Raw genomic sequence first — 72,089 nt, 5'->3', positions numbered from 1 at the left:
AAACTCAGAGTTTGGTAGGTTAAGGTCGCGGAGCAGCACTCCGGGGAGGGGAGGGGGAGGGGGCCTTCAGATGGTGTGAGTTTCCAGCAGAACAAGCCAGAGCGACAGGAACGCTTTGGAGCCCCAGGTAGGATGTGTCAGGTGTGGTGACCTGGGTGACACAGAGCCCTAATCTACTCAGAGGGCAGGCCGGTGTGTCACACACATTTTCTCTATAACCTTATCTTACATCAAAACTCTCCCAGCCCATTCTCCCAGCTATGTGAGTTACTGTCATTTTGAGTTTCTCTATTTTGTCATCTCAGCAAGTTCCATTGAGTGGTGAACATGCCCTGAGGGGCACTTCCAGGGTAATTTCCTTCCTCACCTAGTATGGGTCACCATGACTCCCTGTTTTGTAAGAATATTTGTATTTAATGATGCTCAGGGGATCCAAGGTGCTTCACTTCACAGTGAAGAAAGGGTAAAAATAGGGATACTTGGGAAATGTGTGTATAAATGAGACTCTTTCCCTAAATTAAACCCAGATATATTTCCCGCCTACTTTACACTTTTGTCCCACTATATTTTTAAACTCCCATCCTGTTCCCCTCCCCCCTCCTCTGCCACCCCTGCATTTGTCATTATATTTAAGCAAATCCTTAAATGTGAGAAGAGCATTTACCTTGAAACTTCAGTGGGTGGATCAGAAGAGATATGAAGAAATCACCCCAAAGTTCTCATTTGAACCTTAGATTTAGGGTTATGTCTAGATTTTTCTGAACACTGATACCTGTTCAGACATTCATGGGTTTGGTCCTGGACTTGACTTCTCTCTTGCTTCTAGTTCTTGCTGACACTTAAACAGAGGATAATTTTTTTTTTTTTTTTTTTTTTGCTCTTAGTCAAAGGAACTAAAGGTTGTGATCAGACTATTAGAAGCATCCATGGGAGATCAATTCCTGGTGAGCAGTTCCTGCCATCTAGTTCCCACTGCCACTGGGGACCCAGAGCTCACCGTGTGCCCTGTGCCTGCAGGGAGGGTGTCCCAGGGCAGATCTTCCACGTGAGAAGGCATTTGTCACCAACCCCTCTCCCAGCCTTGTGACAGCAGAGGCCATGTGTCTGGGTCTGTGTTATCCTTTCAGAAGATCTTCAAGGATGCCACTCACCTTGGTTCTGGGCTTCTTTTTCATTAGTCCCTGTGTCTTGGTACTTGGTACCTAATAGCTCTGTCTATATTATATTCTTTGCTCATGAGTCATGGTATTCAAAATCCCATGTAGACAGCAAGGGGCAGGATGTGTGTGCTGTAGTGTAACATCTGGGAGTGTGTGTGTGTGTGTGTGTGTGTGTGTGTGTGTGTGTGAGAGAGAGAGAGAGAGAGAGAGAGAAAGTGAGAGAGAGAGAGAGATGGCACCCTGAAATACATCTCGGAAGGCACTGCAGAGGTGAAGGATGCACACACTCCTCCGCAACACCCCGGGCATCAGTGGGCCTCCCCCTCCTCCAGGGGAAGTGGAGGCAAAGCAAATCATGGTTGTCCAGGCTCTTTGGAAATGTCCCCTGGTGCCCTGCTGCCTTGCTCTGCTCTCTCTGCAGCTGGCACACTCTGTCGAAACCAAGCTCGACAGTCTTTGCAGGAATGCACAGCATATGCTTTTATGTGGGAGTTTATTTTCCAGCAGATAGGCCTTGGCTCTGTGCCTTTTGGGAGAGAGCTAGGAAACAAAAACCAGCTTTTTTTCCCTTTTTTTAAAAGCTGCTGGTAAAACGGATTGAGAGAGGCTGCATGACCAATGACTGAAAGCAGAAGGGGAAACTCTCCTTTCCCTGGACCTTCCTGGTGACCCTGAGTCCCAGCTTCAAAGGCAGGGCGGGGGGAACCTGAGCTCATGGCATCTCGCACCACCCCTGCTTTCCCACTGCAGAAGCATGGCGGGGGGGGCAATATCAGTTATTCAGTGAATACTTAAAAATCCTCTGGGGAGGATAGCTTATTGAGGAAAGGGCATATCCTAAATCAAGTAGATATTTTCAGAGGCAACCGAAGTCTGAACCCAGATGAGGACCTGAGACTCGTGTGCAGAATATAGGGTCAATGGAGGCTGGAACAGAGGGCTCCTGAAGTGCCCTGTTCCAGGTTCACCACCACGACCATGTCTGAAGGGCTCAGAACCGCTAACAGAACTTAACATCAAGGTGCTAAGGGAAAGTAGGGGTTTGAAGTCAGAGAGCAGTGCCATATTCTGCTCAGCCTTTTGGGGTCTGTACTGTCTTGGACAGGTTATTCCCCTTTCTGATCCTCAGTTTTCATCTGGGAATAAGAAGGCATGCCTGGCAGCTTCGTGATAAACGGAGAATCATAGATAACCATGAGCCCCCATGCTGGCGCCCGAGTTGCGGGAGTGGACACTTTGAAATGGGTGGCAGTGCTGATCACATTCCCTCAAATATGATTAGTCATCTTTAAAAAATTTCTTCTCATAAGGTTGACTTTGGGAGATTTATTTTTGAGACTGGAGAGGAGAGGAAACAGGGAGGAACCTGGTCCTGAATTTCTGTAATAATGCTAACAGTGGATGAAGCCATGGGTCAGAAGTCTAAGTAATGGGCTGGAGACGTCCCTCTGCCATTAGATGGGGACGTGGGACACAGCTGGGCCTCCTTCCGCCTTCAGCTACCCCAGGACCAGAGTGAGAGCTTTAATCTAAATGGTCTTTTATTATTGACACTAATTTAGAACAAGGGTGCCTAACCACGGTTGATTTTGCCATCCAGAGGCACTTAGTAATGTCTGGAGACATTTTCAGTTGTCACAACTGGAGGGTGCTACTGGCATATAGTGGGTAGAGAAAGAGGTTCCAATAAGCATCCTAAAATGCACAGGACAGGCTTCATGACAGAGAATTATCCAACTCCAAATGGCAGTGCCACCAAAGTTGATTAGATGAAGTAAATGAAGCATGTGTGTGTGTGTGTGTGTGTGTGTGTGTGTGAAGAAAACTTACTCCAAGGATAGGCATGTCTTAGAAGTTTTGGAACTTATCCTTGACTTAGAAAAAATCTAGAAGATAAAACTTTTGCACATTTTTAAAATAAATATATTTTAGCACACGTTTCAGGATAGTGTCTTATGAAATCTGGACATGCATGGAAGATGCTAAAATTGCAACCAAATGTATCACCTGCTTCAAAGGTAACATGTTGTTTGAAAGAAGAGATAATTTTGTGTTTAGTTTCAAGACTCTTTTCCACTTACCCCGCCTGGTTTTAATCTAGTCTTATTTGCTATCTAACATATCATTATTGAAAACAACTGACATTAAAAAGTGTCTGATATGAATGCTTCCCTTCTCCCTCCTCTCCTCCTTGCCTTTTATATCATTGTGTAAGTATGTTTGGTATTAATTAAGCTTTATCCAGATGGAAGGGTGGATATCTACTTACAGAATTATGCACAGATGCTCCATAAAATCCATCTGGCCAAGAGAAACAGGAAGCTTAGCTGTTCTTTAGGTAAGACATGTTTTGCTGTGGATACAAAGAAATGTCCTCTTCTTAAGAGTGCTTAGGTTTAATAAATGAAAATGTCCTGATCCCTCATTTTTATTCCATTTAACTTATGCCACATTTAGTACACAGTGATCAGCTAAGGATGACAGCCAGGTGTACCAGCAATCCTGCACGATGCAGCTGGCCAGATGCTAAGGGCCAGATGAACAATTCTCTATCTCTCACTCTTTCTCCTCACTTGGATTTAGTTGTGTCACATTTGTAGAAATAGGAATGATTCCTGGGAAAAATTCAAGGAGACAGATACCATTTTTTTCTTGTGCCTACATTTGGGTCCCCTCCAAAGAGCATATGGACTAAATTGGTAGCTGGACTGTCCTTAGAACCTACCTTAATCTCAGACTAATCCACGAGAGGCTGACTTCTTGCTCATTCCAGAGAATATCAAAGCCCTAGCCAGTCTTTCTAGACCTTTCAGGATTCATTTCCTATTGAATTATTCCATCAATATTGAGTGCCTACAGTGTGGCAGGTGTTGCTTTACATTTTCCACCCTAACCTATTATATCCTCACATATGTGACCTTGATAATTCATTTAACCTCTCCACGTTCCAATTCCCCTCAACTACAAAGACGAAGATGACATGGAAAATTATGCATTACTTAATGCACATGTTCCCTCTCACCACACGTGCCATGTCTTCGGGTAATGATGGCTTTTCAGAGACCTGCACCAGGCTTATCCTGAGAGCCTGTGAAATTGTATCTCTGGTAGATAAGCACAGTCTATGTGCTGTCACCCTGGGTTATTTTCACTGGTTTTGGCCTCCCAGTGAGTTCAGTTATGTGGGATTGCCTCCCTGAGTACAATATGATCTGCTGGTCTTGACCGCTGCCACATAATTTACATAATCATTCCGGAATTTAATTAAAACCTTCTCTGCATTCTAAAAATAATCTATCCTTTTGCTTATTTTTATACCCCTAACATGGCTGCCAAGTTTTTGCTTGGAGTGAAATATGAGTTAAAACTGATATACCGGAATGGTATTAATTATAGCACCCCAAATAGTAACGAAAAGCTGCATTGCAAAAATTACTAGTTAACCACATACAAATAGTGCTTGCTGTCAGCTTTTTATAGCTAAAATTGGGACTAAGCTGGGCCCAATGTGTTCAGAGCTGCTATAGCCGCCAAGAAACAGTAATGCAAGTATGTTAATCTGAAGACTTGAAAAGTGAGGACCATAAGTGCAGGTCCCCTGGATTTGAGGTCAAGTTTCCTGTGGTCTCTAGAACATACTGCTCTTACGTATTTGGAGGATCAAAAAGAAAACACAACTTATAATGCCGCTGGGAGAAGTAGCTGGTTAAAATATTCCAAGCATATTGAGATCTTTTCCACTATAAATAACTATGCTGTTTTTTTATTTTATCATTAAGTTATAACAATAGCTGTGGTACAATTAAGTAACGTTTAGATTTTCCCAGCAATCAAGGCTTTTGGTCCTGTTTTTTTGTTGGTTTGTTTGTTTATAAGAGAAAAGTTCTTTTGTAAAGAAAGTAAATCAAATTCTGGAAACAAATAATAATTTCTTGGTAGGGACAAAGGAAAGATCAACAGTGAGATTGCAATGCAATAAAAGCTCATTTGAACCAAATCAGTGTTGTCCCTGGAACTTAGGAAACTCCAGTTCTAAAATGAAACTGTCCCCATAATCTAAAAGGTATATAAATTTTAATTTCTTGGTAAAAATGATTGAATAAACAGAGTTCCAATCTGTTTCACAAGCTTGTTCAAATAATATGGGCTTAATTCCTTGCTCTCTCCTTTTTTTATTATAATAATCGACATTTTATTTATTTTATTTTATTAACCTCTTTATTGGCGTATAATTGTTTTACAACGTTGTGTTAGTTTCTGCTGTATAACAAAGTGAATCAGCTATACATATACATATACTCTTATATCCCCTCCCTCTGGCATCTCCCTCCCACCCTCCCTATCCTACCCCTCTAGGTGGTCACAAAGCACTGAACTGATCTCTCTTTTAAAAACTGTGGTTGATTTGGTAAGCACACTTCACATGAAACATTAATGGAAAAAAGCTTGAGAGATTTCCATCAACCACTAATGAAGATACTTTTTGTAATTTTTTTACAGATAGTAGCTTTGCCTTTTAAGGGCTATTGGTTTTATTAATCATCCCCAAATTACTAAGCTATCCCATTCCATGCCTAGTAGGAAAACCCTGGTCTTGTATAATCTTTTGCAAACTCCAATGGATGAGTTAAATTAATGGGCACACTAGCAGAGAAGTGGAGTGTGTACAGTAAGTTTCAGACTCACTGCCTTGATAATCGTTGGCTCATGTTCAAGAGTGAGGAGCTTGGAAAGGTAAAATACCTACTTGACTGACACAGATTTTATTTCTGTGTCATAAGAAAGAAGCACATGAAATTATTTCTTCTGCAAGGAAGTGTATATTTTTCCCCTACAAAGTGGTTTCCATTCCAGGACCACTGGTCCATTTTCTTTCTTCTGGTACTTCTTACTTCCATATGAACATTTTTGGTCTTTACTATTTTGTGACTTAATAACAATCTCAGGAGGTCATGAAAGGGACCTGGCTTTTGCAAAGAAAATGGGTTAAAATGAAGAGAAAACTATCATATCTTCCTTGGGTTTTCTCTGTTCTGTAGATGCAGAGGGAATCTCTTCTGACCTGGAGCTCAAGGACATCCTTGACTTCAGGACCAATGTTAACAGTCAGGAGAATTTGACTAGACTTAATTCTGATTCTGTTCTGATCTCCAGTCTCTGATCTATTCATGTGACTCCTGTTTCTCCCATGTCTGTGCCCTCACCTGTTATCATCGTTAAACCTGAGTTCTTGATGAGTGTCTCAGATTTTGAAAAAGAGCTGATATGTTGTAAAACTATTGATGAAGCACCTGTTCAAGTTCTTCAAGAACTTAGGGTCTGCAAAGTTCTGCTACTGAACATTATATCCTGTTTGAAGCTCTCAGTCTTTCTGTTTATTTCATGTTCTGTTCCTGGCTGCCTTGAGATTATCCTGAGATTCCTGGAACAAATCTTATACAGCTGGGATCTTCCTTCTCTTATGATGGGCCTATGAGGTAAGTCTATGTCAGTGCTTCTGGAAGGGCAGTAACAAGGTTGTCTGAGTCAGAATCATGTGGGATGCTTATTGGAAATTCAGACATTCTTCCCTCCCAACAGCCTTCTTGAATCATAATCTTTGGAGATATAGTCCTATAATTAACATTTAAGCAAGCTGTTTAGCATGTTGAGATTAGAATGCACACCAGTGTGTGAGCCAGGGATATATATAGAACATTGCATCAGAGAAAAGGGCACACAGGAAAGAGGTGTTATGGACCACTGACATGCCCTTGTCCAGAGAGTTTTGAGGGAGTAAGTGAATGTTCTCTTGAGATTAAAAACATAGTAGTTTGAACAATGAAAGTGGAAATACATTATAAAAGGAATATTTGTACATAAATGATTTTGGAGATTTCTATTTGATATAACTCCCAACAGCCACTTGGAGGGTTTGGTTGAAGAGAGCCCATAGAATGTTGGTGGCCATTGGAATCCAAATCTCTCTACACATTTTCAAATAAAATAATCCAATTCCACAAGAAAAGCAAACAACATTACTCCAAACACACCTATAGTATAATTAGGAGACAGGAATACGATAAACTTCACATAAACAGCCAGATTCAGGATGTGTACTCTGGAGCCCATGCTGAGCAAACTATCAGGTAAGAGTTTGTGGAAAAGTGGAGAGGGAAGAGGATTCCTGGGAGGAGAAAGTTCACTTAGGTGGGGAGATAGTGAAAACCACTTCTGAAGGAGAAGGAGGGTGTCTGGGAGTGGGGATCTAGGGATGAAGGAAAGAGGGGAGCAAGAGGTGAAGCAAGAGATTTATAGAAACACAAGAGAAGCAAGGAGTCATATGATATGCCAATGCCTGTCCCCAGCAAAGGGGGTAGGAAGGAAGGGAGGGAGGCAGGGAGGAAGGAAGTACATTTAACTGTACCAATGGAAGAGTGTGTGCTTGAATCAAGATGCCCAAACTCCATATGCATTTCTACCTTCAACTTTTATTGCTGGTCTGAGAACAATAACAACAAAAAGATATTTTAAAGTAATTGAGAGAAAAAAGTTAGAAAATACAGAAAATAATATAAGAGAACTATAAAAGTAAAAATATTTGTCATATATAATTGAGATTCCAGAGAGGCATTTATGAATGGGACAGAAACATTATTTGTTCAAAAATTGATAAAACACATCAACCCACAGATTTAAAAATCTCTACAAAAACAACAAAATAAAAAGCAAAGCAAGATAAACAAAACAAACAAGCATCTGGATATATGGTCAAAAAACCCCCAAAAAACTAAAAAACAAAGATAGGATGTAATAAGCAGCCAGGGGGGGAAATATAAAAGACACACTACCTTCAAAGGAACAACAGTCAAACTAAACGCTGACTTTCAACAGGAACAGTGGATGCCAGAAGACAATGGAATTCCATCTGTATCTTAAAAGTGCCAAAATAAAAATACCAACGTAGAATTAGCTACCAACTGATCACACCCTTCAAAACTGAAGCAAAATATATGTATATTTGTTCAGAAAAACAAAACAGAGAGAAATAATTACCAGCAGATCTTCACTAGAAGAAATTCTAAAGGAAGTTGGTCACAGAGAAGGATACTCATCACAGATGGAAATCTGTTAAGTGCAGAAAGAAATGTAGAAGAATGGAAAGAGTGAATTATGTGAGTGAGTATAAATGAATATCGATGGTATAAAACAATAATAATATATGATGAGATTTAAAATATATTTGTGATTGAAACACATGACAACAATAGCACTAAATGTTCAGAAAATGAATGGAACTCTGTCTGAATTCTTAGCATTATCAGGGAATTAGTAAAAATAATAATTTAAATTAAATTTTATAAGGTCCGGCATGCATATTTTAATTTTTGGGTTACTACTAAAAGAACAGTAAAAGATAATGTAACCAAGAAAAAATAGAGGAAAAACATAAAATATTTGATTGATTCAAAACCAAGAAAGAAAAAAAGAGGGAAAATAACATATCTACAGTCTGTCTTCAAATAATCCCACACTGCCTTACAACAGTGTATGTACTTCCATTTTTCCACTCCTGGAATTCATGCTGATATGCATATTTTTTTTTTACTGTTATGTATGGTATAATCCCCATGATAAACATTATAGTTATTTTTACTTTAAATAATCAGTTATCTCTTTTAGAGATGTAACTAATAAACAAGAAAGAACTCTTTATATTTACCCATGTAATGACCATCCTGATATCTTCATGCCTTTGTGTAGGTCCAAGCTTTCATCACGTGTCATCTTTCCCTTGCTTGAAGGACATCTTTAACATTTCTGTAATGCAAGTTGCCTCATGATGAATTCTTTCAGTTTTTGTATATCTTGAAACAGTCCTTATGTCCCCATAATATTTGAAAGGTATTTTCAGGGAATAAGAATTCTAAGTTGACAATTTTCCTTTAGTACTTGAAAGCTGCTTCTCTCCTGTTGCCTAGTTTACACTGCTTCTGATAGAAAATCTACTGTCATCTCTTACTTTGTTCTTCTGTACCTAAAGTGCCTTTTTTCTCAGGCTGCCTTTAAGATTTACTTCTTGGAACTGTGGGTTTGTAGTTTCCAGCAAATTTGGAAATGTTTTGGCCATTAGTACTTCAAATGAATTTTCAAATGCCCATCCTTTTCTCTGGAGACTCCAGTCAGATGTCTGTTTGAGGACTTAACATAGTCTCACTGTTCATTTATTTTAAAATTCTCCTTTGTACCTGAATTTCATTTTTAATCATTTTTCTGTATTTAGATTCCCGGTTTTTTTCCCCTGCAAAGTCTAATCTTTGCACCACCACCCATTATATTTTTTTATATAATTCCTAGTATTTTTCCTCTCTAGAACTTTGACTTGGGTGTTTCTTTCATAACTTCCATGTCTCTACAACACGCTCAATCCTCCCTGTAGGCTCTTGGACGTGTGGTATAGAGTCTTACCCCTGTTTTGACTCTGTGCTGCTTTTGGCCTACTGACTTTATCCTCACTGAGATCTGTGTTTTCCTACTTCTCTGTAGACTTGGTGGTTTTTGGTTGGATGCCAGATGTGAATTTTACTTTGGGCGATGTATAGTTTTGTATTCTTGTAAGTACTCTCGATCTGTGCTCTTGGAAGCAGTAAAAGTAGCCAGATACAGTGTGATCCTTTCAGAACTTGCTTGTAAGCTGACTTGGGTGGGGTCAGGACAGCGCTTAGTCTAGTGTTAGTTTCCCCCACTGCTTAGTTGTGACCTTTCTTAGTCTTATAGTGGATGCTCCACTCTGAGCTGAGATTTTCCACTCTGGCTGGTGGGGAGAGGCACTCTGCTGCCAGTACAAGACCTGGGTGCTGTACTCCCCAATCCTACCACATCATTTACCCCTTCTTTCTGGTAGTTTCCTCACATACAGGCTGATCACTGTTCACCTATGAGCTGATCCTCTGCCCCATGAGCTCCAACCTACCTTGGTTTCCTTGAACTCACAGCCCTCTCTTCAATGTGGGCTCTGCCTGGTACCCTCCCTGTGCTGCAGCCTCAGTGCCTTCTGCTGACAGTAAGCTGAGAGATCACAGGGCTCACCTCAGTGCTCTCTCAGATATTTCTGCCCTTTTGTTGCCTCATGCCCAGTGTTTTAAAAATCATTGTTTATATCCTGTAATAACATATATGGGAAAAGAATGTGAAAAAGAATCAATATATGTATCTGTATAATTGAATCACTTTGCTGTACACCCAAAACTAATGCAACATTAGAAATCAATTCTACTCCAATACAAAATAAAAATTAAAAATAAACACATTGTTTAATATAGTATGTCAGTCTTTTTTCTCCTTGGACTAGAGAGTCAATTCAGGCCCTCTTACTTCATCTAGAATGAAAGCAGAAATCTCACCATAAACAATTCAGAAAATAATGGAAAACCAGGGAAAGTGTTTACAATATATTGTTATATCAGAGGAATAGGGTTAATATTCTTCTTATTAGAAAAGCTTTTAGGACTTGTGAAGGCATATTTAGACAGAAAAAGAGACAAAAAACATAGGCAACATTTATAAGTGGTCTTTTTGGGAGAAGCTGAAGTGCAAATGGCCAAAGGGCAAAAAGACAAATGTTCCACCTCAATAATGTTTAAGCAAATAAGATGTACATATAAATGAAATCCTGTTTTTCTCCACCTCAGCTTGGTAATGAGTGTGCTGATACCCACTGTTGATGAAATTGTGAGGAAAGAGGCAACCTTACACAATGCTCAGGAGAGAATGATGTGGTACCATTTTGGTTATATGTGTATTTACAGCCAAATATATATGCATATTTGGTGTTATGTATATACATATATTTGGTTATAGATATATATGTGTGTGTGTGTGTGTTTTAAGTTTTAAAATGTGATTTCCCATTGGTCTAATTTTTCCTACTGGAATTTTTCCTAATGAAAAGAAAACCAAGTTCACATTACAAGGATGACTTTAAAACTTTGTTGATAAAAGTCAGTATTAAATAAAGTTCTCTTGTCCAAAAGTAGTACATTCAATAAATGAGCTGTGGTTATCGATAAAATAATATACTATGTCACTATAAAAATAAAGATGCCTATATATTTGTTTGATATGGGAAAATTCTCTTAAACAATAATGGGTGAAAAGACCAACATCCAAACAAAATTATAGCATGATCCCCTTTATGAATATGGGTATGTTTATGTGTGTATATGTATGTGACTGTGTCTGTGTGTAACTCTGTGTGATTGTATATGTGAGTGCGATTGTTCATGGGTGTGAGTATATAGTATATAGCATGTCTAAATGAGTGCATTTGTGTGTACGGGACTGTGATATTTATTGTGTGTGAGAACATGTATGAGAATGTGAGAGTGCATGTGTTCTATTAGTGTGTGTGCGTTTTATTATTTTTATTCTTTGTCTATATTTTCCAAAATGTTTTTATAATGAGCATGCATTTCTTTTTAATCAGGGATAACCATGAAGTTCTTCCACAGGGAGAAAATAATGTTAATACACACAGAACACTGCAGCCATAAGGAGACCAAAGCTTAGTAGTTCAGTGGAAATATAACCTTGGAGGGTGATTGGAGTGTCTTGACTCCTAATTTTAAGAAAAAGGGGTGGGTTCTAGGAATGTAAGGTGCTCAATGGAACACAGAAAATTAGAGAACAAAAGTTTATGGTGGAAGAAGGAACACAGTTCTTGATCTCAGAGGAAGCAAACAACCTTGCTTGAGCACCTACCTCCCCATCAGTCTGAGGGCAATCTGGAAGAATTTGTGTTTTAGATTCACACGTGTTCAATTCAAGACCCTTGCTACAGGGCTGGTGAGCTGTGCACCCCAGGTCTGGGTCTCCATGAGATGTGATGAGACAACGTGGATTAAGCACGTAGCATGACACCTGACCTCCAGAAAGCCCTCAGTAATCAGGCACCATCAACACTAGATACGGCATAAGACCTCAGGGAGAGACCGTGGCATCAGCAGACTTTCTGTGCCCAGAGTTTTGTATGGTTTCCATCAACAGGACCTCCTGACTTGTACATTACAGTTTCCGTAGGTGGAGGTATGGATATGTGCTCCAGTTGAAAGAATTAGAGCGTGGAATTTATATGCCCCTTCCCAGAATTTCTGATTCTCTTTCCCCCAAAAGTGTCAGAGCTTGTGGCATCAGGAACACAGAGAACAGAGTCTGAATGACACGTGACCTCGCCTTGATATGCCCTACACACTGCGGCATGACTCTGCACATTTCTGGATTCTCCTATGTGATGTGGATTCCCGAATCCCCACTTTATTTTTCCATGCTCCTGGCCCACTTAGCCAACCTTTCATTTTATACTGGAGGGGTTTCCTGGCAATTTCATCAGATATTCATTTTCCTTCCTGCTTCCCAAATATCTGGATAGCCCAACAGTCATAAATCAGTAAACCAATAGGCAATAAAGTCTTTACCCAGCGGCAGCTCCTGAGTTTTTATATAATAGAGGCTTGTTCTGGTGGAAGGATAGGAGAGGGGACAGACACTCTTCAAAGTTGCGAGTTCATTGTTTTTACCTGGATTGTCGGCTTATCATGGTTGTCTGGGTGCGTTGAGCAGGTTGAATGGGTCTCTTGGTCTCTCTGTCTTACTCCTGTTCTGCTGCCGCCAGCCCTGGTGCACAGCAGGGACAAGACGAAAACAGGTCAGAACACAAACGTGGGCTGTTTAGGGCCCTCCAAAGGAGGGTTATTTGATGCATCTTGGTACCATGTCTGTTCAGCAAAAGTCATTGATCTTGTGCAAACGGTGTCTCATTAAGATGGATAAATATGGGCAGAGCTCTCCCTGATGTTCAGAGATTAGCACAATGATGCATCTGTTAGGACCATAACACAGAGTGAGCAGAGCATGGAAGACGCCCAGTAAATATTTGGTATCAGTGTTCAGCTCTTCTATTTTAAGTCACACAGTTCTGAGCCATGGAGGGAACTGTTATTACATAAACACCGTCTCGTTCATTCCTCCCAGGATCCCTGTGAAGAGTGTGGGCAGTGAACATTGTTATCCCCATCACTCCAGACAGGAGACATGGTGTCAGCCACCTGACATCTTTTATGTCCCAGGGCCACGATGCTCTTTAGGCACACAGCTGGGGAGACCACCTGGGACTTCGGCTTCATCTGCCCAAGGACACCCCCATGCTTCCTGCACTATCTCCCACCCACCTCCCACCACCCATCTGTTCAGGTCACAGGCAGATGAGAAAATCCCAGGCTATCCTTTTAAAATCAGGTGAAAAGTAAGAAGCAGCCCCTCCCAGGCAACACAAACCATGTTGTCAGTCACGTAGGGATTGATTTTTCAAAGACACTATGAAGGTAATCTATAGAGTATGATAAATCAGAGAAAAAAAATGGTTGATAAACAGACACTACAAACTCTTCCAATATTTGGCTTTGGGGAGAACAGCTACCAGTCTTTCAGAGCTGCTCCCTCCCCTGGAATAGTGCAGAAAGCATTGATGCTTCTTCTCTTGGCAGTGACTTCTATTACTGGGCATCTGTTAGAGAGGTTTTCTTCCCCTGTAAGTTTACCTTCGGGAGCAGTAAATGCAGTGAGATTATGTTAATGTCTTTATTGGATGAGGAAACCTTTCTTAAAAGCTAGAAACTAAATGTTTAATGAACTCTGAGAAGGATGAATAAAAGGCATTTTCTGTATATTCTTCAGGTTATCATTTACTTCTGTTTTATACAAATATTAGAGAAGATTATAATTAATTATTGTAAAATCATTCCAGGCAAAAAATAAAACAAGATGCAGAGAAGACAGGATTGTAATTCACTGACTGCAATGTAAAAAGGAAACAATAAGATTCTCACCCTAAGCTCTGTACACAGAGGTCCTCACATTCAGGATGAGCAAGGCTGCCTAGCAAAGGCTGGGAAGGGGCTGCCCACAGCCGGGGGTGATGGGGACCCCCCCAAACAAGACGGTCTTTTCTGTTTTGAATAAGAGCAGACAGGTGTCACCTGCCATGGGTGGGGAACAAAGGCTGGAGCAGCCCTGGGTGGACCCTCTACCTGCCCGGTTAATGAGGTCATCACGAGGATGGAAAAAACTGTGAGCATTGAGACAAGTCATTGGACAAGGAAATGGGATATTACTCAGCCATAAAAAAGAACAAAATAATGCCACTTGCAGCAACACGGATGGACCTAGAGGTTGTCATACTGAGTGAAGTCAGACAGAAAAATATGAATATGTGATATCCCTTATATGTGGTATCTAAAAAAATGATGCAAGTGAACTTATCTACAAAACAGAAATAGAGTTACAGATGTAGACAATAAACTTAGAGTTACCAGGGGTAAGGCAGGGGAGGGATAAATTGGAAGAATTAGGATTGACAAATACACACTAATATATATAAAATAGGTAGCTAATAAGGACCTACTGTATAGCACAGGGAACTCTACTCAATCATCTGTAATGGCCTATTTGGGAAAAGAATTGACAAAAGAGTGGATCTATGTATATGTATAACAGATTCACTTTGCTGTACACCTGAGACTAACACAACATTGTAAGTCAATTCGACTCCAGTAAAACTTTTTAAAAAAGAAGGAATAGAAGGTACTCCTCACTGAAAATCCCAAGAACATTATCCCTAAGTCAGAGGTGTGGGGGGGAGGGACGCCCATCAGCAGGTGGAGGAGGCTCTTCGCAGGTGCTGCGAATGGTGCCAGAAGTGCTGCTGATGTTTGGGGGTGGGGTGGCGGGTAGGAGACATCCGACCAGCGCGACCTGGTCCTGACCCTCCTTAGGGCGCGTGGTGGCGGTGGTGAGCAGGGCAGTGACATAAAGGTACAAGTGAGGATTCCTTGTGCCAAGGCTGGCTGGTGAGCCCTAACCTCACCGCCAGTATTGATCAAGGGCCCCTCCGGGCAGACTGTGTGAGCCACGGGGTGACTCATGGGGACAGAAACAGCTGCCTTGGCTGCAAGGCTGAAGGCTTTAGTCTTTGATCCCTAAGGAGCCGTGTGACCTGGGCAGGTGACCTGATTCCTTTGTGAGTCAGGACCCATGTCTGCGACATGGTCCCAAGCCCCGGCGTAAGTGCAGTAAGATGTGAATGTGCTGATAGCAGGGCCTGGTGGTCATAAGTGCTGGGGAGACGTTTGCTGTTACTGCTGTCATTGTAAGTACCTGCTTCTTAAGAGCACACCTGCTGCAGTCCCTGGCTTTGCTTTCTCTGTCCTGTGTGACCTTGGTCAGGTTAACTTCTCTGTGCTTCCTCATCTGTGAAATGGCATGTCTGTGATGTCTTAGTCTGAGACACTATGTCTGTGATGCCCTGTTCTCTCCACCCGCCCGTGAGCAGGGATAATGCAGCCAATGCAGACAGCCTCTCTCTAGGGCTTTCACTCCCTCGCAAGTTCCCAGAGTGAGACCAGAAAGGATGGGGAAGCGATTTGGACACTGTCACATGTGACTTACCCGCACAGACACTGCACATCAGCAGCAGGAGAAGAAAGTGGCCGGCGGCGCCCAGGCGCTTTCTCCAGCACGCTGAAGCCTCGCATTTCCTCCTACGTCATCACTCATCACTGTGGACCAAGGAGCTCTGGATACATCCATCACCTTCTCTGGGCAAGGCCAGTGAGACCACTATAACGCCGTCCACAATGACTGTTTCCTTCCATCCTAAGTGGGTGACATCTCATTAGAGCAGCCCCGCCGTAAGTCCTGTTAATGGGGCTTTGGGGAGTGGAAAAGCAGAGGTCAGCTCTACCTCAGATCTTTTTATCCACAGTTATCCTTCTATCTTTCTGGCTACACTCAATTTTGTGTGTAAATAGATGTTTTCTCCCCTTTTGTTTTCTTTACTCCAGACGGAGCTGACATAAGCAGTGTGCTCCTGGTTGATCAACTTCTTTCTTTTTTCTTTTTTTTTTTTTGCGGTACACAGGGCTCTCACCGTTGTGGCCTCTCCCACTGCAGAGCAGAGGCTCCGGACACGCAGGCTCAGTGGCCATGGCTCACGGGCCCAGCCGCTCCGTGGCATGTGGGATCCTCCCGGACCAGGGCACGAACCCGTGTCCCCTGCATCGGCAGGTGGACTGTCAACTACTGTGCCACCAGGGAAGCCCTTAACTTCTTTCTTTTCTTCTCACGAACCTTGATGTCATTTCCCTCTTCCTTCATCACAGATCACCCCACTCAGGTAGGCTTACCACCTCACTTAGGTCAGGCACACAGAGAGGCATCAATAGCGATGATTAGTTATTATTATTTCAACAGAAAGTAATTATGGCAGACCAGAAAGTTGTAGATAAAGCCAAGAAGATTCAGCAAGCTAAAGTTCATTACTAGGTGTCTTGCGTCCTGTTGGGTTGAATATCATGTAGAGAGAGGATACATTTTAATCAGAGGTCCCACCATGGGATTCTGGCTCTGGTTACTTATGAGATACCTGACTCTCTTAGGCTCTGCCCCCTCATTTGAAATGGGAAAGATGGAACCCAGCACCCAGGATCTGACAGGATCAGGAATTCAGTACCTGGGTCAGAGGAGGGTTCACTTGAGGTCATCGACCGGTCACTCCTGTGTTTAGCCAGAGCTCCTGAAAGCCACCCCATTTGGCATCACACCTTTTGGTAAAAATGAAGATTTTTATTTTGATCAGACAATGGACTTTGGGAAACAGAAGCCGCTGACTGCGGCTCCTTTGCTGGCTCTGAAGTGTGGCTCGCGCCTATTAAAAGGCTTTGGAATGTCCGGACAGAAGGAGCTACTCACGTCACACCCACATTCAAGTGAGGGTTCTGAAGCGTTTGCAGCCAGAGCCCGCAGAACTTTCCTAGGGGTAACAGAGTGACTGAAGCAATAGAGACGATGACTTGGCTCCTGCCCAGGCAAGGGTTAGCAGATGACTCTGCTGTGACAAAGTGATAAATACTAATTTCTAATTTTCAGATGTTTATGTATATACTGCTCATTTTCTTACAGAATCAAGGATACAATACATCTTTTGCACAACATTGGGGGTTAACTTAAGACTCTTCTGATTTTTAATTTAAGAGACTCCCGCAGGAATGATCAAGTTTTGCTGTAAAGTTCTACAGGCAACACTTATGGGTTCCAATTTTACTTAGAAGGATAGCTGGGACTCTTAGAAAATAATTCTTGTGACAGGAAAATTTCCTCACTTTGGTAGAAACTTAGAAGTTGCTATAAAGGTATCTTAAAAGTATCGGAGTGCCACGCCAGTAGACTCTGACAGGGTACTGATGACTTTTTAGAAATGTCATTCACTCATGTATGCATTCAGTATTCATGCCGTGCATATTGTTAGCCAGGCTGTGTCTCCGGCACTGTACTGATAGGAAAATACAAAAGTGAGTAAAGAATAGATGTCACCAAAAAGTGTCACAGTCTAGATGGGAGTGAGAGAAATAAAGCCAAACACCAGTTCTAGAAAGCAAGGGAAATCGGTGTGAGCACTGTGATATCTCAGAGGAGGGATTCTTCTCCCTCCCGACCTCTCTCCTTTTCTCCATCTCTCTGTAAATATGGCACAGTCCAGGTAAAAGTTATTTAGAAGCACACATAATATTCTTAAAACATTTCTGAAATCAAAATAAGCATTAACTTATTAAATTAAGCATTAAAATATAAGTGAAATTTCTACTCTGATGGTAAAACCCCTCATTTTTATTTGATTATCTCTGACAATTCCTTTGAATGAACATCTTAGGTTTTACCTTCCCCTGCATTTTCTCCTCTGTGAGCTACTTACTTTTAGTCATATTTTCCTTTGGATAATTTTGTCTTCCTCCTATATACCTGGATGACGTCTACATATTAAGGATATGTACACCTTCTTGTTTCCATCAGATGTGAACCTTTTCCTCATGTGTTTCTCAAACATGCCAAACTCATCCTACTGTCGGGGTTTGCATTACTATTCCCTCTTCCTAGAAGATGTAGATTGATGGATTCCTCTTTTACTACAAGGGCTACAGTCTGGAACGATTAGAATCTATGCTGGGGAATTATCCCAGACTGGCCAGCAGGACCTCTTTCAAACTGGAACGTTCCCATCATTCTGGAAGAACCAACAGCTGAGCAGCAAATATGCTGAGGTTGAGATGCCCATGAGGACACAGCTTTGCTTGCCTCTTTCCCCCCTCTCTCCTGACCTAGCACAGCGCCTGGCCCATGGATAAATGAGTGGACACACACGTTGAACTCTTTCTTCTCTTCCCATGTATTCATCCTCCTGGAGAGCCCCACTGTTCCCCCAGGCAGACTGCACCCTCCCTTGCGAGGCCCCAAGTGTTTATGGAACATACCTCAGTCATAACACAGGATTGCAATCTAGGTATTGATTTATGTTTCCCTATGACACACTCTGAACATAAGGCCGGCACTCCTGTCTTACCGTGTTTGCATCACCAGCAAATGTTATAGGACCTGGCATGTTCGATCTCTGGAACAACAACCTAAGGAGAAGACTCAGGAGAGGAGCAGGAATGTGCTGAAAACAGACCCCTTGTTCTGCTCCATGACCCAGGTCATGGTGCAGATGGGCAGCTGACACTGTTTCTGATGGCCCAGCTCTGAAGAGGGCTGGTGAGATTTGGGGTGAGGATACCTTGTCCTCCATTGAAAGCATGGGGGGAGGCCACTGAAAGGAGTGACTGAGGATTGCTCTAAGTGAGAGCTTCTCCCAAGAGAAGGGAGAGTTAATCTGACAGACTTGACCTGGTGCCAAAGCAATGGTAGTCACTGGGGTTGGCCATTCTGAGAGTCCCGTACCAGTACATTCACCTTGTGTGGACCCCGTGGAAGACATGATCATTGCTGAAAGTGAAAATGAAAAGTTCTAACAGCATCATCAAGGCATCCTGACTTTGAATCAGAAAGTCTAGTATTCTAGACTCCTGCCTAGAAAATGAAAGTGAAATAAAAACCCAGAGGGAGTCATGTTCCTTCTTATTGTACTCCTCTTGGTTTCATCCTAATTTCTGATAAACCTGGTGGACAGTGATTTGAGATACTTCTGCTTTTAATTTCTCCTTCTATTTAAAGATCTCAAAATAAACACTTGAGAAGACAATATTTAAGGGAGACATGCTGTCTTTTTGTAAGGGGACAACTCCTTTATTATGAAACATAAATTCACCCTTAAGTTGCATTTTGGATAGTCAAGTACTAATATCTTATATTCTGCTTGAAAATGTTAGATGTTCTTCTGTCCCACAAGGGAAAAGGGCAGTTTTAAACAAAGATTCTTTCTCCTAAAGACTGTTTGGAGGACATCAGTTAGTCAGCTGAGGGGAACCCTAAAATACAGAAAACACCCTACAGCTTTGGCCCTGGAAGCTTCCAGAACATCAGAGGAGGTGCCAGGTGGGAGCAGAAGAGCCCTGTGGAAGTGGTCAGTGAGAGATTGGAGCTCAACATGAGGACAAGACAAAAACGATGAGGATGCATGGCTGGTTTGCCTTAGTGACCAGTCTGGGTTCTGAACACCAGGAGGGGCTTAGATTCTGTGAGTTTCTCTGAACCACAGTGATTTCTGGAAATGCAGCCTCCCAGGGACCCACGGGAAGTCTGGCACACTATCGACTGCAATAGTTCTTAGACATTCAGTAGCTTTAGTTCTTATGAGTGTAATTTCTCTTTCTATTTCATTTTGTAATTGGTTATTGGTAAAAACAGAAGTGCAATTGATTTTTGTATGTTTATATGTTATACAGCAATCTTGCTGAACTATTCTGTTCCTCCTTCCCTGGCAAAGAAAAGATTGTGTTTGTGGATAACTATTTTTGGGTCTTGTAACATTGTAGCTATACCTTCCTATTCTTTTAGTTACTATCTTTGATTTTTATCCTATGTCTGTCTAACAATAATTAGTTATTTATTATTTCTGCCTTCCTCTTAACACAATGTGGATCTTAGTAGGCATTAACTACCATTGGATACCTCCGTGTTCTTAACATGGTTTGGAGTTTTATTTTTAACTTTTTAACACCAAAGCTTGTTATTAACGTTTTATATTAAAATAGCTAATTCCATTTACTACATGTTTCATTAATGTTTCTCTTGTATCCCAAACCTTCCCTCAGAGTTATTTTTTTTTCTTTTTCTAAAGTTCATCTCTTGGTAGCTAGATGGAAAATACTAAGAGGATAATTATTTTCTTTAGGTGTTTTAGTTATTAGGCTTTTGCATTTTGGTGTCTTCTTTGATAAGAACAAAATCTGCTAGGAATTTAATTGTTATTCTGAGATAGGTAGTCAGTCTTTTCTTTGGCACATTTAAAGATTCTTTATCTTTGGTGTCATGAAGTGTCTTTTAAAAGCATGATTAGTATATATATCATTAATATATATTAAAATTATATATTATAATAAATTACATACTTCATGATTATACTGTATAAATGATAAATATATAAATATAAATCATACGACTATTGATGATATTTATTGTATATTATTTATGTATTATTGTGTATAATATATATACACCTATATATACTTATATACTCAAAGTTTTGAGATTATGTAAACTATATAATGTACTGTATATAATGATAATATTATTATTACATATAATATATATACGCTCAGAAATCAGAGAAGACCAATGCCTGTCTCCAATCAAGAAGGTGCCCAGCAGGACCATTTCTTTTGCAGTTTCCTCTACATGGTCTCCTGGAGCACTTATTATCTGTAGCTGGAATCTTCTCACTTTATCCTCCAGGTCACTTAACTGTAAACACACACACACATAACATACACAGCACATAATCACACACACATTCACTTTCTTGTCTCCAGCCTCTCCATGCTTCATTCTAGGTAAGCTTTTCAGGAATATCTTCTAATTATTATACCTAGTTCTCTCTTTTACTGTGAGATAATCTAACCGATTTTCCGTTATTTCAATGTGTATGTTTCATTTTGAATATTTCTAATTAGTTTTTTACCTGTCTATCTCATCCATTTTATGTCAGTTATTTTTTTCAAAATTTCTCATTCTTTTAAAAGATGGACTTTTAAAACTACCCTTTGAGCAGCCTGTGTATACTTAAAGACTTAGAATGTTCCAGACGTTAATTTTATTTGGAGTGAATTCATTTTCCAGTTGTTGATTTTGTGGGCTGTATTTCTTAGCAGTATATTTTTTCACATGTTTTGATATTTTGGTTTGCAAGGTCGTTTAGAGGGGAAGGTTTGGGGATAGTTTATGCATCTCTCCCTCCTTGCCGCAACCCTTCTCATCTCTCTCCTGCTTTCTCTCCCCTAACCATCCTCTAGTTCCTTCCTTCTTCCATCTTTCTTTCCCCCTCGCCCCCCCTTCCTTCTACTTCTTCTGTATTGAGTCCATGTGTGTCTTTCAGGTTTCCTCTTCCTCCATTTTACCTATTTCTGTTTTGTGTGTGGAGCAAAAGGTGAGTAGAGAGGAATTTTGACAAGAAATATTTTCCATTGTCATTTAAAGAAGAAAAATGTAAGTTGTATTATCATCATGGCTATTCCTAAGACACTGCTGGAAAGAATATAAGGCTTTTAGAGAAATTTCCTTCCACTAAATACTTCTGAATTTTAAAGCTCTAATTGGGGATTTACACTTTTCTAAGATATGACAAAAAAATATATGACAACTTTGGTTTTTTGTAACATAAAATCCATATCTTAAATTAAGTCTAAGTGAAAATTTGAAACTTTTCAGACCATAAGAAAAAATACAGGTTTATAAAGTGCCTTGGGGACCCACTGTCCATCCTGACTTAGGTGTTGTTTTGTTCAGTAAACCACACACTTGGTGTTCCAGCAGTACCTCACTGAGTGTGGGTCAGTAGAGGGAACAATTCCGGTGTCTCGGGCGAGCAAGGGCGCTCTCTTGAGTGGCTCCCTGGAGTAGCGAGGTGGAGTTTCTCTCACATGTCCTGGGAGCCCCTGAGGACAGAGCTGAGAGCTTTAAATTGCAGTGCCTGTCCTCATTACAGATGGGAGTGAGGCAGAAGAAACCCTGTAGGGAACTGTGATTTCATTCATTTCAGCTGCTGGCAGGAGCTGAGGGTCATCCTGACAGAAGTGGGCAGGGCAATGATATGGACACTACGAGAATACACACCAGGCAATGAGGTGCAGGTCACAGGCGGGGTGCAGGTGCCTGAGGGGCTCTGAGGACTGGATGGGTAGCAGAATGCAGGACTGCATGGCCAGCTCAGGGCTGGTCCTGGGGTCCTCAGCACCTACCCATGGAGCACCGGTGCCTCGAAGGCAGAGAATCTATTAGATTTAATTATCTGCTTCACCACAGGCATTGCTTTTAGTAAAATATTGTAAATCAATAATATATAAACACAAACGAGTTTGGATGATCTTCACCCCAATTCCCACAATACATGTTTATAAATTAAATCTAATAGAACCTTAAAAACATGCAGGTAAAAAAGGTGAATTGCTATGTATTGTTCTTATAAAAAAATGGAATGGTTTTCCCAATTTCTTGAGAAAATCATTTGGTTTTGTCCTTTAATCTATTAATGCTGGGAACAACATTTACAGACTTTCTAATGTGAAATCCTACTTCAATTCTTAATAATAAATGCCTTGTATACATATGGATTATCATATTTTAATACACTGCTGGATTCAGTTTGCTAATATTTTATTTAGAGGATATTGTAGCAGTGTTCAGGAGTGAGTTTGGCCTGTGATATTTTTTTTTCTTTTGTGTTTGCTTTGTTTCCATGTTCTATTCCTGTTTTGGCTTGAATATCAAGGTATACTGGTCTCGTAGAAGAATTGGGGAATATTTTTCCTTCCTATGCTCTGGGAGAATTTGTTTAAGATTAAAAGTTAGGTAGAACTCTCCTGTAACACCATGTTAGCCTGGAATTTTCTCTATAGAAAAATTTGTGACCACTACTTCAATTTATTCAGTAGTTCTAATGCTATTCAGACTTTTCTCTAGATTCAGTTTGGCCAAGTTATATTTTCCTAAAATTTTTCCATTTTGTTTAAGTTTGCAGATTTGTTGGTATAAAATTGTGTTTTATTTTAATCTGTGTTGTATCTGTAGTTATGGCTACTTTAATTCCTAATATTCTTTATTTTTGACTTCTCTTATTTTCTGGATCAATTTTACTAGATGTTTATCTGTTTTATTAATGTTTTCAAAAAAAAATCTGGCTTTGTCTACTCTATTGAATATTTATTTATTTGAATTCTTCCCTCTTTATTTTTTTCTTTACATTTGGGTCTATTTAGCAATTTACTTTCTAACATTTTAAGTTGGACGTTTAACTCATTGACATTTAGAGTTCTTTCTTTTTAACAAGAGTGTAGAAATAAAATCTTCCCTTTAAGTGTTACCTTATTTGCATATCACAAGTATTAATGGAGTATTTTCATTATCATACATTTCTGAATATTTCTAAATTGTCATTATAATTTCATCTTTGACCCATGAGTAATTTAAAAGTGGGTCTTTTATTTTTCAAGTACGTAGAGGTCTTTGACTTTTCTCTTTTTTCCTCCTGACCTCTAACTTAATTGCATCATGGTCACACAATATGATCTGTACAATACAAACTATTCGTACACAGTTTGTACAATGTTGAGATTGTTTTATAACCTGGAGAGTATGGCTAAGTTTGTAAATGTCTCGTGTGTGCTTCAGATGAATGCGATCCTTTAATTCTTGGATGCAGAATTCTGTAAAGTCCATTAAGACATACTGGTTAATTATCATATTAGTCAGGGTTTTCCAGAGAAACAGAACAAATGGGAGGTGTGTATATATATATATATATATATATATATATATATATATATATATATATATATATAAAGAGAGAGAGAGAGAGAGAGAGAGAGATTTATTATAGGAATTGGCTCATGCTGTCATGGAGATTGAGAAGTCCCATGGTCTGTGGTCTGCAGTTTGGAGGCCCAGGAAAGCCTGTGGTGTAGTTCAGACTGAGCCCGAAGGCCTGAAAACTAGGGAAGCTGATGGTATAATTCCCTGAGTCCAAAGGTCCAAGAGCTAGGAGCTCTGATGTCAAGATGAGGACAAGAGAAGATGGACATCCCAGGTGAAGAGCAGAGATAATTCTCTCTATTTCCACCTTTATGTTCTACTCTGGCCCTCACTGGATTGGATGATGTTCACCCACATTAGTGAGGGAGGATCTTTACTGAATGAAATGCTAATCTCTTCCATAAACACCCTCATAGACACGCCCAGAAATAATGTTTTACCAGCTATCTGGGTACCCTTTAGCCCAGTCAAGTTGACATAAAATTAAGAATCACAATTATTTTCTTCAAATCTTCTTAATCTTTGAATATTTTCCCCTTTTTGAGCCAATGATAATTGAGAAGGTCTGTTGAAAGATCACATTGAGAGAATAGATTTTCATTTTCTTCCTGTATCTCTATCAATATTTAATTCAAATATTTAAGCAAATTGAAAAGATTCACAGAGCTTTTACATTGTCAAATTCTCCTTTTGAACGGATTTTTTCAATATCATTTTATAGTGACTCTCTTTGTCTAAAATGCTTTTTGTCTTCAAGTTTATCTTAACTGCTATTGATACAGGGACTCAAGGTTTCTTTCTTGTATTTATTTATTTATTTAGCATAAGTTTTACCATCATCGTTATACTGTGTAATGACAGTTTTTATTTTTTTCTTAAACATCTTTAATGGAGTATAATTGTTGTGTTAGTTTCTGCTGCATAGCAAAGTGAATCAGCAATACGTGTATATATCTCTATCTCCATATCCCTCCCTCTTGTGTCTCCCTCCCACCCTCCCTATCCCACACCTCTAGGTGGTCACAAAGCAGGGAGCTGATCTCCCTGTGCTATGTGGCTGCTATCTATTTTACATTTGGTAAGTATATATGTCAATGTCACTCCCTCACTTTGTCCCAGCTTACCCTTCTCCCTCCCCATGTCCTCAAGTCCATTCTCTACATCTGCGTCTTTATTCCTGTCCTGCCCTTAGGCTCATCAGAACCATTTTTAAAAAAAAATTTAGTTTCCATATATATGTGTTAGCGTATGGTATTTATTTTTTCTTTTTCTGACTTACTGCACTCTGTATGACAGACTCTAGGTGCTTCCACCTCACTACAAATTACTCAGTTTCGTTTCTTTTTATGGCTGAGTAATATTCCATTGCATATATGTACCACATCTTCTTTATCCATTCATCTGTCGATGGACACTTAGGTTGCTTCCATGTCCTGGCTATTGTAAGTAGGGCTGCAATGAACATTGTGGTACATGACTCTTTTTGAATTATATTTCTCTCAGGGTATATGCCCAATAGTGAGATTGCTGGGTCGTATGGTAGTTCTATTTTTAGTTTAAGGAACCTCCATACTGTCCCCCATAATGGTGATATTAATTTACATTCCCACCAAAGAGTGCAAGAGGGTTCCCTTTTCTCCACACCCTCTCCAGCATTTATTGTTTGTAGTTTTTTTGAGGATGGCCATTCTGACTGGGTAGTTTTGATTTGCATTTCTTTGATGATTAATGATGTTGAGCATTCTTTCATGTGTTTGTTGGCAATCTGTATATCTTCTTTGGAGAAATGTCTGTTTAGATCTTCTGCCCATTTTTGGATTGGGTTGTTTGTTTTTTCGTTATTGAGCTGCATGAGCTGCTTGTAAATTTTGGAGATTAATCCTTTGTCAGTTGCTTCATTTGCAAATATTTTCTCCCATTCTGAGGGTTGTCTTTTCGTCTTGTTTATGGTTTCCTTTGCTGTGCCAAAGCTTTTAAGTTTCATTAGGTCCCATTTGTATATTTTTGTTTTTATTTCTATTTCTCCAGGAGGTAGGTCAAAAAGATCTTGCTGTGATTTATGTCATAGAGTGTTCTGCCTATGTTTTCCTCTAGGAGGTGTATAGTGTCTGGACTTACATTTAGGTCTTTAATCCATTTAGAGTTATTTTCGTGTATGGTGTTAGGGAGTGTTCTAATTTCATTCTTTTACATGTAGCTGTCCAGTTTTCCCAGCACCACTTATTGAAGGAGCTGTCTTTTCTCCATTGTATATTCTTGCTTCCTTTATCAAAGATAAGGTGACCATATGTGCATGTGTTTATCTCTGGGCTTTCTCTCCTGTTCCATTGATCTATATTTCTGTGTTTGTGCCAGTACCATACTGTCTTGATTACTATAGCTTTGTAGTAGTAGAGTCTGAAGTCAGGGAGCCTGATTCCTCGAGCTCCATTTTTCTTTCTCAAGATTGTTTTGGCTATCCAGGGTCTTTTGTGTTTCCATACAAATTGTGAAAAACTTTTGTTCTAGTTCTGTGAAAAAGGCCATTGGTAGTTTGATAGGGGTTGTATTGAATCTATAGATTGCTTTGGGTAGTATAGTCATTTTCACAATGTTGATTCTTCCAATCCAAGAACGTGGTATATCTCTCCATCTGTTTGTATCATCTTTAATTTCTTTCATCAGTGTCATAGTTTTCTGCCTACAGGTCTTTTGTCTCCTTAGGCAGGTTTATTCTTAGGTATTTATTCTCTTTGTTGCAGTGGTAAATGGGAGTGTTTCTTTAATGTCTCTTTCATATTTTTCATCATTAGTGTATAAGAATGCAAGAGATTTCTGTGCATTAATTTTGTATCCTGCTACTTTACCAAATTCATTGATTAGCTCTAGTAGTTTTCTGGTAGCATCTTTAGGATTCTGTATGTATAGTATCATGTCATCTGCAAACAGTGACAATTTTACTTCTTCTTTTCAGATTTGGATTCCTTTTATTTCTTTTTCATCTCTGATTGCTGTGGCTAAAATTTCCAAAACTTTGTTGAGTAACAGTGGTGAGAGTAGGCAACCTTGTCTTCTTCCTGACCTTTGTGAAATTATTTCAGTTTTTTACTATTAAGAGCGATGTTGGCTCTGGGTTTGTCATATATGGCCTTTGTTATGTTGAGGTAAGTTCCCTCTATACCTACTTTCTGGAGAGTTTTTATCATAAATGGGTGTTGAATTTTGTCAAAAGCCTTTTCTTCATCTATTGAGATTGTCATATGTTTTTTAACCTTCAATTTGTTAATATGGTGTATCACATTGATTGATTTCCATATATTGAAGGATCCTTGCATTCCTGGGATAAACCCCACTTGGTCATGGTGTATGATCCTTTTAATGTGCTGTTGGATTCTTTTTGCTAGTATTTTGTTGACAGTATTTGCATCTGTGTTCATCAGTGATATGGGTCTGTAGTTTTCTTTGTTTGTGACATCTTTGTCTGTTTTTGGTATCAGGGTGATGCTGGCCTCATAGAATGAGTTTGGGAGTGTTCCTCCCTCTGCTATATTTTTGAAGAGTTTGAGAAGGACAGATGTTAGCTCTTGTCTAATGTCTGATAGAATTCCCATGTGAAGCCATCTGGTCCTGGGCTGTGGTTTTTTGGAAGATTTTTTATCACAGTTTCAATTTCAGTGCTTGTGATTTGTCTGTTCATATATTCTATTTCTTCCTGGTTCAGTTTCAGAAGGTTGTGCTTTTCTAAGAATTTGTCCATTTCTTCCACGTTGTCCACTTTTTGGCATGCAGTTGCTTGTAGCAATCTCTCATGGTCCTTTTATTTCTGCAGTGTCACTTGTTACTTCTCCTTTTTCATTTCTAATTTGTTGATTTGGGTTTTCTTCCTATTTTTCTTGATGAGTCTGGCTAATGGTTTATCAATTTTGTTTGTCTTCTCAAAGAACCATCTTTTAGTTTTACTGATATTTGTTATTCTTTCCCTCATTTCTTTTTCATTCATTTCTGATCTGATCTTTATGATTTTGTTCCTTCTGCTAACTTGGGCAATTTTTGTTCTTTTTCTCTGATTGCTTTAAGTGTAAGTATAGGTTGTTTATTTGAAATTTTTCTTGTTTCTTGAGGTAGGATTGAATTGTTATAAACTTCTCTCTTAGAACTGCTTTTCCTGTATCCCATAGGTTTTGGGCCTTCGTGTTTTCATTGTCATTTATTTCTAGGTATTTATTGATTTCCTCTTTGATTTCTTCAGTGATCTCTTGGTTATTTAGTAGTGCATTGTTTAACCTCCACGTGTTTATATTTTTTACAGTTTTTTTTCCTGTAATTGATATCTAGTCTCATAGCACTGTGGTCTGAAAAGATACTTAATACAGTTTCAATGTTCTTAAATTTACCAAGGCTTGATTTGTGACCCAAGATATGATCTGTCCTGGAGAATGTTCCATGAGCATTTGAGAAGAAATTGTGCTTTGTTGTTTTTGGATGGAATGCCCTATAAATATCAATTAAGGTCATCTTGTTTAATGTGTCATTTAAAGCTTGTGTTTTCTTATTTATTTTCAATTTTGTTGATCTCTCCATTGGTAAAAGTGGGTTGTTAAAGTCCCCTACTATGACTGTGCTATTGTCAATTTCCCCTTTCATGGCTGTTAACATTTGCCTTATGTATTGAGGTGCTCCTATATTGGGTGCGTAAATATTTACAATTGTCATATCTTCTTCTTGGATTGATCCCTTGATCATTATGTAGTGTCCTTCTTTGTCTCTTGTAATAGTTTTTATTTTAAAGTCTATTCTGTATGATATGAGAATTGCTACTCCAGCTTTCTTTTGATATCCATTTGCATGGAATATCTTTTTCCATTCCCTCACTTTCAGTTTGTATGTGTCCCTAAGTCTGAAGTGGGTCTCTTGTAGACAGCATATATATAGGTCTTGTGTTTGTATCCATTCAGCCAGTCTATGTCTTTTGGTTGTAGCATTTCATCCATTTACATTTAAGGTAATTATCAATATGTATGTTCCTATTTCCATTTTCTTAATTGTTTTGGTGTTGTTTTTGTAGGTCTTTTCCATCTCTTGTGTTTCCTGCTTAATGAATTTCCTTTAGCATTTGTTATAAAGCTGGTTTGGTGGTGCTGAATTCTCTTAGCTTTTGCTTGTCTGTAAAGGTTTTAATTTCTCCGTTGACTCTGAATGAGATCCTTGCTGGGTAGAGTAATCTTGGTTGTAGGTTTTTCCCTTTCATCACTTTAAATAAGTCCTGCCACTCCCTTCTGGCTTGCAGAGTTTCTGCTGAAAGATCAGCTGTTAACCTTATGGGGATTCCCTTGTATGTTATTTGTTGCTTTTCCCTTGCTGCTTTTAACAATTTTTCTTTGTATTTAAATTTTGATAGTTCGATTAATATGTGTCTTGACGTGTTGCTCCTTGGATTTATCCTGTATGTGACTCTCTGCTAGTTGCTTCGCATGGGGTATTCAGCACTGGAACTTGCTTGTCGTTGAGTGGAGCTGGGTCTTAGCATGGAGGCAGAGATCTCTGGGAGAGCTCTTGCCAATTGATATTACATGGAGCCAGGAGGTGTCTGGTGGTCCAATGTCCTTAACTCAGCTCTCCCACCTCCGAGGCTCAGGCCTGTCACCCAGCTGGAGCACCAAGACCCTGTCAGCCACACAGTTTTTAATTCTTCTGATTTTCCACAGTTCTATTTCCATCTGTGTTTCAGCCCGTCGCACAGCTGGCAGTGTTGGAGGGTCTCCTGCAGAGGTGGATGTTGTCTGTGGCTCACTGCAGGGACAAGGACACCGGCAGCAGAAGTTCTGGGAAGTACTGTTTGGTGTGAGCCCTCCCGGTGTCTTGATTTTATAGCTTTTATTTTTGCAATAAATCTTTTCAGCAGCAGTGAGCAGAACCAGGAATATATCAGGTCAACAAAATAATGTCAAACACAGTCCTCTTAAATTCTGACTGCAGCATCAATAAAATAAAATTATATTGATGGAGCAGAAAAGGAAATTAAAGAATTTTTGAGACAAGAAGACAAATAGTCAACTGGCAATCAAATTGGAAAACTGAAGAAAGCTGAATATTAAGCCAACTGTGGAGAAAGGTAGCTTAAGATTCATCAAAATATCTAAGAATTGATGAAACCCTCTGAAAGTGGGGGGTGAAGAGAATGCTGACACAAGGAGACTGGTTGAAGGATGTGTGAAAAGTTGTTGGGTCCCTATAGCCCCTTTCCTATGCCATATACTTGCACCAGCTGCTCATCCCCCACCCTGGCAGAAGTCTGGAATTTTATTCTCCGGAGAGGGTAAAATGCAGTGTCTCTGTATCTGATACACTCGAACATAGTCACAGATGTATTCTTTCAGAAGCAGAAACACTCACGACTGACTCACATAGGAGACATGAGATTTTCTCCAACAGGCATTCGGAAAAAAGAAAAGAAATATGAGTCTCAACCACTCTCCTTCTACTGACACAGTAAACTCTCACTTACATTGTTTTAAACCACTAATTTTGTTGCAAGTGTTACAGCAGCAATAAGAAGCAAATGCAAGTGTGTTCCACGGTGTATTACTTAATGTAGCTTTTAAATTTCCCCCAAGAAAGCTGTGATTCAGCTTTTACCTCACAGGAACAGGCATGCCAGAGCATCCCAAGCATGTGAATTAGTGGTGTATTGATGTAGTGCTGCAGAGACACTGATGCTATGAGGGGACCAACAAAGAAATTAAGCTTTTATTAAAATTTCACAGAAGTATGACATCAGAGTAGTCCCTTTCCAAATCAACTGGATGGAAGGTAGAGGGTGGCAAAGTATGTCCTCTTGGTTCAGACACTATGTCCTCCAGAATTTACCTTTTCACATTTTCTGTGGCTGCCCAGCCTTGTCCACATGTGGCATTTCATGGTAATGAATCCCAATCGGCCAATTTCCCAAAACTCCTTGTAGTCTCTAAACTTCTAAAGGGCAGGTATTATGTCTTATTCAGTGTTACGTTTTGACTGTGGTGAGAACGACAGAATGGATAATCAATAAATATTGGCTGAAGTGAATTTAATTAAGAAGAGTGGAATGGATTGAGGAACTGAAGACCTCTCAGGGGAAGTTGGTAGGGAAACTTAATAATGTTTTGTGTTCACTATAATAAATAATAAGTCATAAGCTAAAGGAAAATAATATTGGCTATGGTCCACTTTTAAAGAACAAATACTCAACAAGTTATATTTATTAGTATTATTGTTTATTTATTATTACAAAATCTCTGCAGACTCTAGGCCACTGGCCCTGCTTCTCTTCGAATTCCAATGTCCACTCTGTTCCCTGTCCCCTCTCCCTTACATAGACCAAATTGTCATTTGAAAAATATTAAAATTGGGCTTCCCTGGTGGCGCAGTTAAGAGTCCGCCTGCCGATGCAGGGGACATGGGTTCGTGGCCCGGTCTGGGAAGATCCCACATGTCCCGGAGCGGCTGGGCCCGTGAGCCATGGCCGCTGAGCCTGCGCTTCGGGAGCCTGTGCTCCGCAATGGGAGAGGCCACACCAGTGAGAGGCCTGCGTACCGCAAGAAAAAAAAAAAGAAATAAAAGAAAAACATTAAAATTCAAGTTCTTGTGGATTGTGGGAAATGTGGAGGGAGAAATTTACATATGCTAGAATTTTTCAAGGAGAAAGTAGTTTTTGTTTGGGAAGTGATATATATAGATACAGATGATATAGATATGATATATGTTCTAGAAGCCTATTTCCTACTTTAATTTTAGGGCAATTCAGAAGGAAAAGTGGAATCTGTAGAGTTCATGATGATGTATCACTAAGGGAATGAAATGAAACAAGAGAGCTGGCACTAGAGCATTAAGGCAAAGTGTCCAATGAAGATTGGGGATGGGGGATATTTGGTGGAAGCTAGAAATAAATTAGAAAACGTCAGAGGTCAGAATCAGGTGAGATGATGTGCAGAACTAACTGGGGTCAAGACAAGTGTTTGGTCCAAAATTAGGTGGACAACAAGACCTGGGAACCATGCTGGGGACAGAAGCTCCTGGCCTAGCAAGACGGGGGATGTCCAGGAGCGCTGTGAGGAGACTCAGGAAGTGGGGCCAGTGATGCAATGGATGCCCCTCTCTGCTCTGCTCCATGCTGTTCATGTCTCCTGGGAAGTAGGGGTTAATTTCCACAAGCTTAACCTTGACTCTGATAAGGAAGAGTGAGGCGATACCTGGGAGTACCTGGTGAGGTGACAAGTTTGGGACAGGAGACAGATGTACTGGTAGAAGGTCAGGCAGCAGGGGACAAAGGTCGTGGGATGGGCGTGGCCATGTGGAGAAGGCTTGCAAAGCTCATCTTGGAGACCTGCTTAATCAAAGAGTGTGAACCATCCTATGCTGACATTTTTTAGCACAATAAAGATCTCCGTAACAAGCAAACAAAATGTTCAAAATAAGTAGAAAGTTTCCTGGACATATTTGAACATAAGCAACAAGAAGTCATTTAACTAAGACAGAGAGCAAGAAGCAAATAACAAAGTTCTTAATGCAGACTCAAAATAAAATGAACGTTTTAAGGTATCCTTTTCTTTGTAAAACTTTTGGACATTGAATTCCCACTAATAGAGCAGAAAGAACTAAAAGAGTATGGTAAAATAAAACAGATCTCAGGTACCTAAAAATATCTTTGAATAAAATAAGCAGAAGGTCTCTGAAGAGAAGTCAGTGTCAGCAGTATTTACAAGTTGGCACTTATGAGCTCTTTAATAGGAACATTTCTGTGCTGGTTCAGCATTCATTACTACAGTTCCATGGAAGGCGACGTAAATAATTGTATCAGACCTGAAAATATTTTGCTTTTGTAGATGTCTACTCATTTTGAAATTAACATATAGCAAATGAAGGCAATTTGTATTAATGCATGCTCTGCCCATAATTTATTTTTGTCAGCTCTTTCTAGAATTAAATGTTCTTAGCAAATTTGTCATCATAGCATAAGCATTGCAATAGGCAATTCAAAACTACATGATTGGAAACCAGATATATTTTAATCATCAAAATTTAGTTTGCATAGCTGAAATCAGGGACATGAAGCCCTATCCCCTAGCCTTCTCCAGCTCCTTCTCTATTTTTCTGTATTGTGAAAGGAACTGAATTATCGGTTCTGGTTCTGCATGCAATAGCCCAAAGGACAAAGTTTTTCTTTTCAATATGCAATGCTTGTTGACAATTGATGCTTCTTTGCCTATGCTCTTTGTCACTTGGACCAGTTATCTCCATGCACAATGCATAAGTGGGGACTTTGTAATATCCCTGTTTGTCTTCCACTGTGGGAACCTTACCGTTATTCTGAACTGAATGTTTGAGTCAAAGCTAGGACTGACATTTAATTTTGTACTTCATTTAAAGAGCACCTGTTAAACTTGTAGTGGAAATAATATTTCAAGAAAATACTCAGAGCGCTTAGATGAACACTGTTTTCAAGCACCTTCAAGTGTCTAGAAGCATCTATTGACTTGTAAACACTTAGCATTCTAATTGGAAGTTACTCTTCTTTCTTTATTAAGTAGTTTCCTTATGAACCCCTTTAAGATGCATGGTTTCAAGAGTGGCTCTGTTTAATATCTGCACATATGAAAGTAACAAAATAAGGTTCCATGAGAATATTTTAAAATTCAACTTCCAACTAGATAAAATGGGGACTATCTGATTAATGTATATATGTATTAATTCACTCTGTAAATACCTATATGTTGAGGAACTGCCCTGTGCCAGGCACTTGGGCACATGGGGAGGGAAACCTTTATCACCTCAACCTTTATCTGACTTGCAGTAATTCAGGTGTAACGTGTGAAGGTTCCAGTGGAGATGCAAAGATGCAAGTATGAAGCATTATCTTCCTTCCTCAAGGAGGCCATGATAAATGAGAAGAGTGAAACACGTTTGTACAAATAATTAAAATATGAGCTTTGCTTTATGTTTTGCAAATACCCCTCTAATACTATCTCCAACTAACTAGCAGTTCTTCTGGTCCTTCCCCATCCTGTTGAAGTGGGTACCATTAATATTCTCAGTTTCAAGAGAGTTTAAGGTACATGATGCTAGAAGGGAGCAGGGCCAACACATGTCCTCCTGACCTTCACACAAGGCTGTCTGTCTTCATGGAATAAATGGTGATTGCAGAGATGTTCAAGCTCTCTTCTCCCAGGACCCCTTGCTCCCTTAACTTGTACTGAGGGCTCTCTAAATTCAGCTGTGCAAATAAAACTAATGTAAACTTTGCCAAGGAAATACTCATGACCAAAGTGATTTAGATTTTAACTACTACTGCTGAGAATTGCTGTTTACAATATTAGTAAAACTGTGACCTTTATAAAATATTTATTTATGCAGTTTAAAATGGCAAAGTAAAACCATTACACGTTAACAGACATAATATGGTTTTGTCAAAAATAACTATATTTACTAAAACAACCAAAAATTAGTGAGAAGATGGAATTGTTTTACATTTTTACAATTTTTTTATTGTCCAGCTTAATAGAAGACAGCTGGATTCTCAAGCTGCTTCTGTATTTAATCTACTGAGATGCCACAAATCATGTAGCCTCTAAACATTTCCACTATACACTTGTGAAAGAATGAGTTCTTTAAAGGCAAATAACACCTTAGTATTATTAGGTTGTTGTTATTAAGGAAATGGTTTCGACTTTGCAGATCCCTCAAAGGTCTCAGAACGGGTTCCCAGGCCATGCTTTGAGAACCATTCACTTACTGATTGCTACCATGCATTCTTGGTTCCATTGCTACCAAGAGAGACATCAAAAGTCTCAAAAGCAGTGAAAGAAGATTGCCATGGGATTTAATTTTTTCCCAACTTTTTATTAAAAATTTTTCAAACAGTGAAATTGACTGGATTTTGTCATGCATGCCCATCTACCCACCACCCAGTTTCTACCATTAACATTTTACTATTCTTACTTTTTCACACATGCGGACATCAATCCATCCTTCCCTCCATCCATCAAACTATTTTCTTTCTGATGCATTGCAAAACAGATTGCAGACATCAGCACATTTCCCACTAAAGACTTCAGCATCTATAGGATTAACTCAATATTTTCATACGTTTTTCATGTAAATTTTACCGATAATGAAATGCACAAGTCGTCAGCGTACATTCACTTAGTTTTGGTAAACACATGTACCTCTGTAACCCAAACCCCTGTGAAGATATAGAACATAACCATCACCCCAGAAAGCCCTAATGTTGCTTCTCAGTCAATTCGCATCTACATTCTCACAGGTGTAACCACTATTCTGATTTTTTCTACCATCGATTAGTTTTGCCTGCTATAGAACTTCATAGAGCAGGTACCCTTGCATAAGACTTCTTTCACTTTACATGATGTTGTTTACAATCAATCCATGTTATTTCATGTATTACTAGTTTGTTCCTATTTTTGCTCAGTATAATTCCATAGCAGGAGAATATAATTCCATTGTATAAGTGCACCAGAATTTTTTTTCCCTTTTTTTACTGATGGCCACTTACACTATGTCCAGTTTTCATCTATTTTGAGTAGGGCTGCTATGAACATGCTTTGCACAAATGAGTTTGTGCACACATATCCTCATTTCCCTTTGGTAACTGCCCAGGTATGGAATGGCTGAGAATGTTTCGTGTGTAAGAAAACTGCCAGAGCTTTTCTAAAGCGGCTGTACCATTTTCCCACCAATAATGTATGAGAGTTTCGGTTGTTCCAAGTCCCCACCAACGTTTGCTGTTTGGGGTCTTTTAAAAATGTTTGACATTTTAGTGAGTGTGCAGTGATCTCATTGTAGTTTTAACTTGCGGTTTTCTGATGACTGATGATGTTGAAGACTTTGCATGTGCTTTTGGTCATTTACTTGCGGGTATTTCTGATTTGCTTTTTCCTGGGGGAACCTGAGAAGTCTTCATGGAAGAGATGGAAGAGGCTTCCACATGGGAAACCAACTAGGAAGACATCATGGTAGATTTAAAAAAAAAAAAAAAAAGGCAGAAATGGTAAACGACCAGGAGTGTCCAAGGAACAGAGAGGAATTTGGATTTGGCTGGAGAGTCAGGCTGTATATCCCTTGCAAGGGAGTCATGCGAAGGACGCTGAAGGATGATTGGCAATCTATGCAAGGTCATCAAGTATGTTAAATGGGGATATTCAGAAGCTTAACTTTATTTGGTAATTCAGAGTTAATAAAAATTTTGAGCAGAAGAATTACACAATTGTATTTTTCTGTGCATAAAATAGGTGGAGGGGAGAAAGAATAATGTCCAGTGGCCAGTTAAGAGATTAGTGGAACAGTGGAAATAAGGGAGGTGAGTCGGGAGGTGAGTCAGAATCAGAGACAGACTTGAGTTAGGTGGTAGCATCAGGAATGGAAGGGAAGCAGTGGGTGCAGGGCATCGGAGGAGAGTCCATGACTGTTAAAAATGATTAAAGGACATAATTTTAGTGATGCAAGCAATCTTTTTCAACACTTTATGCAGCGGAAGTCTACTTTCAGAGCACTGAAAAATGGGGCTGAAGGCAGGAAGCTGTTATAGGATGAAGAATAAAGAACAAGGAAGAGAAAAATAGAATACCTGATTGGCTGGGGCCACATGGTGAATCTTATTTGGGGTGAGAAAGCCCAGAGTTGGCTTGCGTTTGGGGATTGGCTGACAGGATGCACTGTGCTTCTGGTCAAGCAGAGCATTTACAGGGACAGGAAAGTTACCTAATTTTTGTTTTGCTGATGTGGCACCCCAGGCAGGAGTAATGCCATATTGGGTCTAGAAATTTATTTCAACATGACAGTGGGTCAGGGCACCAGAAGAAGACTTCATGACACTCTTAATGAGATGTTTGGGGCAAAGGAAAGGACGTCCCAGAAGTGTATCTGCGGCTTCCAGCCAGATTGACAGGAACGATAATGGTATCATTGCCATAAATAAATGAGCATACTTGTTCAAAGCAGAAGACCTGATTGAAAGCCAGCTCTCATTTCTGGGTGACTGACCATGGGAAAGTTATTCAACCTAAGAAGACCACAATTTATTCATTATAAAATGAACACAGTGAGATCACCTACTTCATAATGCTATGGGGATTACTTCACTTAATCTATTTATTCCTTTGATAAGTATTTATACTCCTGAAATGCAGAGAAGGATGAATAATACACCGTAAGCACTCAGTAAATATTAATTCTCATAATAATACATAGGAAATTGAGACTTGTTGTTGAGTGGGGGAATTCACTTATACACATTCTGCGTTTGAATTACACTTTAACTTTGACGAGGCACTTTTGCCTGTGTGATTCCATCTAATCCTATTCCCTGGGATCTGGGTATTGTTATCCCAATTTAACTCACCTATAGTAGAAGAAAGAGATGAAGTGAGAATCATCTGAAACCATGACACAGAGGAAGCTCAGCTGGGGAGGGGGAATCATGAAGAGAAGATATGGATGGAACATGGAGAGGTCTGGATCTGGACAGAGGTGTCCAGGATAGGAGGCACACACAATGTCCAGACTCAGACATGGGGCCTCTTGTTAATTAGAATAACCATTCCAGCACCCCATGCTTGATTCCCCAGGCAGGATTCACTTTCTGTCCATTAAGGACCGAGGATTTCTTCTTTCCCGTGTCGATGCCCCTTTTTGAGTTCTCCTGCTTCCTTCTGCCAAGACTGAAATGGGACACATTGACTCTCCTATGAAGACTGATGTTCCTACAGGTGAGATCTTGACCATGTGGTTCTAACTAACAAAGTAACCAGATAATCCACCAAGTCTGGATGGGTTATCATCATTACCCTACCGGGCAATAGACTTAAAACTACCAAACAAAAGAAAGTTTTATTCAATATGGGAGAATCTCTGTACATAAAAGAAGCTTAAGTAATCCCCTTGGATTGTGTATAAGACTTGAATTAAAGCAGGACTTCTCAGAAAAATAAATAAATTGCCTTCAAAACCATAGTTCAGAACATAAAAAAATAGAACCATGAAGAGGGGTAACCACTGATGATGCCTCAAATGTCCTGTTTATTATAAATGGTTTCTGAGAGCAGAATGTTTTCTACAACTCAATGTCATGGCCTGAAATGGAATTCTCTGAAAAACAAGCCAGTTAGCGTTTATCCGGAAATATTGACTGAGATATATACGATATTTATTTGACAGTCCAATCTCTATACATCTGTCAAGGAGGGATTTTTGTACTTACCTCTTCAGATAAAAATAACTTTTGATCACAATTTGGGAGACTGCAGTCTCCATCATTATTTTCTAGGTGACAGTGACCTTGCTTGACCTTCTGCCCTGAAGGGCAAGATGATTCTCCAGGAACCACGTGATCTTTCTTCTCTCATTCGGTTTCTGAGTCTTGTAATTAGCAGAATAATGATCCAGACATAAATTGTGTGATCTTCCACCTTCCATGCAAAAAAAAAAAAAAAAAATGTGTAGTTTTTTTTTTTTTTTTTTTCTCAGTAAGCTTGACTTGCCAAATAGAGCTGGCTTCACCACTTAGGATTCTGTAATGAGAGAAACTGGCCGCAAGTTCAAAGAGAAAGTATCTTTAAATGTATTGTATCGTAAAGGGCTAGTCCAGGCACATCTCCTGGAGGTAACAGAGGATCAAGAGCCAAGTGGAATCCAAAGGTTGTTTTCAACTATTTACGTACATTGTGTCTGCTAACATCCTACTCTGCAGAGCAGCCGGATGACCATAATCAAGGGGTAAGGAAATTAAAGAAACAAACTATGCCTCTTTTTTTTTTTACATTTTTATTAGAGTATAATTGTTTTACAATGGTGTGTTAGTTTCTGCTTTATAACAAAGAGAATCAGTTATACATATACATATGTTCCCATATCTCTTCCCTCTTGTGTCTCCCTCCCTCCCACCCTCCCTATCCCACCCCTCTAGGTGGTCACAAAGCACCAAGCTGATCTCCCTGTGCTATGCGGATGCCTCCCACTAGCTATCTACCTTACATTTGGTAGTGTATATATGTCCATGCCTCTCTCTCGCTTTGTCACAGCTTACCCTTCCCCCTCTCCATATCTTCAAGTCCATTCTCTAGTAGCTCTGTCTTTATTCCTGTCTTATCCTTAGGTTCTTCATGACATTTTTTTTTCTTAAATTCCATATGTATGTGTTAGCATACGGTATTTGTCTTTCTCTTTCTGACTTACTTCACTCTGTATGACAGACTGTAGTTCTATCCACCTCATCAAATGAAATAGCTCAATTTCATTTCTTTTTATGGCTGAGTAATATTCCATTGTATATATGTGCCACATCTTCTATATCCATTCATCCAATGATGGACACTTAGGTTGTTTCCATCTCTGGGCTATTGTAAATAGAGCTGCAATGAACATTTTGGTACATGACCCTCTTTGAATTATGGTTTGCTCAGGGTATATGCCCAGTAGTGGAATTGCTGGGTTATATGGCAGTTCTATTTGTAGTTTTTTAAGGACCCTCCATACTGTTATTCATAGTGGCTGTACCAATTCACATTCCCACCAGCAGTGCAAGAGTGTTCCCTTTTCTCCACACTCTTTCCAGGATTTATTGTTTCTAGATTTTTTTGATGATGTACATTCTGACTGGTGTGAGATGATATCTCATTGTAGTTTTGATTTGCATTTCTCTAATGATTAATGATGTTGAGCATTCTTTCATGTGTTTGTTGGTAGTCTGTATATTTTCTTGGGAGAAAGGTCTATTTAGGTCTTCTGCCCATTTTTGGATTGGGTTGTTTATTTTTTTGTTATTCAGCTGCATGAGTTGCTTGTAAATTTTGAAGATTAATCCTTTGTCATTTGCTTCATTTGCAAATATTTTCTCCCATTCTGAGGGTTGTCTTTTGGTCTTGTTTATGGTCTCCTTTGCTGTGCAAAAGTTTTGAAGTTTCATTAGGTCCCATTTGTTTATTTTTCTTTTTATTTCCATTTTTCTTGGAGGTGGGTAAACAAGGACCTTGCTGTGATTTATGTCATAGAGTGTTCTGCCTATGTTTTCCTCGAAGAGGTGTATAGTTTCTGGCCTTACATTTAGGTCTTTAATCCATTTTGAGTTTACTTTTGTGTATGGTGTTAGGAAGTGATCTAATCTCATACTTTTACATGTACCTGTCCAGTTTTCCCAGCACCATTTATTGAAGAGGCTGTCCTTTCTCCACTGTACATTCCTGCCACCTTTATCAAAGATAAGGTGACCATATGTGCATAGGTTTATCTCTGGGCTTTCTATCCTGTTCCATTGATCTATCTTTCTGTTTTTGTGCCAGTACAATACTGTTTTGATTACTGTAGCTTTGTAGTAGAGTCTGAAGTCAGGGAGCCTGATTCCTCCAGCTCCTTTTTTCGTTCTCAAGATTGCTTTGGCTATTCGGGGTCTTTTGTGTTTCCATACAAATTGTGAAATTTTTTGTCTGTGAAAAATGCCAGTGGTAGTTTGATAGGGATTGCATTGAATCTGTAGATTGCTTTGGGGAGTAGAGGCATTTTCACAATGTTGATTCTTCCCATCCAAGAACATGGTATGTCTCTCCATCTATCTGTATCCTCTTTAATTTCTTTCATCAGTGTCTTATAATTTTCTGCATACAGGTCTTTTGTCTCCTTAGTAGGTTTATTCCTAGATATTTTACTCTTTTTGTTGCAATGGTAAATGGGAGTGTTTTCTTGATTTCACTTTCAGATTTTTCATCATTAATGTATAGGAATGCAAGAGATTTCTGTGCATTAATTTTGTATCCTGCTAATTTACCAAATTCATTGATTAGCTCTAGTAGTTTTCTGGGGGCATCTTTAGGATTCTCTATGTATAGTATCATGTCATCTGCAAACAGTGTCAGCTTTACTTTTTCTTTTCCGATTTGGATTCCTTTTATTTCCTTTTCTTCTCTGATTTCTGTGGCTAAAACTTCCAAAACTATGTTGAATAAGAGTGGTGAGAGTGGGCAACCTTGTCTTCTTCCTGATCTTAGTGGAAATGCTTTCAGTTTTTCACCATTGAGGTTGATGTTGGCTGTGGGTTTGTCATATACGGCCTTTAGTATGTTGAGGAAAGTTCCCTCTATGCCTACTTTCTGCAGGGTTTTTATCATAAATGGGTGTTGAATTTTGTCGAAAGCTTTCTCTGGATCTACTGAGATGATCATATGGTTTTTGTTCTTCAATTTGTTAATATGGTTTATCACATTGATTGATTTGCGTATATTGAAGAATCCTTGCATTCCTGTAATATACCCCACTTGATCATGGTGTATGACCCTTTTAATGTGCTGTTGGATTCTGTTTGCTAGTATTTTGTTGAGGATTTTTGCATCTATCTTCATCAGTGATATTGGCCTGTAGTTTTCTTTCTTTGTGACATCCTTTTCTGGTTTTGGTATCAAGGTGATGGTGGCCTCGTAGAATGAGTTTGGGAGTGTTCCTCCCTCTGCTATATTTTGGAAACGTTTGAGAAGGATAGGTGTTCATTCTTCTCTAAATGTTTGATAGAATTCGCCTGTGAAGCCATCTGGTCCTGGGCTATTGTTTGTTGGAAGATTTTTAATCACAGTTTCAATTTTAGTGCTTGTGATTTGTCTGTTCATATTTTCTATTTCTTCTGGATTCAGTCTTGGCAGATTGTGTATTTCTAAGAATTTGTCCATTTCTTCCAGGTTGTCCATTTTATTGGCATAGAATTGCTTGTAGTAATCTCTCATAATCTTTTGTATTTTTGCAGTGACAGTTGTTACTTCTCCTTTTTCATTTCTAATTCTATTGATTTGAGTCTTCTCCCTTTTTTTCTTGATGAGTCTGGCTAAAGTTTTATCAATTTTGTTTATCTTCTCAAAGAACCAGCTTTTAGTTTTATTAATCTTTGCTATTGTTTCCTTCATTTCCTTTTCATTTATTTCTGATCTGATTTTTATGATTTCTTTCCTTCTGTTAACTTTTTTTTTTTCTTCTTCTTTCTCTAATTGCTTTAGGTGCAAGGTTAAGTTGTTTATTCAGGATGTTTCCTGTTTCTTAAGGTAGGATTGTATTGCTATAAACTTCCCCCTTAGAACTGCTTTTGCTGCATCCCATAGGTTTTGGGTCGTCGTGTCTCCATTGTCATTTGTTTCTAGGTATATTTTTATTTCCTCTTTGATTTCTTCAGTGATCAATTCGTTATTAAGTAGTGTATTGTTTAGCCTCCATGTGTTTGTATTTTTTACAGATCTTTTCCTGTAATTGATATCTAGTCTCATGGCGTTGTGGTCGGAAAAGATACTTGATACAATTTAAGTTTTCTTAACTTTACTAAGGCTTGATTTATGACCCAAGATATGATCTATCCTGGAGAATGTTCCATGAGCACTTGAGAAAAATGTGTATTCTGTTGTTTTTGGATGGAGTGTCCTATAAATATCAATTAAGTCCATCTTGTTTAATGTATCATTTAAAGTTTGTGTTTCCTTATTTATTTTCATTTTGGATGATCTGTCCATGGATGAAAGTGGGGTGTTAAAGTCCCCTACTATGAATGTGTTACTGTCGATTTCCCCTTTTATGGCTGTTAGTATTTGCCTTATATATTGAGGTGCTCCTATGTTGGGTGCATAAATATTTACAGTTGTTATATCTTCTTGGATCGATCACTTGATCATTATGTAGTGTCCTTCTTTGTCTCTTTGAATAGTCTTTATTTTAAAGTCTATTTTGTCTGATATGAGAATTGCTACTCCAGCTTTCTTTTGGTTTCCATTTGCATGGAATATCTTTTTCCATCCCCTTATTTTCAGTCTGTATGTGTCTCTAGGTCTGAAGTGGGTCTCTTCTAGACAGCACATATATGAGTTTTGTTTTTGTCTCCATTCAGCCAATTTGTGTCATTTGGCGGCAGCATTTAGTCCGTTTACATTTAAGGTAATTATGAATATGTATGTTCCTATTCCCATTTTCTTAATTGTTTTGTGTTCATTATTATAGGTCTTTTCCTTCTCTTGTGTTTCTTGCCTAGAGAAGTTCCTTTAGCATTTGTTGTAAAGCTGTTTTGGTGGTGCAGAGCTCTCTCAGCTTTTGCTTGTCTGTAAAGGTTTTAATTTCTCCATCAAATCTGAAAGAGATCCTTGCTGGGTAGAATAATCTTGGTTGCAAGATTTTCTCCTTCATCATTTTAAATATGTCCTGCCTGTCCCTTCTGGCTTGCAGAGTTTCTGCTGAGAGATCAGCTGTTAACCTTATGGGGATTCCCTTGTTTGTTATTTGTTGTTTTTTCCCTTGCTGCTTTTAATATGTTTTCTTTATATTTAATTTTTGACAGTTTGATTAATAGGTATCTTGGCATCTTTCTCCTTGGATTTATCCTGTATGGGGTTCTCTGTGCTTCTTGGACTCCATTAAATATTTCCTTTCCCATATTAGGGAAGTTTTCAACTATAATCTCTTCAAATATTTTCTCAGTCCCTTTCTTTTTCTTCTGGATCCCCTATAATTTGAATGTTGGTGCATTTAATGTTGTTCCAGAGGTCTCTGAGACTGTCCTCAGTTCTTTTCATTCTTTTTTTCTTTATTCTGCTCTGCAGTAGTTATTTCCACTATTTTTTCTTCCAGGTCACTTATCTGGTCTTCTGCCTCAGTTATTCTGCTATTGACCCCATCTAGAGTATTTTTAATTTCATTTATTGTGTTGTTCATCCTTGTTTTTTCCTCTTTACTTCTTCTAGGTACTTGTTAAATGTTTCTGGCATTTTGTCTATTTACAAGATTTTGGATCATCTTTACTATCATACTCTGTATTATTTTTCAGGTAGATTGCCTATTTCCTCTTCATTTGTTAGGTCTGGTGGGTTTTTATCTTGTTCCTTCATCTGCTATGTGTTTTTCTGTCTTCTCATTTTGCTTATCTTGTTGTGTTTGTGTTCTCCTTTTTGCAGGCTGCAGGTTCGTAGTTCCCGTTGTTTTTGGTGTCTACCCCAGTGGCTAAGGTTGGTTCAGTGGGTTGTGTAGACTTCCAGGTGGAGGGGACTAGTGCCTGTGTTCTGGTGGATGAGGCTGGATCTTGTTTTTCTGGTGGGCAGGTCCACATCTGGTGGTGTGTTTTGGGGTGTCTGTGGACTTATTATGATTTTAGGCATCCTCTCTGATAATGGGTGGGTTTGTGTTCCTGTCTTGCTAGTTGTTTGGCATAGGGTGTCCAGCACTGTAGCTTCCTGGTCGTTGAGTGAAGCTGGGTGCTGGTTTTGAGATGGAGATCTATGGGAGATTTTCACCAGTTGATATTATGTGGAGCTGGGAGGTCTCTTGTGGACCAGTGTCCTGAAGTTGGCTCTCCTACCTCAGAGGCACAGCCCTGATGCCTGGCTGCAGCACCAAGAACCTTTCATTCACACAGCTCAGAATAAAAGGGAGAAAATGGAGAAATCAATAATTTGTAGAAGTAGAAAGAAAGAAAGAAAGAAAGAAAGAAAGGAAAAGAAAGAAGGAAAGAAAGAAAGAAACAAGGGAAGGAGGGAGGGAGGGAGGGAGCGAGGAAGCAAGGAAGGAAGGAAGAAGAGAAAGAAAGAAAGAAGATAAAGTAAAATAAAATAAAGTTATTAAAATAAAAAATAATTATTAAGAAAAAACAAAACAAAACAAACAAACAAAAAAAACAGACAGATAGAACCCTAGGACAAATGGTGGAAGCCAAGCTATACAGACAAAATCTCACACAGAACCATACACATACACACTCACAAAAAGAGGTAAAGAGGAAAAACTCATAATCTTGTTCTCAAAGTCCACCTCCTCAATTTGGGATGATTCATTGTCTATTCAGGTATTCCACAGATGTAGGGTACATCAAGTTGATTATGGAGCTTTAATCTGCTGATTCTGAGGCTGCTGGGAGAGATTTCCCTTTCTCTTCTTTGTTCTTACAGCTCCCGGGCCTCAGCTTTGGATTTGGCCCTGCCTCTGCGTGTAGGTCGACGGAGGGCATCTGTGCTTCGCTCAGACAGGATGGGGTTAGAGGAGCCGCTGATTCGGGGGCTCTGGCTCACTCAGGCCGGGGGGATGGAGGGGCATGGAGTGTGGGGCGAGTCTGCGGCAGCAGAGGCCAGCGTGACATTGCACCAGCCTGAGGTGCGCCATGCGTTCTACTGGGGGAGTTGTCCCTGGATCCCGGGACCCTGGCAGTGGCGGGCTGCACAGGCTCCCCGGAATTGGGGTGTGGAGAGTGACCTGTGCTCGCACACAGGCTTCTTGGTGGTGGCAGCAGCAGCCTTAGCATCTCATTCACGTCTCTGGGGTCCGCGCTTTTAGCCGCGGCTCACGCCCGTCTCTGGAGCTCCTTTAAGAAGCGCTCTTAATCTCCTCTCCTCGCGCACCAGGAAACAAAGAGGGAAGAAAAAGTCTTTTTCCTCTTCGGCAGGTCCAGACTTTTCCCCAGACTCCCTCCCAGCTAGCCATGGTGCACTAAACCCCTGCAGGCTGTGTTCAAGCTGGCAACCCCAGTTCCCTCCCTGTGCTCTGACCGAAACCCGAGCCTCAGCTCCCAGCCCCGCCTGCCCCGGCGGGTGAGCAGACAAGCCTCTCGGGCTGGTGAGTGCCGGTCAGCACCAATCCTCTGTGCGGGAATCTCTCCGCTTTGCCCTCCTCACCCTGGGGCTGCGCTCTCCTCCACGGCTCTGAAGCTTCCCCCTCTGCCACCTGCAGTCTCTGCCAGCGAAGGGGCTTCCTAGTGTGTGGAAACCTTTCCTCCTTCACGGCTCCCTCCCACTGGTGCAGGTCCCGTCCCTATTCTTTTGTCTCTGTTTATGCTTATTTCTTTTGCTCTACCCAGGTACATGGGGACCTTCTTGCCTTTTGGGAGATCTGAGGTCTTCTGCAGCATTCAGTAGATATTCTGTAGGAGTTGTTCCACGTGTAGATGTATTTCTGGTGTATCTGTGGGGAGGAAGGTGATCTCCATGTCTTACTCTTCCGCCATCTTCCCCTCATCCTGCAGTGAGTTTTAATTGTACCAGGAGAAGTTTAGCTTGGAGCTATGACCAGCACTAATGTAGGGGTGAATGGGGAGGTGGTCCTTCTCTGGAGAGTTCTAAAAGCATACACGAAACTCATCACTTAGGAGTCTTTCCTCATAGACAAGTGTGGACAGATTAGATGCCATCTGGATGTTTCTCCAGTCTGAGACTGAGAAATGTTCCAGGTGTCCAGACATATCAATGCTTCTCCTGAAGCCTTTGCTTCAGCTTTGTGTTGTCTTGAAATGACGACTATGGTATTCCAAGCTTCACAAAATGTAACTGTCTTGTCAAATCAATAGATGAATTTTCAGAGAAGACCAAAAATTCTGTCAACCCATTCAGGCTTTCTAAGACTACATATATATTGCCTTTCAATCCTCAACCCAGACACCCAGAATAAATTGAAGGATAAAAAAACTTCCAGGGTAGAACTTACAGGCAGAGGTTATCCTCTTCAGGTCTTTTCATGTAGAAGCGTATATCCGGTTGGTTCTTGGGGCTTTCTTCTCAGGCTGTTAGTGTTGGAGGATCTCCTGCAGAGGCAGGGGTGGCTGTGTCCCACTGTGAGGACAAGGACACTGGAAGCAGAAGTTCTGGGAAGTACTCCTTGGCATAAGCCCTCCCAGAGTTGGCCATTAGCCCCACCCACCATGCCTCTTTAGTGAGAAAAATATAAAATTTTGTGTCAAAGTTCTTGAATACAGGGAGGGGTGGAGAATGGGGGTGGTTAGTGCTCTCAGCATTCCTCTGTTCACCCTCTGACCAAGATTACTTACACACCTCTTGTGGCAGGTCGCATTCCCTGCAGCAGACTCTGAGCAGAGATTTGTGTTCAGGGACTGCTCTCAGGAATAATCCCTGAAAGGGAGTGAGAGAAACAGACAGGACTGAGTAGAAGGTAAATTTTAAATGCACTGCATTTGCAAAAGCAGTTGTCTTTCAGAGTTTCCCCCAACTTGAAGGAAAGGAGCTTGGCCTTTCTACCCCTTGGGTTAGACATCTCCCTTCAGAATAATTCCTGAAGATGAATACAGCTATGAGTCGGCATCTCACACTCAAGGCAGTCTAGAGATTTCACTGTATCTGGTTAGTCTCATTTCCTGGGGAGAGTTGAAGGAAGGATATTAGTGTGACAAACTAAAACTTCCGAAACTGCAGTGGGTTTAGGATGACAACCGATACTTTCCATCTATTAGGGACTCAATTTTGTGTCCTGCCAACAGATTTATTTGTTGAAGTCCTCGGTGCCCACTGTGATGGTATTTGGAGGTGGGGTCTTTGGAAGTGATTAGGTTTAGATGAGGTCATGAGGATGAGGCCCTGCAATGGCATACGTGCCCTTATGAGAATAGAAAACATAGAGCTTTCTTCTTCTATCTGTACCATGTCAGGACACAATGAGAAGGTGATTGTCTACACACCAGGAAGAGAAGCCTTGCTGTGAGAACCGAATCTGTTGACAACATCATTATGGATGTCCAGCCTTCAGAAATATGAGATTCCTGTTGTTTCAGCCACTCAGTCAATGGTATTTTATTACAGTAGCTTGGGATGACTAATACATTGTCTCTCTCTCCTTCTACCCATTCTATATTCCTTTATTCTGAGCTAGTACCTCTAGTAGCCTAGGTGACTTCCTGGGAGTGTGGCCCAGACTCAGGGATTGATCCCGGGTCATGGCAGTGAAAGCTCAGAATCCTAACAACTGGACACCAGGGAACTCCCATAGAACATTTTCTTTATTACTTCTCCCAAAAGAAAGATACAATGTACTTGAAACAATTGTTTTATCTGCTTGGAAAATATTGTTTATAATGTCATAAACACTGACTGAACAGGGATCAGATTGCAATGTGATTTTCCAAGACACATTTTATTTATTCCTTGATTAGCAGCCATTCCAGCTGGAGTGTCAGTACCTTTGGATCCTGGTCCATATCAAAGAAGGTCCAGTGAACTAATTGGAAAGCCATTCTAGACCACGTATTTTAACATATTTTAAAAGTATGTAGTAATTGAGGAAAGTGGAAAGCATTTTGGAATTTGCTGTAGGATGAACACTGGAGGAGTGATAATCCATTTAGGTCTAAGGGGCTCTCAACCTTGAAGGTGACTTAAACCACTTCATATGTTAAACCCCTCAGCTATTCTTATTTCCTTGAAGATCTTAATGCTATTTGACTTCAAAATCCTATTAAAAGCCCATTCCATCTACTCAACAATTTTTCCCCTTTCCTTGATTCACAGATGTATGCTTTATCTTTTTAATAATGCCAAAGAAATAATAATCAGGTGAATGCCTAGTAATTTCATAATGCTAAATAAAACTTAAAACTGTTTTGTGGTATTACATGGTATTCATTAAAGCCACCACTGATAAAAGGTTTTGTTTGAGATTTGTTTTAAAAATGCATAGGAAGGTTTTAACAGTAGTTAGTATCTCTATACTTCATTTCTTACCCAAGCTAAAAATCCATTTGAAACTAAAATCCTTGCCAGGGCCAAGAGCACAGGAAAGACCCCAATTAAATAGGCTGTAGGGGAGAAAGAGACTCAGGCTCTTAGGCTGACATTGTGGGGACACAAAGGCATGAAGACAATGGGCTGGAGCAGCAGACGCAATGAAATGAATAGAAGAATGATGGGCCATCTCATCCTCTCCCACTGGAGTTCTTAGTCTCTTTTTTATTTTCTATGAAATTCTATCTTGCTGCAAAACATGGAAATTGAGCAATTAGAGGCTCCCAAAACAATATTGTTTGACATGAGTATACTCACAAGTCATCCTGGACCACGTGACTCTTACACCAGAAATAAGACCCACAGACTAGACCCTGGACTGAGCAAAGCCAGGAAGACAGTCCCTGCAGCACACTGAAGTCTTTACTCATCAGGGGCACCTTTCAAAAATATATCTGCCACAGAGGCAGATAATGGACATGTGGACATGGGGTGGGGGGAAAGGGGAAGGTGGGATGAATTGGGAGATTAGGATTGACATAAATACACTACCATGTGTAAACTTGATAGCTAGTGGGAACATGCTGTATAGCACAGGGAGTCAGCTCGGTGTTCTCTGGTGACCTAGGTGGGTGGGAGGGAGGTCCAAGAGAGAGGGGATATATGTGTACATATAGCTTATTCATTTCACTGTACAGCAGAAACTAATGCAACATTGTAAAGCAATTATACTCATATCTATCTATCTATCATCTATCTATCTATCTATCTATCTATCTATCTATCTATCTATCTATCTATATCTGCCATCTAGTGTCAAGTGTTCTGTGCAGGGAAACAATGTTGCACAACCCTCATCCTTAACATGTAAGGATTAGTTTGTTTTTCATTCAGCCATTAATGATACTACTCCAAGGTGTAGTCCTCAGTAAGTTATACTAAGAGTCTATCTACCTATTATCTTTCCATCTATCTATCTATCTGCCTTTGTACTTATCTACCTGACTTTAAATATATCCGTTTACCCTTTGGAAATACTTTGTAGAATTTAATCATGTCCTCAGAAACATTGTACTTATATGTTGTAAAAATTATGAAACTCACAAGCCTAGTGTCAATCATGTTCTTTAAACACCAGTGTTACAAAGTGTTCGGCAATATATGAAGACTGTTATTACGTTGTTTCTTTGCTCTTTGTTTTCTGACTTCAGTAATTCTAGCTCTACCCTGTGATTTCCTATGCAGCTCATTGGTTTTTCCTACTCAGTGTGATGCTTGTACTTACAAAAGCCCTGTGTTCTATGTTGTACAACTTAAAGAATTCAACTCAACAGACACATATTCGGTTTGTGCCAGGCATTATAAGAACACGGAATGACACTCTGCGAGGTAGCAATCCACAAAGCAGGAGCAGAGAGGGAAGAGCCAAGAATAAGCAAGAAAGGTAGCAGTGAAGGAGCCCCCAGGGCTACAAAGCAAAGCTTACCAGCCCGGGGGGTTTTATGAAGCTTAGGCCTTTGGGAGATGAATTGGCTCATAGGAGGCACTGATGGGTAATTCAGGAGAGGCCACAACAAACAGTAGAAAGACAGCAGTGGAACTGGGAATGGTGAGCATTCCCCCAATTAGGGAAGCAGGGCATCCAAGGAGGAGTAAGAGAAGACGATGTAAAGGTAGGCTTGTTACAAAGGAAAGTGGGGTGAGAAAGAAGACAGAAAAAAAAGAGTAAGATATTTTCTTCGTCAATTGCTGCATAACTAACCACCCCAGACCTTAGTGGCATAACCTACAACAACCCAAACAAACAAATGTTTTACTATGTCTCATGATTTTATAATTGATTGGGCTCAGCGGGGAGACTCTTCTGCTCCACATGCTTTCAGCTGTAGACATTTGGAGGCTTACACCAGGCTGGAACATTCAAGATGGCTCGCTGACTTGGTTGATTGTTGTTGCTGCCAGCTGGGAGCTCAGGTGCATCAGTGTGGGACCTCCGTGTTCCTTCTTGCTGGCCTATTTTTATGAATGCTTGGGTTGCCTCATGGTGTGCCAGCTGAATTCCAAGGAGGAGAGTTCCAACAGGGCAAGTCCCAATGTGCAAGTGCTTATCCGGTCTCCTGTTGCATCAACCCTGGTTGATGCAACAACCAGGGTTTGCCATATCTGGTCATGTAGCAATTGGCCATACCTGGTCACATAGCAATACCCAGTCACATGGCAGGAGGCCACACATGAATGTGGGTACCAGAAGACATGGCACAGTACATACTATCGAGGTACTGACTACCGGAGGTCAAGTTAAAATCTTCAGAGAAAAAACTTTTCAGGATCCCAAACAAGTGAAGAAAACAGAAAAGGAAAAACTGAATCCAATAATTTGTAAGCTCACAATAGACTGCAAGCAGGAGTAAAAGGAGTGAAGGTTCTTACTTGGGTAACTGACAGGATGATCATGTAAGTAACATAAGGTAAGGATTGATTTTGATCAAGCACCTTTGGAGAGTCTACTTATTTATACCCCATTCCAAACAGATGAACATCTGGTCAACCTGTGAAGGTATTTTCTCATCTAAATGACTCACAGGACATATAAACCCTTCAAATCTCAGGCTGTAAGAAATGTCATTACATTTTTTTTTTCTATAGCTACTCACAACCCCCATTGTGAGGGGATAGCTGAAATATGTCGGTTCAGGTGTCTTCCCCCTCGCAATGTTGCATCATGGTGCCTATCTTCCAAGTACTGACAGACAGTATTGGCTGCTTGGGACCTTCTGTTCCTTGGTCATCACCAAGCAGGGCTCAGTCATCTCATCCGATTTGCCTGCCCTTCATCCAGGCTTTGTCTGTCTACTCCAGTGGAAATGACCCTCACCTGAGGTTAGCTTTCACATTGAGTGACGTTGAGCAAGTCCTCTGTCACCAATTTATCAAGTGAGGGAACTTGACATGGTAATTTCCAATCTTCCCTTGATGGAAATCTATGATTTCAGTGTAATAAAACATTATAAGTAATCACTTAATGCCAATCTCCATGTCTGTATAAAGTCAAAAAAAAAAAAAAAAAAAAAAGAAACATGAACTTGACCAGGAAGACTAAATTTAGCTACCCCCAAATAAAAGTTTTACTATTTATAAAACTGCTAATCATGCATCATGTTTAGATGGGAAAAGTTTATTCACAATGAAAATGTGTATATTAGCAGACAGTTTTGCTCTCTATGGATTAAAATTCCAGATAGGGATTTTCCCCATCCAAATCATTCAGCCCACTTCCAAACGACAGTTATAATAATATAATGGCATCTGGAACGCACAGAGTATTTGCCTTCCTGTAAATATACAAAACTCATGTGAAATGATGAAAGATTAAAATCTGTAAGTGGCCAACATAGCAAAACATGCAGGTTTTCTCTTTGAGTTTCTGGGCTGCCTCCTAAAATATGTTGAATGACATTTTACCTGAGCAAAAGCATTGAAAAGCTTTGGGTTTTTTCATAGGTAGAAGCAGAAATATATAATATTTTCTCCTGTAAACCTGAAAACCGAATCGTTTTAACCTTGTTCTTTCCTTCACCCTGATTGGTTAATTAGGGTCATTGAGAAAAAAACAAAACAAAACAAAACAAAACAAAAAAAAACACTGAACATAAAAATAATAAAAAAAAACTGTGGACACTTTCAAATTATGTCTCTGGGAAATGGCTCCATATGGCACCTAGACCCTATGAAGTAGTCAGGATTTAGATTGTTGTAAATATTACAAACTTTTGGAAGAAAATGGAGTCTATATAAGGGAAGAGAGCTTTAACAATCTCAATGTCACTTAAATGTAGGATAGACAGATAGTGATCCATTCTAGGACATATTCTCCTTAGTTTTTAAAATGATACCAAATTACTCTTATAGTCATTATTTTTAAGTATCTATTTTAAATGTGATACACTTAAATCTCATTTAAAGGAGTACTTGGAAATGACTGCTGAAACATTGCCTCTGGGTAAGTAATGAAGTTCTAATCTCAAAGAATATAAATTATATTTTCTTTTTTCACACTTCTCTTTATTTCTTAAGATGTTTATGGTAGAAGTGCAGAAAACAGTAGGACAGGATCACATACAGAATTTAATACTTTATACTAAGCCTTGAAGTAAAATTGATTAGAAAGAAATAGTTGAAGTTACTGAAGCAAATACCAAATGTCTAAATTCAACACTCCTTCCTCCCCAAATTAGAGCAAAATAACAGGGACTCAAACATAGAACTCAAGCCAAAATTAAAATAATTCAGCTCACAGTCTCCACTCTGCATGCTTTTGCTGTTTAAATTCTCTATCCTCCCCCATTAACATTTATAATGTAGCAAAAAGTGTCATCTTCTTATACAGTAATGGGAAAAAGAGAGCAAATAATCCATTTTAAACCTAGAGAAATGATGTTAAACATCACAGAAACAAACTCCATATTGACAAGTTTTGGTCACCAAGATTATTGAGTTTTTAGTGTCTTAACAATTTATTGAATTGCAGAAGGATGGGAGGCTATATCTAATCCTGCAGGGCAAAGATGCTGCTGCTATGACCTCTGTTCTCTCATCCAAGGTCAGCCCTGTCTACTCCCACATACTTCCACCCCAATGCATCATATTCCAATAAAGCAAGGAGTGCGCTTCTAAAACAAAAGAGTTATCTAGATTTCACTAGGATTTTTGAATTATCATTTCTTGAATGTGTGTGAGTGCATGTATGATTGAACAACGTTGAGAAAGTTCTCCTTGGAATGCCCTTTATTTCACTGTGGGCAAGGACTCAGTACCCGCTTCCTTCTTTATGTAGCAGTTTGTTGTGTGATGCAACATCACATTGTTTAATGTGATATCAAAATTAGAGGATGTAAAAACACTTCCTGGCATTTGGAATGCTGGAAGTCTTCAGCTGACATTCTCCAAAGTCAAGTCTTCACACCGAGGAGAACAAAAGCCCAATTAGAAAAGAGCATGGTGAAGGGGCAGAAGACTCCTCTTCCTTCTGGTATCACCTATTCCCACTGTCCCTGTGAGCACCATCAACTGGATCCAGACCACTTGTGTTCCTAGAGTGACTCAGACCGTGGACAAATGACCTCATTTCTCTGCCTCTCAGTTTCTTCTTCTGTAAAATGAGGTCACATCTTGAGAAGGTTGTTATGGGAATTCAACTAGGCAACACGTGTAAACATAGGAGTTCCTGTCACAGTAATTACCTTGTACCCCCGCTTCTGAGTTCCCCATTGCCATCAAAGACCTGGTCGTCTGCTAAGAAATCCAGAATACTCTCTCTGTGGCCCTTTTCTCCTCTGTCTGCTGCCCTGGAAAATGTATCCCCTTCTTCTGGCTCTTGAATTTAAGTCTCCAGCCCACAACTCTCCTGGACTCCTGAACTTTTCATGTAGTAACTTACTAGACGTCTCCACCTACATCTCTCTAAAGATCAAGTCATTACCTAGCACCTCAGAGTCGCTCATTCTCCAGTGTAGACCTACGTCATCACCAGCGCCACTGTACCGTCACCCAAGATAAAAATTAAGTTGCCTCCTAAACCCTTTTCCTCCCTCCCTCCACTCCACCATCACCAGCCGTGACAAGCTCGTCCTAATATTACCACTTCCTGCCTGTCCTCTCCCCACTGCTGTGACCTCGTTCAGATTCCCTTAATCTCTTGCTTCCATCATGGGACCCTCCCAGTCCAGCCCCCTTCCCAACTAACAGCTACAGGAATATCAATGTTTTTCTCTTGAAAAGTTGTACGATTCAGAAGGGTAATAACAATAATAATGATAAAAAATACCCATGTATACACCAGCCAAATTAACAACTATTTCTCATTTTACCTTCATAAATTTTAATAAAGTTTGTGTCCCTGTCATTTCCATCCCCTGTTCCTTTCCTACCTCCCCCTTTTCAGAGGAGTCTGTCCTTCTAGTCTATGATTTTATACTTTCAGCACATAGAAGTATATCAAATAATTTAAAATATTATGTTGTGATTTATTTAATTTCTAAATAGCATATCCTGTTGAACCACTTGCTGTTGTCACATAATGAGCCTCCTAAAGGAGAACTGTGTCATTTGACATGAACATCAATAGCTTCCCCAGAGCTTACAAGACAAGCCTGGAAAACTTAGAACAGCGCTTAAGGTCCTACATGAGATGTCCTGTGCCTAGTTCTTTCTGCACTTTATACACCACACACACACACACACACACACACACACACACACACACACACACACCACCTGATGCTCCTGCGGCCCTGCTGAGCAATGCGAAATGTCATAATGCATCTTGTGGCTGTTCTCATTTTTGTTCTGTGATCACTTTTCAGTTCTGCACAGAAAACCCTGTACCTCCCCTGGTCTGAACAACAACCCACCTATCAGCTCCTCTGCATGTCCATCAACACCCTAACCCCATGCCACTTTCAGGGTCAGCGACCCCTCATCTACCGTCAATTTAGCACCTGCTGTCATTGCACACCTGCTTGCCCATCTCTCTTTCCTTGCTAAAATGCATGCTGCCACAGGCTGGTGAGCCCCATCTTGGTTGTTCTTTTTACTCCCAGCTCTTAGATAAAATCAAAAGGTCCATATACAATGGTGGAAGATCATTGGGTAGACCATGACAGGGAGGAAGGTATCGCCCCTTTATTGCAGATGAGTAAAGCAAACTCAAAAAGTCTTGCTGACCCAGGCTCAGCACAGCAAAGTGGATGGGTTAGACTTCAGTTTAAAGTCTAGGACTTCCTATTAGTCTGTTATTTCAACTAAGTGTGAAAACAAAGTCAAATGTGCAAACATAATGGGCAAACATTTCCTTGGGGCTTTGCTAAATGTTACTTGGCTGAAATTACAATGAAAACAGAAAGCTTATATTTCAGGAACAAATAAATAAAGTGATTTAAAAATCCCAAAGATTTGCATCTTAAAAAAACAATATGTATCTGTATACCTAAACACAAAACTATATATTTTAATATACCTTTAATATAGTCTTATCCTGTTATTTAAAAAGACCTTGAGGGAACCCCATGTGTGACGGTTTCTTTCATGCTAACATACTTGAGGCAATTTCTTAAACACCAGAGACACTCCCCTAAAGCATGTCAACCTCAGGGCCTTTTTACTTGCTGTACCCTCTGCCTGGACAGCTCTTCCTCCTGATGACCACACAGCTTTTTCCTCATTCCTTGGCCACCTTATCTAAAACTGCAGCCCTTGTCCCAATGCTTTTTCACCATCCTTCCCAGCTTTACAGTCCTCCTTTGCATTGTCATAATAACATAAGACACTGTTTATCTTTTCCATTGTCTGTCTCACCCAATAGAATGGAAGCCCCATGTGAGCAAAAACTTTTATCTGTTTTGTTTTTTGCTATATTTCCAGTACCTCAAACAGTGCTTGAGGTGTAGTAAGTGTTCAACCAATATTAGTTTCAATGAATAAACCTAAAAAAGATCACTGGCTTTAGGATACAACAGAGCTGGGTTTGATTCCAGTATCCTCTACTGACTGCCTCTGTGAACTTAGATACATTGCTTAACCAGCTCTCTTTGCCTTAGTGTCCTCATCTGTAAAATGGGCTGAGAACACCCACATCCCTATGTTGTAAAGAGGAAAACCAAAATGTGTGTCCACATGGTGGTGGGTCTGCAACAAGCGTCAGCTGTTCTCCTCTTACCCAAGAGGAGACTCACAGACATTTCCATCAGGAAATCTAACAAACACATGGCAATAAATGTCCAGAAAAAAGTGAGGTTAAAAAGTGGACCTAAAATGTAAGCTCCACAAATGAGCAGAGTGTAACACATGCCCAGCATGAGCTCAGCAGTGGAAGCCCTCAGGAGTGAGGTTCTGCCCTCCAGAGATACCAGTCCAAACCACCCAGTGAAGAAAACACATGGTATCCCAAGGGATTCTGCTTTGTCTTTGGAAATCACCTTGCCTTGAAATGTTACTATGTGAAAAGATGCCATGTGAGTGACTACACAGCTGCATCAGAAGTTGGGCCCATGAGCTTTAATGATCTTCTGCTTCTCCAGGTACCCTGGACACCATCTTTTACCCCATTACTCCCTCTGACACAGTCCACTTCTCTGTGGTCCATCTTCCTCTGCTGTACAAATAATCACCAAGCAGTGACACTAGCCCATGGGGGAGGACCAGCCAGTTCAGGTAGAAAGATCCACCACTCACTGGCCTCAGAGTTTCCTATGGGTCACTGCCATGCGATCCCACGTAATGAGCATGGTTGCTTTCCCAGAACCCTTGTCTCCCCTAAATCATGAACTACAGAAAATGCTCTAATTTGAAAAGATTAAGTTACCAAATTTGTATGTCTGCTCTTATCAACCTGATCATATGTTGGTCGCCAGCACTGAAGGTTTCCTGCACAAGGAGAACATTACTGACCTTAGCTTTTCTCTTAAACTCTAGTGGGCCAGAACAATCTCAGGAAATACCTCTTTGGCTTGAGGACCCACCAGACTCCAGGAGTCTAATACTCGTTCCTTTTTAAATGAACAAATTTTGGAAACAACTCAAATGCCCATCAACAGGTGAAAGGGTAAACAAACTGGTGCATCCATACAATGAAATACTATTGAGCAATAAAAAAGAATGACCTTTGAGGTGTACCACCACTTGGGATAATCTCAAAATAATTGTGCTGGGTGAAAGAAAGCAAACCAGAGAAGTGCACATGCCACATATGATTCCACTTATATAAAACTGCGGAAAACACAAACTAATCTAAAGTGACAGAAGGACAGAAAGTGCCTAGATACAAGGGGTAAGGCAGGGGCTGGGAGGGTCGGGAGGGACAGATAGCCAAAGGGCGTGAGGAAACTTCACAGTGATGGGATGTTCATTATCTTGATTATGGTCATGGTTTTACAAGCATATTCATATGTCAAAACTTTATCAAAGCCGCAAGGCACAGGGATATTAGCTCGGTGCTTTGTGACAGCCTGGAAGGGTGGGATGGGGAGAGTGGGAGGGAGGGAGACGCAAGAGGGAAGACATATGGGAACATATGTATATGTATAGCTGATTCACTTTGTTGTAAAGCAGAAACTAACACACCATTGTAAAGCAATTATACCCCAATAAAGATGTTTTAAAAAAAAAAAAAAAAAACTTTATCAAGCTGTACACTTTAAATAGATACAGTGTAATGGATATCAGCAATATCCCATAAGGCTGTTAAACATAAATAAATACTGCACATAAACATAATTTTTGTATAATCTATATTATTTTTTGCTGGCCAAATTTAGTGTTCATTTTTTGTAGACTTGGGGAAAATGAAGAAAGAGCAGGGAAGAAAAATGAAAATAATCAATCATTAAATGACTCCAAAATAACCACCTTTAGAAAATCGTATATACTTTCTTTCCTTTGGTTGTATATATATTTTTCTCACAAATTTCATATTGTAAGGTAAATACTGTTATGTAACCTGTTCTTTTAACTTAGTAAACTAATCTATTTGACCACATCATTAAGTCTTGTCCTACAATGCAGTTTTTAATGAGCTCCTAATGCACTGCTATTTATTAAACCAGTGTCTTGGTAGGTCTATAAATTGTTTCTAATTTTTCTTTTTAAAAATACTGTAACAAATATCTTCATATAATTTGAAGCACTCCTGATTACTGTCTAGCATAAACTCTTAAAAACTTATTTTATGTTTAGAAAAAAAAATAATTACTTAGTCAAAATACGTATCACACTTTAAGTCTTTATCTCTGTGTTCCAAAATTCAGGAGGGTTTATTTTTAACAAATAGCACTTTTACTTATTAAAAATTAATGTATTCCCATCATTTCTATATTCAGCAACACACACATATCCAGGAAAAATACAAAAAATTATTTTTTAGCAAAATAAAGTAAAATAATTGATTTAGGTTCAGTTGGGATATATTATTACCTAGTGAGAATCAAGATAATATGTTAGAAGAATCAACTACTTTTTAAGAGCAGCTTAACATAGACTTAAATCCCAAGAAACAGTTTTGATACTGAGTTGTCTTTCTTACTGTTTTTTTTCCCATAGTGCTGTGAAGCACTCAGAAGGCTTCTGAGTGACTTTCCTTAAAGGTGTCTACTGACAAGTGGCCGGGAACAGTGAGTCCATTTCCTTTAGTCAGTGGTGATTTTCTTAGGATCAGAAGAAAGTGATAATTGATCCTATGGTGAGCACAAGAAGAGAGAGCGGTGGGGCACACAGATACATTAAGAGCAAGGCCACAGGCTGAGGTGCTAATTGGCTTAGAGGCTGTTTCTTCTAAACTTAATCCCTCAGATCTGACTTCTTCCAGCCAGACATTCAGATTCCCTCAAGCAAAACCCCTGCCCCAGGGAGGAGGGAGAGCCATCACAACACCCCCTCTCTCCTCCTTGAGTCATCTTTAATTTGGTGCCTTTGTCTGACCTGTCAAGAGGCAGAAGGAGGGAAGGGATGCAGGAGACAGAAAGGGCGAGTAAAGCCCGGGTCTGACATAGCCACCTGCCCCACTTGTTGCCATTGCTCAGGCCTTCTAGAAGTTGCCATGAGCACCTCAGACGAGCCTGGAAGATCACCTCCAGTGGCATCCTGGGTCCTCCTAGTGTGCCTCCGCCCCTCAGCTGCTCCCCTCCACCCCAACGAGGTTGCCCACCAGGGCCCCCAATGGCCCAAGAGCCTTCACTCTACTGTCCTGGGACACACTGGGCAGAAACTGAGCTGCACAAAGGGTTTGTCTAGTGTGCACGGGTGCGTCTGTATCAACTGAGCAGTGACCAGAAATTACTTCCCGGACTATTTGTGCCTGCGGCATAATCCAAGTTGCACCTGATCCCTGCAGCTGACAATTTAGGACAGAAGGAAAGAGGCACTGAGGAGGGGAAGGTACAGAAGGTCATTTATGGGGTAAAATAAAAGCAAGTGTCCAAGGCTAACCCAAAGGTGATATGAGATGACTGCTTTGCTTCTATCACCTTGGAGCAGGAGTGAAGTTGAGAATCAGTTTGGGGAGGGTCCCAGGTGGGATCCTGCAGAGGCTCAAGATGGGTACTCTTGGGCCAGTCCACACACCAGACTGGGAGACTCTGTCACTGGTCCTGGGCCGGGAACACAGCACCATTTATCAAGGCTGTGTCTTAATAGCCAGACAGTACCACTTCCTGCTTTGCAGTAAACAGAGGAAGGGGAAAGCAGAACTTCTCCTTCCTCCTGGCAAGGCTCAGGATGTCTGTGGAAGGCAGCCTCCAGATACAGCTGTTAGGCTCATGGCGTATGTAGATTTTCTCCCAGAAATGATCACTTTGCCGGTGTGGGCACAAGAATGTGCATTTGTATCTCCCATTCTCTGCAGTCCACGTGGGCATAGACACAGAATGCTGTGTGCAATTAGTCAGAAGAAAACAAGCCCATTCCCTTCAAGCTGTGTGTTTAACCTTTATACTGAGCATTCAGAAAGGAGCTGTGGTTTTTTTTTTTTTTTTTTTTTTTGATCATTCTGCTCTGGTTGAGCTCATTTAACAACTTTATCAGAATCTTTTATTGAAGGTGAACTAGACTTGTTGCTTATGCAGCTCTAATAGCCCTGAATCAGGTTTTTTCTAAATTTACACTTGAAAAGATGTACAGAAAGTTCTTGCAGTTCTATAGAAGCTTCTTGTTGTATGAGCTATGCAATTACAACACAAGAAGATTTGAGAGGAAACCCAAAAGAGTAGTCCAGAAAGAAATCTGTCTGAAAAGACAAAAAAAAAAAAAAAAAATATATATATATATATATATATATATATATAGGCATGGGGTAATTTAAACACAGCAAACTGCCCAATTCCTTATTTATAATGTGGAGTCAAAAGCTCAGATGCATTTAAGTGGAATAAAGTAGGCCAAATGCTGCCCTTAGGTATGCATGCCCTGCTACCACTAATGTCCTAGAAACCCTGTTTATTTTGTTCTGGCAAATTCACGCTGAATTGCTTGGCTCTGAACTGGAACACACTGGCAGACAGTCAGTGCCCAGACCTCCAGCACTTGACCTGGACCACTTCTTGGTTACCGTCTCCCACAGCACTCTCTGCACAGCTTGGTTGTTACAACCACCGAAAAACTGGAGCTGAAACAGACCGCACATTTAGTGCCATCTTTATCATCAGCTAGGAAATCTGTTACCGTCAGTTACCGTCAGCCGTACCCTGGCCCTTCTGCTACTGTAGCTCCTCATAGCTGGGTCCCAACACCAGGTTTAAAACGCTTCCCTTCACCCTGCTTCCTGACTCAGTCCTGCTTAGGGGAGAAAATACATCAGCAGCCTTTGTCTCTGTATCATTTCAGACCCTGTGGGGCTTCAATTTAATTGTCTGCAAGTGAAATTTATCATGGGAGTGACAGTAAAGAGGCAACTATCTCTTTTTCTTTTTTTAATTTTTTATTGGCGTATACTTGATTTACGAGCTTGTGTTCGTTTCAGGTGTACAGGAAAGTGAATCAGTTATGCATATACATATATCCAGTCTTTTTAGATTCTTTTCCCATATAGGCCATTACAGAGTATTGAGTAGAGTTCCCTGTGCTACAGAGTAGGTTCTTATTAGTTATCTATTTTATATACAGTAGTGTGTATATGTCAATCCCAATCTCCCAATTTCTCCCTTTCTTCAAGGTTTGTCTAGTTTCCCAGCCCAGCACTCTGATTGTAGGGCTTTGGAGGCCTGAATTCAACGTCATGCCTTCCTGACCCCCTACTGAAGCCATCCAGTGGTGACTTTCCCCAGAGATCCACCCACCAGCATTGCAGGTATTTCCGCCAGTCTGGCCTGATTTCCTGGTGGGATTCCAGGCAGAACATAGTTCTTCGATGGTGGTCCTGTTTCTGGACTGGACCTTTGGAACCAGTGTTAACCTCACCATCACTTCTGAGGCATCTGTGCCTTCTACTGCCCTGATACCCACTGCAAAGGCAGTGCCCAGGACAAGGACCTCCACCCCTGCCATCCCAGGCCTCTCCCTTCTACTGGCCTTGCTGAGGACCTAAGGGAGCTGGGCAATGATTGTACCCAGATGATAGGATTTAACCCTAGGACACTAGGGGTCTTATATAAATACAGCCTTGGGGACAACAAGCCACGCTTTGCATCTTCTCCCTCATTTAGTTGGTTACCAAGTCCTGTTAGCTCCTCTTGCAAGCTGTATCCCATCAGTTTCCTCTTTTTTATCTTGACTTTACTGTCCCAGTCTTAGATCACTTACTTATAGTGTGTCACTTTAATTATTGTAATGGCCTTAAATAGATCTCTCCCATTCTATACACAGCCACCAGGATTATCTTTCCAAAATTAAATATGACACATCTGTACTCAAAACTTTTCAGAGAATCCCCTTCCCATTCTTCAGAATAAAGCACATATACCTTGGCCTGGTCTTAGAAACACTTCACAGTGGGGTCCCGACTCAAAACTAGAAAGGGCCAATGACCAATCCGAAGTGGGTTTGGTAATCTTTTTTTTCTAATTTTTGTTTTAAGGACAACAAATATTTATTGGATGCGTCTTCCGTGCCAGACTCTATGCTGAGTGCTGTAAACACTGTATGCTTTCTAGTATTAAATAAAGAAAACTTTTTATTTTTGAATAATTTTAAACTCACTGGAAAGTTGTACCAAGTTTGGGTACCCCTCACCCAGCAGTCCCCATTGCCAGCATCTACCATCATCACAGCACATTAGCGAAAATTTAAAAAAATTAAAAAATACAAAATCAGCACTGGTACATTATTATTACCAAAATCAAGGCTTCATTGGGATGCCAGCAGTTTTCCATTCATGTCTCCTCTCTGTTCCAGGACCCCATCCATGCTCCCCTATCACATTGACCTGCCATGTTTCCTCAGTGTCTTGGTGGGTCACCCCCTGATGGTCTTGAGGGTTCCGGTCAGGTCTCTTTTGGAATGTCCCGTGTGGGCTTGTCTGATGTTTCATCATTAGACTGGGCTGATAGACCTGGGGAAGGATATCACCGGGTGAGACCCCATATCATCACTTCATGCCAGGGACGCATGGTGTCCACGTGACGTACCAGTCATATTCACCCTTATCAGTTGAGTGGTGCTGCCCAGGTTTTTCCACTGCAGGTTACACTTTTCCCCTTACCTGACTGTGCTCTTTGGACATGATATACCTTCTGTTCAAGGTCTTGCCCAGCAAGCTTATCATTGCCATAAATATGCCAAATTAACAGCATGTATCAAACTCCTTGCCTTTTTTGGGGAAGCACTTCCATCTCTGCCTGGGTTTCCATAAGATCCTACACTGGCCTGACCTCCTGCCCCCTATTACTCTTGCCCATGCTGGGTTGGACATGGCTGAGTCTTACAGCAGGACTGTGTGTACCCCTGGACTTCTGCAGGCCCTAACAGGAAAGCACATCCCCATGAAGAGGTAGGTCCTGCTGAGAAGCCCCTGGCACTGTGTGCACATCGACCCACCTCCCAGCTCTCTAGGAAGGAGCACTGGAATTGGGGTCTCTCTCTGCCTTGCTCCTTTATTCCCCTTCTCTCAGCTTTGAACAGTAGTGGGAAAGAAGCAGTGTGGATTCAGTGTCCCCCAGAGCCCAGCAATCCGTTGGACTCACCAGTCCTACTTTAGTAATTTCCCTGGGGAAGTAGGAGGACCTGAGTTGGAAAATACCATTCAAGCATGCCTACTTCCCAGCATTGTCTATAATACGTAAAATGTGGGTGCGTCTCCCTCTACTTCACACCGTCTATTCAGTGAATTACTGAATCTGGGGATGGTGCCCTCCCAGGGGTGTCTTCTCCCATTTTCCTTACCTAGCTCTGGCTATCTTACCACTTTCCCTTTTGTCTCTCCCTGGGTCCCTGTGGGATCCCTGCCTTCAGTTTCACCCCTCCCACCCATGCTCCACTTGCAGGCATGGGACCTTCCTAAGCAGCATCTAGTTACGCCTCTGCCCTGCTTCACATCAGCAAGGTTCCCATTGTCTAAACACCCAGAGCCCAACCCCTGGGGCGTGACTTATGTGGCCCTTCCTCACCCAGCCACAGAGTGAGACCAGCCGCAAGTCTGTTTTCCTAAATATCTCTCTTGACCAGGAGAGCCTATTGCAGGAAAGCATTAATAATGATAATGTTTCATGTTAAAGATTGATTATATGTTCTTCTGTACATTTTCTTATATATATTTCCTGTATGTTTTTCTCATTTTTTATAATGAGCTTTGTAGTAACTGCTTTTATAATAATATAAAGGAAATATTTTTTAAGAGTTATTGAGGCCTATTTGGGGAGAAAATATGGCGTTTTTTCCACTTAATCACATTTTAACAGAAAGAGCAAACACCTTTGCCTTTTTGTTCCATCTTAGCAGATATTACATTGGAGCAGGAAGTCCCAGGGGTAATTACAGAAGTCACAAGGTCGCTGTTTCACATGCAAATCATAATGCTCCCAGCGAGGGTGACTCCGGTCTTAACTTCTCAGATGGAATCTGTGCTCTCCGCATCCAAAATATCTTCCTATCCGTCCATTCATTGTAGTAAAAGTGGTGTGTGTGTCCCCCTCTGGGTTTTATTTTGTTGTTCTGTTTCTTTTCTGCTTCCAGAGGGTTTCCAGTATGGCCAGCCCTCACCTGTGGCAGCCTTGGGCCTCATGTGCACCCTCCAGGTCATCCCTTAGCTCTTTAGCTTTATCTGCTGTCCATGGAAGAGCCCTTCGTTCACCTGAAGGATGTCCCTGGATCCCATCCTCTCATTCTCACTGCCCACCTGCAACACAGGCCAGTGGTAATCCAGGGCCCCAAAGGGACCTACACAGAGGCAGATAGAAGCTACCAGTGACAAATGTGTCTAGGTTCTGTCTGCACCCCACAGGGAATTGCCCTGTTCCATGTTCTCTACCTTTACCAGAGGGCAGAAATAGCTGGAAGAGAGATGTCAGCTGGAAAAACTTTTTAAAAAGCACAATGTAAGAACAGTGAATTTTAGTTTTATTTAGAGACCTTACTGAGAAAGAATCCTATTACAGTTTAGCAAAAAACCCGTACCCTTGTTGTCTCTTCTAAGTACTTTTCCATCCACTGACCCCTCACTCTGGTCCTTGGCTATAAATCCACAGCTGTGTTTGCTGTGTTTGGAGCTGGGCTCAGTCTTACTGAAGCCCCTCTTACAATAGCACTGAGTGAAGCCTACCTTTGACTAGTATCAGTGCTCTTCCTCTTCACAGCAGCCCTCTCACCCTTTCTGCCTTCAGCATCTCCTTGGGTTGGACAGAGGCAGCCTGGGGTTGGGGATGGGGGCAGATGGCATCTCTTCTAGCCCCAGCTCCCTCCTCTGGGCAGCTGACATTTTCTGTTCCCAAATCTTCTTCTTCCCCTTGGAGACCAAGCTCCATGTTCCAAATGCATGCCTGATGCCCATCCCTACCTGTGTCTATAAATCCTTAAGCAGTCCTCTGTTCTCTGCCCTTTCTGGACTATTCTATGAAACTGAAGCTCAAATTTTAAATGTTTATGGCCCCTTATTGAATAAAATTTTGTTTACCTTATTTTTAAATGGTTATTTTGTTCTTCTACTTCTCAGAGAAACAGTCTCAAATAACATTAAGTAACTCAACTTATAGTTGGTCTCCAATTTTTTTTTTTAATGTGGATCAGTAAGCCTAGATTGAAAAAAAAAAGTTGGAGTCCTAAGAAAGACATATGAAAAATAAAATTGTCATAAGCTACAAAAAGAAAGAAACTGGATTCCTGATATTTGCAAGCATACCAACTCAACCTGTCATTACATTTAAAAAATAATATTCTATTTTAAAGTTATCTACAATTCTAATCCCTAAAACATTAGCATATTCATTATGGGGACAAATGTTTCCCCTTCAGAAAATATGACAGTAAACTCTATCTCACTTTAGAGACAGGATGTCAGTGCAGGGCAGAAAACCATCAAAAAGTATTTAAAAGGTGAAAATGAGAAAAGGAGGTTAAAAACTGCACATCTTATGACTATTACCTAATTAGCTGACCAATCTCGGGATAGTACAAATCATTAGGAATAATTAACACACTCTATTACAGGTAGAAATATAAAACTTGCCATATAACAGGAAAAAGAATTAAGGAATTCAGACATAATACAAGAAGAAGGGGGAAAGAAGAAACAAAAATAATAAAACACCAGCTCTTAATGTATTACCAGGAGTATTTCATTGAAAAGAGAAATATAAAAACTTTCAAACAGCAAATTGTTAAGTGCATATAAAGAAGGGTATTAACATATTACATTAAAACTCTACTCTGTATAATATGGAAAGTACTTATTCTTGAGAAAGAGGCAGACTAGACCATGATCATGGTAACTGATCAATTTTACTTTTATGTATGTTAAATGAGATATTAAGAGATGGTTATGCACACAGAGTTAGCAACAATGACCTATGAAATACCCACACAGAGTCTGTAAATTTATATAAAAACTTATATAATACAACAGAATAAAACAGCACTATCTACACTTTAAGACAGTGTTGAGCTGGTGTGAAGCTTAGCTTGTAATAGGTGGAAGACTCACCTATATAAGCATTTACTAAGCACCAGCGACAGACTAGCTCGTACAGTGGTTCCAAAGGACTTGAAAGCATAGTTTCCAGAGTTTATAATCTAACAGGTACCAGCATAGGAAGATATCAAAAGTGAAATAACCACGTGGTTTGTGTAAGGTCCTTTGGAAGTAGGATGGATTCTGCAAGACAATTCTGCCTACAGGACAGGTCAATGGAAAAGCCTGTGGGGACTTCTGTGGGAAATGGTGCAGCATCTGGGCTGCAGGAGGGAATGGATTGTATGCAGTGCACGTGTGTGTTTGTGTGTGTGTTTGTGCACATACTATTCACCTGTCTTCATGGGGGTTGTGTTACTGGGTGGTGGCAAAGAAGTGAAGTCCCCAAAATAAGACCTGAGCTGATTCCAGATTCAGAGAGGGCAGTAGAATGAGGTAACAGTGAATTGGCTCATGAACTTTCAAGAAAGAGTCATGGGACCCCATTACTAGAAAGAGGTCAAAGTGGAATATTCCATGTACTCAGGCAAGAACCAGGGAAAGGAGTTTAATTGTAAAACTGTAAAACAGAGGGAGAGGGCCAACAGCAAGAATAATCTCGAAAACAAACCAACGATCTCCAGAGCAGCAGTTCCTATTTGGACGAGAATTTGGAGGTCAAAAACAATGTGTTAGGATTGGTCTATAGGTCAGTTCAATGAAATATTTCTTTTTTTTTTTTTTTTTTTTTTTTTCAATGAAATATTTCTGAATAGAGCAAGGAAGTTGGGTAAAGCCAGGAACTGATGTCTTCCTGGAGAGCCCTCAAGAAACTACAGGGAGGTTTAGTAAGTAGAAGTGCCAGGCTGCTACGATATGGACAGAGGCAAGCAGCAGAGACACATAGAAGTCCTTATGGGACAGGAGGTGGAGTCCTGCCAGCTGAACAGAGCCATTGGCATTGGATGTTATCAAACTTGAAACGAAACACAGAGGTAGGAACTTCTGGAGAAGCACACAGCAAACAGGAGCTGAGAGGAGATGGGGGTCATCAGAAAACGAATCCTGTAATAAACATTTAACTAAATCCAGGTAAGGAAACCAGCTATTGGTTAGAGGGGGTAGAGTAGTGTCCCAGGCCTGGAGTTGGACCCAGGCCCTGCCATTTCCAATGCTGAGCTCCTGTGAGTAACTTAACCTCTGAGCTTCCATTTACTGGGATAACAATAATTCTGCTCATAGTGTTATTGTGAAGATTAAATGCATCTCTGTTTGCACAATCCCCTCCCATATTCAATGCTCAATAAATTCAGCTCAGAAAGAAAATCTAGCATAGGAACAGAATTGATGGCCAGCGGGAAAGAGAATGTCCAGGGGATCCAGATGGAAGCCCAGCTCAACTGACTCACATTCACCCCCAAGGGCTGGTACTGGCTTCCGCCACAGCTAGACTATTCCTCTTCTGCAGGACTGAATGAAGAAATTGTAAAACTCAGTTCAAAATGAAAATGCCAAGCCTCTTCCACAAAATTATTAAGCATTTCAAGACAGCAGGAAGACAACTCCAAGAATACAATTAAATAGAGTGAAAGTAAATGAACTAAACTCAACAGTGAAAATTAGAGATTACCAGAGATTAGAAGATTGAATTTTTTAAATCCAACTATATGGTATTTATAAGAGACACAACTGAAATTATAGACACAGAAAGTGTGAAAGTTAAAAGAAAAAAGGGTAAACAGGCAAATGCTATTCAAAAGAAAGCTGGGGTGGAGGACCTTCAAGATGGCAGAGGAGTAAGATGTGGAGATCACCTTCTTCCCCATAAATAAATCAAAAATACATCTACATGTGGAACAACTCCTACAGAACACCTACTGAACGTTGGCAGAAGACCTCAGAATTCCCAATAGTCAAGAAACTCCCCACGTACCTGAGTAGGGCAAAAGAAAAAAGAAAAAACAGAGACAAAAGAATAGGGATGGGACCTGCACCAGAGGGAGGGAGCTGTGAAGGAGGAAAGGTTTCCTCACACTAGGAAGGCCCTTCACTGGTGGAGATGGGGGGTGGCGGAGGGGGAAGCTTTGGAGCCACGGAGGAGAGCACAGCAACAGGGGTGCAGAGGGCAAAGCGGATAGATACCTGCACAGAGGATCGGTGCCAACCAGCACTCACCAGCCTGAGAGGCTTGTCTGCTCACCTGCCAGGGCGGGGGTCTGGGAGCTGAGGCTCGGGCTTTGGAGGTCGGATCCCAGGGAGAGGGCTGGGGTTGGCTGCGTGAACACAGCCTGAAGGGGTTAGTGCACCACGGCTAGCCGGGAGGGAGTCCGGGGAAAATTCTGGAACTGCCTAAGAGGCAAGAGACCATTGTTACCTGGTGTGCGAGGAGAGGAGATTCAGAGCATTGTCTAAACAAGCTCCAGAGATGGGCACGAGCAGCAGCTATCAGTGTGAACACAAGAGACGGGCGTGAGATGCTAAGGCTGCTGCTGCCGCCACCAAGAAGCCTGTGTACAAGCACAGGTCACTATCCACACCTCCCCTCCTGGGAGCCTGTGCAGCCCATCACTGCCAGGGTCCCATGATCGAGGGACAACTTCCCCGGGAGAACACACGGCGCGCCTCAGGCTGGTGCGATATCATGCTGGCCTCTGCCACCGCAGGCTCCCCCTGCATTATGTACCCCATCTCTCCACTAAGTGAGCCAGAGCCCCCTAATCAGCCGCTCCTTTAACTCCCTGTGGTCTGGGCAAAGAAAAGATGCCAGAGGGCAACCTACATGCCGAGGTGGGGCCATATCCAAAGCTGAACCCCGGGAGCTGTGCAAACAAAGCAGAGAAAGGGAAATCTCTCCCTGCAGCCTCAGGAGCAGTGGATTAAATCTCCACTATCAACTTGATGTACCCTGCATCTGTGGAATACCTGAATAGACAATGAATCATCCCAAAATTGAGGCAGTGGATTTTGGGGACGACTGTAGACTTGGGGTTTGCTGTCTCCAACTGACTAGCTTCTGATTTATAAGTTTATCTTAGTTTAGTTTTTAGCACTTGTTATCATTGGTATATTTGTTTACTGGTTTAGTTGCTTTCCTCTTTTTTTTTTAACTTTTTAAATTTTAATCATAATATTTTTTTAACTTTATTATCTTTATTTATTTTATTTTATTTTTTTGTTTCTTTCTTGTTTTTCTTCCTTTTCTTCTGACCCATGTGGCTGACAGGGTCTTGGTGCTCTGGCCAGGGGTCAGGCATGAGCCTCTGAGGTGGGAGAGCTGAGTTCAGGACATTGGATCACCAGACACCTCCCAGCTCCATATAACATTATTGTGGAGAGCTCTCCCAGAGATCTCCATATCAACGTTAAGACCCAGATCCGCACAATGACCAGCAAGCTCCAGTGCTGGACATCCCATGCCAAACAACTAGCAAGACAAGAACACAAACCCACCCATTAACAGAGAGGCTGCCTGAAATCACAATAAGTTCACAGACACCCCAAAACACACCACTGGAAGTGGTCCTGCCCAACAGAAAGACAATATCCAGCCTCATCCACCACAACACAGGCACCAGTCCACTCCACCAGGAAGCCTACATAACCCACTGAACAAACCTTACCCACAGGGGGCAGACACCAAAAACAATGGGAACTGCAAACTGGCAGCCTGTGAAAAGGAGACCCCCTCATTAAGCAAAATGAGAAGACAGAAAAATGTGTAGCAGATGAATAAGCAAGGTAAAAACCCACCAGACCAAACAAATGAAGAGGAAATAGGCAGTCTACCTGAAAAACAATTCAGAGTAATGATAGTAAAGATGATCCAAAGTCTTGGAACCAGAATGGAGAAAATACAAGAAATGTTTAACAAGGACCTAGAAGAACTAAAGGGCAAACAAACAATGATGAATGACACAGTAAATGAAATTAAAAATTCTCTAGAAAGAATCAATAGCGGAATAACTGAGGCAGAAGAATGGCTAAGTGACCTGGAAGATAAAATAGTGGAAATAACTACCGCAGAGCTGAAAAAAGAATGAAAAGAATTGAGGACAGTCTCAGAGACCTCTGGGACAACATTAAACACACCAACATTTGAATTACTGGGGTCCCAGAAGAAGAAGAGGAAAAGAAAGGGACTGAGAAAATATTTGAAGAGATTATAGTTGAAAACTTCCCCAATATGGGAAAGGAAATAATCAAGTCCAGGAAGTGCAGAGAGTCCAATGCAAGATAAATCCAAGGAGAAACATGCCAAGACACATATTAATCAAACTACCAAAAATTAAATGCAAAGAAAAAGTATTAAAAGCAGCAAAGGAAAAACAACAAATAACACACAAGGGAATCCCCATAAGGTTAACAGCTGATCCTTCAGCAGAAAATCTTCAAGCCAGAAGGGAGTGACAGGATATATTTAAAGTGATGAAGGAGAAAGACCTACAACAAAGATTACTCTACCCAGCAAGGATCTCATTCAGATTCGACTGAGAAATTAAAACTTTTACAGACAAACAAAAGCTTAGAGAATTCAGCACCACAAAACCATCTTTAAAACAAATGCTAAAGGAACTTCTTTAGGCAGGACACACAAGAGAAGGAAGAGACCTACAATAACAAACCCAAAACAATTAAGAAAATGGTAATAGGAGCATACATATCCATAATTACCTTAAATGTAAATGGATTTATTGCTCCCACCAAAAGACATAGACTGGCTGAATGGATACAAAAGCACGACCTGTATATATGCTGTCTACAAGAGACACACTTCAGGCCTAGGGACACATACAGACTGAAAATGAGGGGATGGAAAAAGATATTCCATGCAAATGCAAATGAAAAGAAAGCTGGAGCAGCAATGCTCATATCAGACAAAATAGACTTTAAAATAAAAACTATTACAAGAGACAAAGAAGAACACTACATAATGATCAAGGGATCAATCCAAGAAGATATAACAATTGTAAATATTTATGCACCCAGCAGAGGAGCACCTCAATATAAAAGGCAAATGTTAACAGCCATGAAAGGGGAAATCGACAATAGCACAGTCATAGTAGGGGACTTTAACACCACACTTTCACCAATGGACAGATCAACAAAAATGAAAATAAATAAGGAAACACAAGATTTAAATGACACATTAAACAACATAGACTTAATGATATTTATAGGACATTCCATCCCAAACAACAAAATACACTTTCTTCTCAAGGGCTCATGGAACATTCTCCAGGACAGATCATATCTTGGATCACAAATCAAGCCTTGGTTAATATAAGAAAATTGAAATCATATCAGGTATCTTTTCTGACAGCAATGTTATGAGACTAGGTATCAATTACTGGAAAATAAAACTATAAAAAATACAAACACATGGAGGCTAGACAATATGCTACTAAATAACCAATAGACCACTGAAGTAATCAAAGAGGAAATCAAAAAATACCTAGAAACAAATGACAATGAAAACACAACAGCCCAAAACCTATGGGATTCAGCAAAAGCAGTTCTAAGGGGGAAGTTTAGAGTAATACCATCCTATCTCAAGAAACAAGAAAAATCTCAAATAAACACCTTACACCTAAAGCAATTAGAAAAAGAAGAACAAGAGTACCCCACAGTTAGCAGAAGGAAAGAAATCATAAAGATCAGGTCAGAAATAAATTAAAAAGAAATGAAGGAAATGATAACAAAGATCAGTAAAACTTAAAGCTGGTTCTTTGAGAAGATAAGCAAAATTGATAAAACATTAGCCAGACTCATTAAGGAAAAAAGGGAGAAGACACAAATCAACAGAATTAGAAATGAAAAAGGAGAAATAACAACTGGCACTGCAGGAATAGAAAGGATCATGAGAGATTACTACAAGCAACTGTATGCCAAAAAAATGGACAACGTGGAAGAAATGGACAAATTCTTAGAAAAGCACAACCTTCCAAGTCTGAACCAGGAAGAAATAGAAAATATAAACAGACCAATCACAAGCACTGAAATTGAAACTGTGATTTAAAATGTTCCAACAAACAAAAGCCCAGGACCAGA

The sequence above is a fragment of the Phocoena sinus genome, chromosome 3 (genome assembly GCF_008692025.1).
Source record: "Phocoena sinus isolate mPhoSin1 chromosome 3, mPhoSin1.pri, whole genome shotgun sequence".
In the NCBI taxonomy this organism is placed as follows: Eukaryota; Metazoa; Chordata; class Mammalia; order Artiodactyla; family Phocoenidae; genus Phocoena; species Phocoena sinus.
Note: the sequence above shows the minus strand (reverse complement) of the source record.